Below are 72089 nucleotides of genomic sequence, written 5' to 3' on the forward strand. Positions count from 1 at the left end.
ATATTTCCCTTTCCTTGTGAATCTCTTTTTTCAAATGCTATTCTTAGTGTTCCTTCGATATAGCAAAATCTCACTCATTGTGAGTGAGCACATTCTCAATAGGAAAATCTCACTCTGTCTCCACGTGGCTTCAATTCTGGTGTTCATTAGGTTAGAGCAATCAGGGATGTATTTCCCCTGGGACTTGTGTTTCTGCTTCGGGTTGAAGGTGATTACTTGGCATTCGGATCAGATTGGTGATTTCTTCCTCCCTGATGCCTGAAGACAGGAAAGAATTTGTGTCTGGTGCCACTTGTGAAGTGATGAAGAACAGGAGTGAGCTGAGACAGTGCCAAGCAGCACACCTGGGCCAAATACGCTTGGCAGTGGTTTTTCCTGCTCTTGGAATCTGGGTGCCAAAAAGAAGGAAAGGGGTCATAAGAACAGAAAGAGAGGGAATGAGAGGAAAGAAATGGAGCTATGAGGATCCAAGACTATGTAATGGATGAAGATGCTTCATTTCACAGTCCCTGGGGAACTGTCTCCTGCTGTTATAGGGAGGTCATCTCTGGACACCTCTCTGCTGCTCCTGAACACACGCCATGCACTCTGCTGTTCTAGTGGACCCTGGGCAGCCTGAGCGTCTGTGAAAGATGTGCTAGGGGATGGGAGCTGGCTAGTATCTGGGCATCAACACCCTGCCTAAGTCTGTGGTCCTCCCATTTCCTTGTGGAGACTTATCTGGCTTCCACTGACCTCTGTCTGCTCTGTATCTCACCCTAGCAAGACCCAAGAGATGTTCTGGCGTCTGGTAGAAGTGTTGTTCTCCCCACCCATCCCCTCAGCAAACACACACGTGTTCTCCTCATCATTTAAATCATCATTTCAAAATTTTCTCTTACCAGTTATCACGTTCCTCTTGTATTCCAAACAGCTTAAGGGGGAAGAATAAGAATGAAAGTGTCAGCACAAATGCAAATATGTTCAGAGATGATAAATCCATTCGGAGGTAAGATATATATGTGTCTTTTAAATTTTATTTTATTGAAATATAGTTGATACAGTGTTGTGTTAATTTTTACTGCACAGCAAAGTGATTCAGCTATATATATAAATATATATGTATATATATGTTCTTTTTCATATTATTTTCCATTATGGCTTATCACAGGATTGAGAACAGTTCCCTGTGCTATACCATAGTACCTTGTTGTTTATCAGTTCTATGCACAATAGTTTGCATCTGATCCCAAACTCCCAATCCATCCCTCCTCTACTCCTCATCCTCCCTGGCAAGAGCATGTCAGCTCTCTATGTATGTGAGTCTGTTTCTTGTTTCATTTAAATTCATTCATGTCATACTTTCCTGGTGGCTCAGACGGTAAAGAATCTGCCTACAATGCAGGAGACCAGGGTTTGATCTCTGGGTTGGGAAGATTTTCAAGAGAAGGGAATGGCTAACCACTCCGATATTCTTGCCTAGAGAATCCCATGGACAGAGGAGACAGTCCGTGAGGTCACAAAGAGTTGGACATGACTGAGCAACTAACACTTTCACTACTTGCACTTTCAGGTCATACTTTAGATTTCACATATAAGCGATATCATATGGTATTTGTCTTTCTCTGTCTGACTCACTTCGCTTCATAGGATAATCTCTAGGTCCACCCATGTTGCTGCAAATGGCATTATTTCATCCTTTTTTATGGCTGAGTAGCATTCCGTTGTATATATGCACCACATCTTCTTTATCTATTCATCTGTCAATGGTATTTTGAATTAGAATTTTCTTCATATGTATTCCCAGGAGTGGGATTGCAGAATCAGACGGCAACTGTTTTTAGTTTGGCTGCATCAATTTACACTCCCACTAACAGTGTAGGAGGGTTCCCTTTTCTTCACACATTCTCCAGCATTTGTTATTTGTAGACTTTTAAATTATGGCCATTCTGATCCATGTGAAGTGGTATAGAGAGAAGATATTTTTTAAATATACAAGTTGAGGGACTTCCCTGGTGGTCCAGTGGTTAAGATTCCATGCTTCCAGTGAAAGGGGTGCAGGTCTGATCTGTGGTCAGGGAAATAAGATCCCACATGCCTTGAGGCTAAAAAAAAGCCAAAACATAAAACAGAAACAATATTGTATTCAATAAAGCCTTCAAAGTGATCTACATAAAAAAAACTTAAAAAAAATGTTGAAAGGTAACAAGCATGATCGAAATCCAATTGTTCAAACACATAATAGTAAAAGCAATGTGAAGCACTGTTTTGGGGGCTTTGCTTATATTAATTCATTTAAGCAAACTTAATGAGCTTGATACAACAGCTACCTTCATTTTTAACAGATAAGAAAACCGAGGCAGAGAGATATTAAACATCTAGTCACACGACTGATAAGTTCAGACCTGGATCTGAGCCCACGTAGTCTTGCTTCAGAGTCTGTGTACACAATTAGGACTTCATAGGGGTATAACTTACACAGTTCTAAGCAAAAGGGCACTCTGCATGATAGGAAAACCAGGTGGATTTTGATTCAGAGGGCTTTGTGGCTAGACAAGTCATTAAACTAATTTGGGAGTCACCATTGGAGAAGGAAATGGCAACCCACTTGAGTGTTCTTGCCTGGAGAATCCCATGGACAGAGGAGACTGGCGGGCTACAGTTCATGGGGTCACAAAGAGTCGGACACGACTGAGCGGCTAACACACACACACACACGCACACATGTCCTCATTAGAGCACGGAGATAGTGTGCCTGCTTCCCAAAGCTTTGTGTTTCAAGATGACCTTCGTGGGAAGGCACCTGCCCCTAGGCCTAGCATGGAATGGGTGTGCAATGCTGTTTCCTTGTCCCCACATTCACATGAGCCCTCATCCATCAGATTCTGTTCTCAGGTGTATGCTGCATGGCAGAGACAGTATTATTAGTGTTTGTTCTTAGGTGAATCCCTCATTTATTAAAAAATGTTAATTGAGTGTTGTGACTTGTATAATGCGTGTGTGCGTGCAAGTCGCTTCAGTCATGTCCACCTCTTTGTGGCCCCATTGACTGCAGCCCGCCAGACTCTCCAGCCCATGGAATTCTCCAGGCAACAATACTGGAGTGGGTTGCCATGCCCTCCTCAACAGGATCTTTCCAACCCAAGGATCTAACACACGTCCCTTTAGTCTCCTGCATCGGCAGGCAGGTTCTTTTACCACTAGCACCACCTGGGAAGCCCAGCTTGTACTATCAGTTCAGTTCAGTTCAGTTCAGTCGCTCGGTCGTGTCTGACTCTTTGCGACCCCATGAATCACAGCACGCCAGGCCTCCCTGTCCATCACCAACTCCCGGAGTTCACTCAAACTCATGTCCATCGAGTCGGTGATGCCATCCAGCCATCTCATTCTCCGTCGTCCCCTTCTCCTCCCGCCCCCAACCTTTCCCAGCATCAGAGTCTTTTCCAGGGAGTCAACTCGTCGCATGAGGTGGCCAAAGTATTGCAGTTTCAGCTTTAGCATCAGTCCTTCCAATCAACACCCAGGATAGATCTCCTTTAGAATGGACTGGTTGGATCTCCTTGCAGTCCAAGGGACTCTCAAGAGTCTTCTCCAACACCACAGTTCAAAAGCATCAATTCTTCAGCGATCAGCCTTCTTCACAGTCCAACTCTCACATCCATACATGACTACGGGAAAAACCATAGCCTTGACTAGACGGACCTTTGTTGGCAAAGTAATGTCTCTGCTTTTTAATATACTATCAAGGTTGGTCATAAATTTCCTTCCAAGGAGTAAGCGTCTTTTAATTTCATGGCTGCAATCAGCATCCGCAGTGATTTTGGAGCCCCAAAAAATAAAGTCTGACACTGTTTCCACTGTTTCCCCATCTATTTCCCATCAAGTGATGGGACCAGATGCCATGATCTTTGTTTTCTGAATGTTGAGCTTCAAGACAACCTTTTCACTCTCCACTTTCACTTTCATCAAGAGGCTTCTTAGTTCCTCTTCACTTTCTGCCATAAGGGTAGTGTCATCTGCATATCTGAGGTTATTGATATTTCTCCTGGCAATCTTGATTCCAGCTTGTGCTTCTTCAAGCCCAGCGTTCCTCATGATGTACTTTGCATATAAGTTGAATAAGCAGGGTGACAGTAAACAGCCTTGACGTACTCCTTTTCCTATTTGGAACAAGTCTGTTGTTCCATGTCCAGTTCTGACTGTTGCTTCCTGACCTGCATATAGGTTTCTCAAGAGGCAGGTCAGGTGGTCTGGTATTCCCATCTCTTTCAGAATGTTCCACAGTTTATTGTGATCCACACAGTCAAAGGCTTTGGCATAGTCAATGAAGCAGAAATAGATGTTTTTCTGGAACTCTCTTGCTTTCTCCATGATCCAGTGGATGTTGGCAATTTGATCTCTGGTTCCTCTGCCTTTTCTAAAACCTGCTTGAACATCTGGAAGTTCACGGTTCACATATTGCTTGTACTATAATGGCCCCCAAAAGATGTCCTTGATGTAACCCCCCAGAACTTGTTAATTTATTAGTATTATGTGGCAAAAGAGACGTAGTAGATGGAAGGAAGTTTGCTAATCAGCTGTGAGGAGATTGTTGCAGGTTCTCCTTCGGGGGGAGCTTATATAATCAAATGGACCCTTAAAGGCGGAAGAAGGCGGCAAGAGGGAGAAACATGGCAGAAGACTTGAGAGAGATTCAGAGCATGAAAGAGGGACCACACCCACGTCTGCTAGCTTTGAAGATGAAGGAGGTTGTGATCCAGGGAATGCAGATGGCTTCTCGAAGCTGGGGAGGGCCTCATCTCACAGCCAGTAAACAAACAGGGATTCAGTCTTAGAATCACAAGGCACTGACTTTGGCCAACAACCTGAGTGACCTTGGAAGTGGCTTCTTCCCCACAGCGTTCTGAAAGGAAGGCTGCTGGCACCTTCTTTTCCGCTCTGCAGATCTTAAGCCCAAGGCTCCAGTTGAGCCTTGATGTTTCTGGACCCACAAAACTGTGAGACAGTAAGTGTTGTTATAAACTAACTTTGGGGGAGTATGTTACCATAGGGAAAAAAACTAAAACAAGAGTTTGCATTGGCCCAGGAACTCTGAGGGGTCCTGGAACAGAGCTATGAGCTGCCTGGATTGCCAAGTGGGCTACAGGCTCACCCAGTCCAGACATCAGCAGGGGCCGTTTATTTTCGGTCCTCTGTGTGTCTCAGTTGTCCCTGAAGGAAGCTGCTCACTGGTTCCTGCCTCAGCCTCTACAGCTGTCAGATAGTCCTAATTGCACAGGACTTTTCCCTGGAACTGAGGTGTAAACACTGTGCGCTGTTTTCCATATGGTTCTTGGGGGACCTGTGAAAACTCAGCTGTCTCCTGACACTGAAATCCCCGTCTCCTACCAAGATGCAGCTGTGCCCCGTGCCCGAAGATGGGGTTTGGAAAGATGCTGCCTCCAGCTCATGGGGAACACTTATTTGATGGGATAATTAAATCAGTGGTCCAAATTAGTTTTTTTTTTTTTTAAAAACGATCCCCATGTGCGTCTTGTTTTCCTGTGGCCCTCTTTGTAGTTCTTTAGACAATAGTAATTATCAGATGAAGGGAAGGATTAAAATGGAAAAGACAACAAAAAAGTTCTCACTGTACTGATCTCAGACAAATTTGAGATCACCAAACAATCGGTTGCAGCAAACCAAGGTCACATGCAATCAAACGCAGTTATCTAAAAATACAAAGTACTGTCCTCAGCAAACAATCTCAAGAACTGAACAAATATTTAGATTTGCCAGCATCTGTTGAAAATCTGTATGAAATGTCTCCAGTAAACTGAACAGTGCTTAAGAAACACTTGGGCTAAATAACCTAAGAAATTATTCATACTTACTAAAGAATTACATAAATCAAAGCCACACTCGCTGGGATATAATTGTATGTGGAGTTACCTCCAGGGATAAGCTTTTTTCTGACTATCTCACCTGATTTATTACACTATTTATTTTCTTCAGAGTATTTAGCACTGTTTGGTATTTTATCTTTTTAAAAGTGTTTTGTTTATTGTCTCTTTTCCCTTTTAGAATGTGAACTCCATGAGGGTAGAACCTTGTCTGTCACTTGAGATACCATTCATCCTACTTCTGGTACTTGCCCTGATTTTTTTCTCTACCCATACATTTTCAAGGAGCAAAAGCTACCCTGGACTTGTCTTGAAGCCTGTTCAAACATAGCCCAAACCAATCAGCATATTCCATTCCACAGGCTAGAAAGATTGCTTTGTTATGGGTACAACAAGTCATGCCTATCAGGATGAATGTGATCCAATTCTGGGATTTTCCTTTGAGTTTTTCTGCTGAGTCTTAAGCCTGAGAGAATGTCGGGGCTGGAGATGTTGCCACCCTATATCTGCATTGACTTTATCAGGAGGGATGAAAAGCTGAGTCCAGAAATGGGAAAAAGGGACCCTTGATAGCATAAGTGTATGTTAGTTGCTCAGTCGTGTCCTACTGTTTGCATTCCATGGACTGTAGCCCACCAGGCTCCTCTGTCCATGGGATTCACCAGGCAAGAATACTGGAGTGGGTTGCCATTCCCTTCTCCAGGGGATCTTCCCGACCTAGGGATCGAACCCTGGTCTCCTGCATTGCAGGCAGATTCTTTACCATCTGAGCCTCCAGGGAAGCCCTTTGATAGCATAATATGGACCCTAAATCCTGTCATGTCCAATTCACCACAACCACGGAATTTTCACTTACATGGACCAATAAATATCTTTCTCAAAACAAAGAGCCTCAGACTGAATTTTAATTGACAATCCAGATCGATCAGAGAAGCATAAAGAACTATGGAATAATTACCTCATTGGTCTGGGCACAAAGTTTCTGTAACTGCAGTTGGAAAATCATGCATGAAAATCATGCATGGAGGTGTTTACCAGTCAGTCATCATTCTGCGTCTTAGGGTCAAGACAGGTGAAACAGTGCAGTGTATTGACTGCTTGCTAAAATACTAAGTAAAATCTCTGACTAGGGGCTTTGGAAACTATAACATTTCTATTATACCCACACTGGCAACTCCAAATCAGTTAGGTAAGAACTTTCTGCTCTACGTGTTGACTATAATCAACCTCAATGCAAATGATTTGTGAGTTAGTTTAGCTTAAATTCATATAATGTTTCAAACTTTTGTTGCTATTTCCTATATATCAGGTTACTAGGAGATGGCCATTATGCTATGATGGAATTTACAAAAACAAAAGCAAAAAGCCTTGAACATAGTTATTTCATGAATGTCCCCTTCAGTTCAGTTCAGTCACTCAGTCATGTCCGACTCTTTGTGACCCCATGAATCACAGCACTCCCTGTCCATCACCAACTCCTGGAGTTTACCCAAACTCATATCCATAGAGTCGGTGATGCCATCCAGCCATCTCATTCTCTGTCGTCCCCCTCTCCTCCTGCCCCCAATCTCTCCCAGCATCAGGGTCTTTTCTAATGAGTCAACTCTTCACATCAGGTGGCCAAAGTATTAGAGTTTCAATTTCAGCATCAGTCCTTCCAATGAACATCCAAGACTGATCTCCTTTAGAATGGACTGGTTGGATCTCCTTGTAGTCCAAGGGACTCTAAAGAGTCTTCTCCAACCCCACAATTCAAAAGTATCAATTCTTCAGCGCTCAGCTTTCTTCACAGTCCAACTCTCACATCCATTCATGACCACTGGAAAAACCATAGCCTTGACTAGACGGACCTTTGTTGGCAAAACAATGTCTCTGCTTTTTAATATGCTATCTAGGTTGGTCAGACCTCAGGAAAGATCAGTTGATTGTTGTATTGTCATGAGAGAAACAAGACAGCTGCATTGCTGGGTACATCGGTAGGGGGAAGGGACTCAGTAATCCAACAGGTACTATATTTCAAACTGTGGCTTAGTGAGTTGTTTTTACTATAGATCTTAATGTGAAGAAAGAGAAGTAGTCCATCTAGGAAGTTATATAGCAGCAAAAGTGCAGACTTGGAAGAAGAACCTTAAAACACCAGAAAGAAAGTCAAGAATCAATCATTAGCCCTCTCTTGAACATCTACTAAGTACATATTGAAATTTCAGGTATGGTAAAATTTAGTAAAGATTTTTTGGTTGGGTCATAGATGGGAACAAGATAAATTATTTGGAAGGCCAAATCTTGATGATCGTGAAAAGCACAAAGGAGAAAAGCAGAGACATTGTAAGGATGGACATTTAGGATATACTTCCAAAGGTATGTCATAAACCCCCTGCCTCAGTCACACATGGGCATCTTGGCAAACACCACTGAATGCACCTTGAGGACCCTTGGCAAATGTCCAAAACGACCTCACACGCAATCCATATGTGATCAGAAGGCCCAGCAGACAGGGAAACTGAGATTTCAGAGGACTGGTTAAACATCTCAGCAAGAGTGGGAGACTTTAGTCCAGGAAGATCCGTATTTTCCTGTCTATTTAGACAAACATATCACTGAGAGGATCAACAGACATGAATGTACTAAATTGAGAGTTAAAACATCGAAACTGACTTAACATTTAGCCAGTAAATGACTGACCTTATATTGTCAAGCCTTTTTATCCCCTTTTAGTTGCAAGTATTGTGCCTTCCGCAAATGTAATAAAGTATTTCATATTTAGATCAAATAACTGAAATTCTGATTGTTAGGCCCTACTGGACCGTGTGTAATGGTGTACTGAAAGTGAAAGTTGCTCAGTCGTGTCCGACTCTTTGTGACCCCATGGACTATACAGTCCATGGACTTCTTCAGGCCATGGAGTGTGTATCCATTCCCTTCTCCAGGGGCTCTTCCCAACCCAGGGATCGAACCCAGGTCTCCCGCATTGCAGGCGGATTCTTTACCAGCTGAGCCACAAAGGAAACCCAAGAATACTGGAGTGGGTAGCCTATCCCTTCTCCAGCATGGTGTACTAGATAAAACTATTTTAAAGCATGTTATTTAAATATGTTAGATGGAAAGCCACTCCAGTAGTCTTGCCTGGGAAATCCCATGGACAGAGGAGCCTGGTAGGCTGCAGTCCATGGGGTCCCCAGGAGTCGGACACAACTTTCACTTTCACTTTTCACTTTCACACATTGGAGAAGGAAATGCAACCCACTCCAGTGTTCTTGCCTGGAGAATCCCAGGGATGGGGGAGCCTGGTGGGCTGCCGTCTATGGGGTCGCACACAGTCGGACACGACTGAAGTGACTTAGCAGATATATCAAGTGCCCTGAGTCCTGATGTTAGGTGAAGCCCACTTTTGGGGTACAGCAGAACACGGGGGATTTTGGCAACCCAAGGAGTATGTGTTTTCACAATAATCCTGCTACAAGAAGCTTTGTTTTCTTAGACATTTAGAGAAAAACAGATGAAATGGGTAGCTTCTAATTATCCTCCTCATTGTTCTTGTTGAGCCATATTAAAGTCAATTTTTTTTTTGAAACTTCAGAATGTGGGTTATGGAATCCCTTCTCTTGCCTTTCATTTTAAATTTCTTTTGGCAGATCTTTGCACATTGTTCCTAATTTCTGAAACGTTGTGTGTGCGTTAAGCCGCTCAGTCGTGTCTGACTTTGAGACTCCATGGACTGTAACCTGCCAGGTTCCTCTGTCCATGAAATTCTCTAGGCAAGAATACTGGAGTGAGTTGCCATTCCCTTCTCCAGGGGATCTTCCTGACTCAGGGATTGAACCCAGGTCTCCCTCATTGCAGGCAGATTCTTTACCTTCTGAGCCACCATGGAAATCCTGAAATGTTACTCTCTCCTAGTAAGCAGATCTTTAACTTTTTTCATGATTCTAGCATGGAAAGACTTTTTTCCCTTTTAAATCTGAGATGGACTTGTGACCTGATTTCACCAGTGAAAAGGGAAGGAAGTGGTACTGTTTTGCTGCTGCTGCTAAGTTGCTTCAGTCGTGTCCGACTCTGTGTGACCCCATAGACAGAAGCCCACCAGGCTCCCCCGTCCCTGGGATTCTCCAGGCAAGAACACTGAAGTGGGTTGCCATTACCTCCTCAAATGCATGAAAGTGAAAAGTGAAAGTGAAGTAGCTCAGTCGTGTCCGACTCTTAGCGACCCCATGGACTTCAGCCTACCAGGCTCCTCCGTCCATGGGGTTTTCTAGACAAGAGTACTGGAGTGGGGTACTGTTCTAGGCTTAGACTTTAAGAAGTCTAGTAGCTTCTAATCCTCTCCTGGAGTACAGCTGCTATGATGTAAGGAGCCCAAACAAGACTATGAAGTGACTGATCACCACGTGCCAAGAGACCTGGGAGAATGAAAGACAAGCTTAGATGTCCCTGCCCCAGGTGGGCCCTTGCTGAATGCTACTACCTGAGTGACCTCAGCCACTGCCACAGTCGTGGAGCAGCAGAACTCCCCAGTTCGGCCATACAATTACGACAAATTAAAAAAAAGTATGTGTTGTTTTAAGCTAGTGAATTTTAAGCTAGTGGTGTGGAAAGACTGAGGGCAGGAGGAGAAGAGAACGATGGAGGATGAGACTGTTGGATGGCATCACTGACTCGATGGATATGGGTTTGAGTGAACTCCGGGAGTTGGTGATGGACAGGGAGGCCTGGCGTGCTGCAGTCCATGGGGTCGCAAAGAGTCGAACATGACTGAGCTACTGAACTAAACTGACGTTGTTCAGTCACTAAGCTGTGTCTAACTCTTTGAGACCCCATGGACTGCAGCACGCCAGGCTCCCCTGTCCTTCACTATCTCTCGGAGTTTCCTCGGATACATGTCCATCGAATGAGTGATGTTATCTAATCATCTCACCCTCTGTCACCCCCTTCCCCTCCTGCCTTCGGTTGTTCCCAGCATCAAGGTCTTTTCTGGTGAGTGGTCTTTTTTCTCTTTGCATCAGGTGGCCAAAATATTGGAGCTTCAGCTTCAGCATCAGTCCTTCCAATGAATATTCAAGGTTGATTTCCTATAGGATTGATTGATTTGATCTCCTTGCTGTCCAAGGGACTCTCAAGAGTCTTCTCCAGCACCACAATTTGAAAGCATAAATTGTTTGGTGCTCAGCCTTTTGTGGTCCAATTCTCACATCTGTACATGACTACTGGAAAAAATTACACAAGAATAATAAATATTAATAAATGAAATATTTAAAAGGACAAATCAATGTACAATTTCAATTCACAATAATATTGGCTATAAATGAAATAAGCGAGATAACATAAATGGATCGCAACACTTATCTAGAGAAGTCAGAAAAGGCTTCCAAGGAGAAATGGTGCTTGACTTGAATTTTGAAGACTGAAACAGAGTTTCTGGGCAGAGGAGGGGGAAAGAGTCTTTTAGGTGGAATGAGCTGCCTGGAAGATGACTTGGAGGCATAAAATAACAGGACCTCCTCAAGGGGGCTTATAACATTGACAAGGGTTTAGTCTGATGGTCTAGAGAGCAACTCTAAAATTAGGAGGAATAATAGCAGAGATCTCACACTTTTCCTTCTTTTGTATCATTTTGTCAGGGGAAAAGACCTTGTAATTGATGCATTTCACCTACTTATATTCTACACAGCCAAACATTTTCTCAAGTATTAATGAGACAAAAGGAACTGCTTTTGTTGAAAGGCGTCGTCTGATCTTCATTTACTATCCTAGCAAAATGATTAATCCATTCCAGAAACAAAAACAATGACATAGTCATGTTATAAACATTAATTCCTCAAGAGATTCATCTGTGGACCACCTTGGAGGCTCCCGAGGACCACCAGGCAGGCCTGGTCTGGGCAAGATTACGAAGCGGTTGGAGGTTATCATGGTGTCATGGCCTCCCATCTCTGTGCCTTCAATCTGGCGTCTCAGTAGCATGGAGCTCTCATCTCCGTGGAAATCTACTTCCTAGAAAGGGCCAGATACACATGTTCTTACTTAGAAGTATGAGCCCAGAAAGAGGAGTGTGACCACCCTTCAAGAGGGATTAACCAACATGTCTATTTTACTTCTCAGAAGACAAGGATTTAAACTAAAGAAATCATTCTGTGATGGTAGAATTTTTTTTAAAAATAAGCAATTTGGGATGAAAGAATTTGGAGTTGTGGGGAGGGAAGAGAATATGCTGCCTTCTGAATATCCCTATGATTACATGTTGCTAAGAGTCTGACCATGCCGCTCATAGCCAATCCATTCAAGGAGATGCTGGAAGAAATCTGTTATATTCAAACACAAGACCAAGTGCTGTAGAGAATATAACGGTTAAAAACAGTCCCTGCCCTCAAGGAGCTTGACTTCCCTTGTGGCTCAGATGGTAAAGAATCTGCCTGCAATGCAGGAGATCCAAATCCGATCCCTGGGTTGGAAAGATCTCCTGGAGAAGGGCATGGCAACCCACTCCAGTATTCTTGCCAAGAGAATTCCATGGACAGAGGAACCTGGCGTGTTACAGTCCATGGTTCACAAAGAGTCAAACACCACTGAGTGACTAACACACACAAGGAGCTCACAGTCCAGTAAAGGCGATAAGAATTGGCAATGGATCACAATAAAGCAAGGCCTTCCCCGGTGGCTCAGTGGGTAAAGAATCCTCCTGCAGTGCAGGAGATACAGGAGGCCTAGGTTTGATCCCTGGCTCTGCAAGATACCCTGGATAAGGAGTTGGCCACCTGCTCTAGTATTCTTGACTGAAAAATCGCTTGGACAGAGGAGCCAGGCAGGCTACAGTTCACAGTGTCACAAAGAGTGACACTGAGCATCTAAGCTCAGGACATGATTGAGCATCTAAGCAAGCAAGCAACAATAAAGTAAGGCAGAATTAATCACAGATAAATACACACAGAAAGTACTATAAGGGATTATCCCCTCCCTCCCCAAAAAGAAATAACTATTTCTAAAGTGTAAATGGAGAAGGCAATGGCAATCCACTCTAGTACTCTTGCCTGGAAAATCCCATGGATGGAGGAGCCTGGTAGGCTGCAGTCCATGGGGTTGCAAAGAGTTGGACACGACTGAGCAACTTCATTTTCATTTTTCACTTTCATGCATTGGAGAAGGAAATGGCAACCCACTCCAGTGTTCTTACCTGGAGAATCCCAGGGATGTAGGAGCCTGGTGGGCTGCCATCTATGGGATCGCACGGAGTCGGACACGACTGAAGTGACTTAGCAGCAGCAGCAGCAGCAGCAGCAAAGCATAAAAGTCATGAAAATGAAATAGTGGTTAAGCATGGAGGAGGCAGAGGGCCAAGAGGAAACGTGTAGCTGATATGTTTGGGAAAAAGGAGGCTCATGAAATTTAATAACTTCCCAAGGTAAATTTGTTAGTGGCTGGCATGGCTGGAGCTTAAGGTGAGTGAAGGCATGTAGTGGGTGGAGTTGCAAGGGTCACACTTCAGTTTTGTGCTAGGAAGCTTAGTTTGCTATTCTGGAAATAAGGGGAGTCACCGAAGGCTTCTGTTTATAGAGTGGAGTGTATAGGCAGATGAAATATGATATGATACGTATTTAAGATGGTTTCTCTGATATCAAAAAGGATGGGTTAGAAAGGACAGAGATTGCAGGCAAGGAGATATATTACAATGACTTAGCCATCCGTTTATCTACTTGATCAACAAAAATTAAATCAGTGTCTACTATTTGCCAGTAGTTAGATAAATCTATGACACCACCCTTATGGCAGAAAGTGAAGAGGAACTCAAAGTCCTCTTGATGAAAGTGAAAGAGGAGAGTGAAAAGGTTGGCTTGAAGCTCAACATTCAGAAAACGAAGATCATGGCATCTGGTCCCATCACTTCATGGGAAATAGATGGGGAAACAGTGGAAACCGTGTCAGACTTTATTTTTTGGGCTCCAAAATCACTGCGGATGCTGATTGCAGCCATGAAATTAAAAGACGCTTACTCCTTGGAAGGAAAGTTATGACCAGACTAGATAGCATATTAAAAAGCAGAGACATTACTTTGCCAACCAAGGTCCGTCTAGTCAAGGCTATGGTTTTTCCCGTGGTCATGTATGGATGTGAGAGTTGGACTGTGAAGAAGGCTGATCGCCAAAGAATTGATGCTTTTGAACTGTGGTGTTGGAGAAGACTCTTGAGAGTCCCTTGAACTGCAAGCAGATCCAACCAGTCCATTCTAAAGGAAATCAATCCTGGGTGTTGATTGGAAGGACTGATGCTGAAGCTGAAACTGCAATACTTTGGCCACCTCATGCGACGAGTTGACTCCCTGGAAAAGAGTCTGATGCTGGGAGGGATTGGGGGTGGGAGGAGACGGGGACGACAGAGAATGAGATGGCTGGATGGCATCACCGACTCGATGGACATGAGTTTGAATGAACTCTGGGAGTTGGTGATGGACAGGGAGGCCTGGCGTGCTGTGGTTCATGGGGTCGCTAAGAGTCGGACACGACTGAGCGATTGAACTGACTGACTGACTGATTGCAATAACCCAGTAAAGAGTATGAGATACGTAGAGTGAGGAAGGAAGGTGGCAGCAGAGGATGCAGGTAGAGCGCATCTGATAACTTCCCTTTGGTAATTTTCTCTAATGCGGAGCATGGTCCTTCCACAGTTGCCCAAGTTGACTCTCTATTCAGCAACTGGCTGATTGCCAGAAGACAGAGTGTGGGTAACAGTGAGGCTCTGGGAGGGGCCTTTGGTCTCTGGCAGCCAACCCTGGGCAGAAGTGGAGGTTCTGAATCCAGAGCTCCTCTGAAGTGCAGAGGGAAGAGAAGCTTCTACAGACATCTCCATCTCACTTATGCCCTGTCTCTAATAAGACCCTATAATTGCCTGTGTGTCTTGTTCCCAGACTCTCTCTCTCTGCAGAATTACAGGGATCTGGGATTTGAGCTGGAAACCAGAGAATTAGGCTCAATGCTTTTCTGCAAATTACAGAGAATAAATATCTAAATATAAAATTAACCACAAAACTTCTAAACCACAGATGTAACTGATATCAGCCTCTGGCAGCCTTTGGAAATGTCCTCTCTCCAACGGTGCTAACCTGGGAATGTGGACCAAAAATCAGGATGGTGTTGATCAAAGGGTATATCCCAGTCACATTTGCAAATATCCATTATGACATCATGATCAGTACCGGTCATAGAAAATACGGGTATTTTCTTTTTCACTTGTTACATGTGTATTTTACATTCATACTCTGTCTCTCCCCTACCTCATATGAGGTTTGCTGCTGCTGCTGCTGCTAAGTCACTTCAGTCGTGTCTGACTCTGTGTGACCCCATAGACAGAAGCCCACCAGGCTCCCCCATCCCTGGGATTCTCCAGGCAAGAACACTGGAGTGGGTTGCCATTTCCTTCTCCAATGTGTGAAAGTGAAAAGTGAAAGTGAAGTCGATCAGTCGTGTCCGACCCTTAGCGACCCCATGGACTGCAGCCTACCAGGCTCCTCCATCCATAGGATTTTCTAGGCAAGAGTACTGGAGTGGCTTGCCATTGCCTTCTCCGCATATGAGGTTTATTGGAGGTTAATTTTACAAGATAGTGATTCAATTCAGTTCAGTTTAGTCGCTCAGTCGTGTCAGACTCTTTGCGACCCCATGAATCACAGCACGCCAGGCCTCCCTGTCCATCACCAACTCCCGGAGCTCACTCAAACTCATGTCCATCGAGTCGGTGATGCCATTCAGGCATCTCATTCTCCGTCGTCCCCATCTCCTCCCACCCCCAATCCCTCCTAGCATCAGACTCTTTTCCAGTGAGTCAACTCATCGCATGAGGTGGCCAAAGTATTGAAGCTTCAGCCTCAGCATCAGTCCTTCCAATGAACACCCAGGATGGATCTCCTTTAGAATGGCAACAGTATATCCAGAAGAGACCTTGACTGAAATGAAAGGGTAACTGACGTGTTGTAGAAATGAATGCAAAGACTCTCAGGACTTTCTGTCTCCTCACTTGGGGAAGAGGATGAGACTGTCTTGGTTTGTAGGAAGACAGTTGCATCTTGGCAGACTGAAACATAGAGTTGTTTTATTGTTGTGTGTGAAAAGTGAAAGTGTTAGTTGCTCAGTCATGTCCAACCCTTTGTGACCTCATGGACTGTAGCCTGCCAGGCTCCTCTGCCCATAGAATTCTCCAGGTAAGAATACTGGAGTGGGTTGCCATTCCCTTCTCCAGGGGATCTTCCTGATCCAGGGATCAAACCCAGGTCTCCTGCATTGCTGGTAGATTCTTTACCAGCTGAGCCATCAGAGAAGCCCTTTTATTGTTGTGTGGAAGTTCAAATAACTGTAGAGGACATGTATGGTGGCTGAGATCCAAAGGTATGGATAGTGTCAGATTTTAGCTACTGACTCTTAGGCCTCAACCCACACTTTTATATTCTTTTGGGTGATTCTGGGGCTGGGGCCGTTCCAACCATATTTCTACTTTGCCAGCTGGCTCTCTGTTATAAGCCTGGAGAAGAAAAAAGAGAATGCTTCTTCTTGTACGCTTCTAGTTCCTGTGAGGGCGACCCTAGCAATGCTTAATTTCAGGAGTGAAAAGGTTTTCCTGTGCCAGCAGGTGAGTCCAATTTGCACTTTTCCAACGATTGCTAGAACCATCCTCATTTACCTACCAGGGATGAGAGTACCTGATGGACAGTGACTTTTTTGCAGAGACCCAGGTCCATTCTGCGGGGCTTCTTACCAAGAGTCTAGACGTTTAATAATTTTATTTCACAGTTCCAACCTTTGTTCTCCCAGGCCTAAGGGTGGTAGCTACATTCTGAAGTTGCTACCTTTGTAATACTTGAGTGTTCTTTTTCTGGCTTTTCAATTATGTTGGTGAATGAAGAGTATCTAGCAGAAAAGTTTCATTTGGAAATATGAGTGAAGATTTTCTACGTAAGAAAAGAACTGAGTTTCAAATATGGATCTTTTGGTTCTCTCAGTTTCCGTAGTTGCAAAGGGGCCACCTACCTGTAAAGTTACCAGTAAGCATCTCTTAGCAAGATAGATTCGGCTGATGTTTTATTTTGGCTGATGTCATTGTTTGCCTACTTTATTTTTGTATGAAACTCTCTCTGCTTGAGCAACCTTGGGCAAACTGTCTCCTAATGGGATCTTGCCCGACACAGTGGTTAATAAGCCTGCTTGTTATAGATGGATCAACTTTAAACAGGGCATCGGCAATCAAAAATTCGAATCCCACCGCCTGTGATTTTCTAACTCAGTGCACAGATGAGTAACATGGTATTTTTTGTGACTTAGAGTCCTCTGGAATAAATGAGGAAGATGGTATCTGTTCAGGCCTGTCTGAAAGGTTTGGGTGGGAACTGGAAACACTTTGTGTAAGTCAATGCTTGGTCAGTTTTAAGGAACTACATGTGTTTCAGGGGTTATGATGACAAAAGCTCAAGACGGTCGAACGAAAGCATCAGCCTCCCTCTGTCCCACTAAGAGATGCTTACTGGTAACTTTTCAGGTCACTGGCTCCTTTGCAACTGATGCAAACTGAGAGGACCAAGAGGTCCATAGATGAGTCTTAGTGCTTTTTTTAGATAGAAAATCTCTACTCATATTTCCAAATGAACCTCATCTCTTCCCAACTGCTACCTCCAAATGTTACCAATGTTCTATTTTAGTCTTGCCCAGTTATGAGAAAAATGTCAACATTATTATTGTTGCTATTTCGCTCTTCTATTCTAGATTAAATGTGGTTCTCTTACTTATAAAGCTTGCTTGGTTTTCTTGCTATCGAGTCTGGATTCTAATTACATTTCTGCCTCTTGCTAACTATAAGCCAGTTATTTTACCCTTCCTGGTCTCAATTCCCTAATCTACTAATTGGAAAAAAAACATACTATCTGTCTCACGGGGCTTTTAAATCTCACATAAAAGTGCTTTATAAATTCCAAAGTGCTAGAAGGGATGCTACTATTATTTTTGGTAGTGTTCATAATAGGAATTTAGAATTGTTTAAAAAGGATCCTGTAAGCAGTGTCTGGAAATAACACCTTATAAATTAGCATTAAAGTTTTTTGTTTCAAACCTTTTACATTGATGTATATCAAATACATGCTAGTAAAATACACGGTATTGAATTTCAACAGTTAGTTTCTGGAACAAGATCAGACATTTCAGTATATTTCCAGTCAGTTTTGATCTCATGAATTTGTCTTAATACTGCAACCACTTGCTTGTGTCTGAAATAGTGATTACACAGAAGAAACATTCGTGTCAAGAAGGAAAGACTGATAAATGAACACTCAAAGATTCCAGAACCAGGAACAACTGATTTCAAGGTTTTAAATATCAGAGGTGTATGTGCTAGAAGCAACATGCATGATAGGACTGCAAACAGCAGCAAGGGAAACACCACAGAACAAATTATTTCTCTGGGGGTCTCCAAAATAACTATGCATCAACCAAGGCTTCCATGCCTACATTTTTCTTTTGGCTACTATTTTCAGCTGCTTCCAGACACAAGGAGGAAAAGAGGATGGCATCAATTGTCTGCAGAATTCATGTTACCAGGCAGTAAAGGCTCATTACATACTTATTAATTCATGAGAAATCAGTTATGCCTGATTTATGTGTGTTGGCTATCTACAGTGAATGGATTCACTGAGTAATTGTTGAACAGTTGAAAGATGGAAGGATATTGTTCATTTAAGAAAGAACAGAGACATAATTTCCTGTGTGTCTGTGTTACTTTCATTTCCACTATGAAACTGACTTCCCTGGTGGCTCAGATGGTAAAGAATCTGTTTGCAATGTAGAAATCCTTAGTTTGATCCCTGGGTTGGGAAGATCCCCTGGAGAAGAAAATGGCAACCCATTCCAGTATTCTTGCTTGGGAAATCCCATGGACAGTGGGGCTTGGTGGGCTACATTCCATGGGGTCGTGAAGAGTCAGACATGACTGAGCAACTAACACTTTCTTTAATAAGACAATTGAACCAACTCCTGCCAAAATATCACACATAAAATGCTTAACAGTCATGTAGTCTCGAAATCACATTCCAGGCTGTTTCGTGATGGAAAGGGCATATGTTCAAACATAGAAAGTAGGGCAAATCAATCTTCCTTATGGTGAATCACTGGATGTCTCTCCAACTGTGAAGATCATAAGAAGAAGTAATTTTAGCTTTTTATTAGATTTTCCCCTAGATAGATTAGAAATAGTTTACAGATCTCCCTACAGCTTTCCCAGATCATTCCCTTGAAAAGGATGCCTTAATTTAAGGCTGCTATTTCATGGGAGTGGGGGAGGTTCTGTCATTTAGAACTTCAGTTAGACCTGTGTGCCAGAGACCCACAAAACTGTCATCTGTGTTTGTAGGTGTAAAGCTGTTCAAACATGATGGCTTTTTAGATGTTTTACTTCCAGGACATACCAGGTTTTCTAGCGAATTAGCTCCTTTTCCAGTTGTCTTCGTGTAGCATTGGTTTATGATTTGTCACACAATATCAAACTTAGGAGGGCTTCCCAGATGGCTCAGTGGTAAAAGAATCTGCCTACGCTGGTGGCTCAGCTAGTAAAGAAACTGCTTGCAATGCGGGAGACCTGGGTTCAGTTCCTGGGTTGGGAAAATCCCTTGGAGAAGGGAACAGTATTCTTGCCAGGAGAATTTCATGGACTGTATAGTCTATAGGATTGCAAAGAGTCGGACATGACTGAGAGATTTTCACTTTCACAATGCAGGAGGTGTGGGTTCAAACCCTGGGTTGGGAAGATCTTCTGGAGAAAGAAATGGCCACCCACTCCAATATTCTTGCCTGGAAAATCCCATGGACAGAGTACCCTGTCAGTCTATAGTCATGGGGAGGCAAAGAGTTGGACATGACTTAATGACTAAATAACAACAGCTTCTCAGGGTTAAGTCTAATGAGTTATAACATATAAAGTGCTTCAAACAGTTCCTGGCACATGGTAAGTGCTCAAAGAATGTAAACAAATATTAACTTTGTTTTTATTAGTGTTTGATCAGTATTTGTTTCTGCTCTAGAAGATTTTTACCTGATATAAGTATTTAATACAAGATTTTCATATTATATTATGTAGTATACATAATATATGACATATACTATATGAAGCTATTATTATTATGTTATTTTGTGGTATAATATATATTATATTGTGGTTCAAGAAAATGATGATGTTTCAGAAATTCTTTAAATTTCATCATAGATTTGGTAACACTGATTTCAGTTCAGTTCAGTTGCTCAGACGTGTCTGACTCTTTGTGACCCCATGAACTGCAGCACGTCAGGCCTCCCTGTCGATTACTGGCTCCAGGAGTCCACCCAAACCCATGTCCATAGAGTCGGTGATGCCATCCAACCAGCTCATCCTCTGTTGTCCCCTTCTCCTCCTGCCCCCAATCCCTTCCAGCATCAGGGTCTTTTCCAATGAGTCAACTCTTCGCATGAGATGGCCAAAGTATTGGAGTTTCAGCTTTAGTATCAGTCCTTCCAATGCACACCCAGGACTGATCTCCTTTAGGATGGACTGGTTGGATCTCCTTGCAGTCCAAGGGACTCTCAAGAGTCTTCTCCAACACCACAGTTCAAAAGCATCAACTCTTCGGCGCTCAGCTTTCTTTATAGTCCAACTCACATCCATACATCCATACATGAAAAACCATAGCCTTGACAAGACAGACCTTTGTTGGCAAAGTATTGTCTCTGCTTTTTAATATGCTGTCTAGGTTGGTCATAGCTTTCCTTCCAAGGAGTAAGCATCTTTTAATTTCATGGCTGCAATTAGCATCTGCAGTGATTTTGGAGTCCCCCAAAATAAAAGTCAGCCACTGTTTCCACTGTTTCCCCAACTATTTGCCATGAAGTGATGGGACCAGATGCCATGACCTTATTTTTCTGAATGTTGAGCTTGAAGCCAACCTTTTCACTCTCCTCTTTCACTTTCATCAAGAGGCTCACTGATTATTTGGAAGGTAGAAATGGTCCCCTACATATTACAGAATGCAAACTGGACTGGACTGACATTTCTAAAGTGGATGTTGGCTTAAACTTAAAATGACCAGCGTTTTTGTCACCCTCTTTCTCAGATAATTACAACAATTACATTGTGAAGCAGGACTGATAGGTGGAGTTTCTACACATTAAAAAAGAGAGGCTTGAGTGAATTGCATGTCTTCTCAAAGCTTTATTATTATTTTTAGTCACTGACTGGGCATTTTGAGTTATCTCTAAATGAAAACTTAAGAAAGTTCCTATTAGTGACACAAAGAAAGACCCTTTATTATTTAAGGAAAAAAATAACCCCTGTAAAGTACACATTGGCAAAAGGAAGAAAATTCTAACCCTAAATACCTACCTTGTTTTATCTCTGTCAATACAACCAAGAGTTTAATTTAGGTTTACACACACATACAAAGGAAGATTCAAGTGTGAGACTCAAATAGTAAAAAAAAAAAAAAAAATTCTGGGTTTCCCTGGTGGTTCTGTGACAAAGAATCTGTCTGCCAATGCAGGGGACATGGGTTTAATCTCTGATCCAAGAAGATCCCCGATGACTTCAAGGAACTAAGCCTCTGAGCCACAGCTACTGAGCCTTTGCTCTAGAGCCGGGAGCCTCAACTCCTGAAGCCTGTGCGCCCTGGACCTTGTGTTCTGCATCAGGGGAAGCCACTGCAACGAGAAGCCTGTGCACCGCAGCTAGAGAGCCGCCCTCGCTCATCAAAACTAGAGAAAAGCCTGTGCAGCGACGAAGACCCAACACAAACAAAAATATTAGAAACACATTATTTTCTTTTTTTTGCCACTATCTGTGAGTATATATCCCATGTGTGATAAGCCTGAGATACCCAGGAACTGTATGCGAGATACACATTACAGTGAAAGTGAAAGTTGCTCAGTCATGTCTGACTCTTTGCGACCCTATGAATGATAGAGTCCATGGAATTCTCCAGGCCAGAATACCTGAGTGGGTAGCCTTTCCCTTCTCCAGGGGATCTTCCCAACCCAGGGATCAAACCCACGTCTACCCGCATTGCAGGCAGATTCTTTACCAGCTGAGCTACCAGGGAAGCCCATACATTATAGTATCATGTTAAAAGGGCCTTCCCCTTACACCCCCCCACCCCCACCGCGGCAATAAGCTAATCCCTTTGGTTCTAGGTACTCATTCTGTGCTTAGTTCACATTTCAGTCACCAAAATGAATGGATACACATGCTCTGTGATGTCAAATTGACTTGCCTTCCTCTTGAATAGTGGTGGCCAAAATGTATTCCTACTTTCAACATATCAAATTTGCCCATTATCCTCAGAGAAGCAGGCTGGCTTTTCTTCCCTGGGAAGAAGTTCTCCTGTAACAAGGGACACTCCAGGACAATGTGAAAATTAGAGGTTCGAAACATCTGACAAAGAATATTCAGTGTTCAGTGAGAGAGTATGAGCGCAAGAGTGTGTTTGTGACAGATGAGAAAGAGAGAAAGGAAAATCCCTTTGTAAACAACCATTGAAATGCGACTTCAAATACCCTGTGTTTCTGGGAAGAAAGCCTCTATGTAAAATAAAGTATCGTCCCTCCAGTAAGTTGTAAATTAAGTTAATAAAAACAAATCGAAGCCGAGGGCCAACCCTTTCTGGAGGCCTCTGTGAGAGTTGGACTCAGGCAACCTTTTCCATGAGAAAAAACGATTGATTGTGGGAATGTAATGATTTCTTTCGATTTATTTCTGCCTCAGACACATGATGAATCAGGGAATCATGTCACTCTTTCTCTCTTGTCTTCTCTCTCTTTAATCTTCCTTAAAAAGTTTTCCCTTTCTCTTCTCAAAGTAAAACAAATAAAGTTCCCCAATCTTCCCACCTTTGGGGGCCCAGTTGCAAGTGAGTAGATTTGTCATGGACCATTCAGTGTTCTTGAATTAGAGCAGAGCTGAGGCTGCTCAGGAGTCTGTAATAGAGATAAAAGTGGGTTGTCCAGCTCAAAAAAGAATCTGTTTTTCTATGACTGCACCTCAGGAAAGGTCAAATAGGATTAATTTTTTTTTTTTTTCAGTTGACCAGAACAAAGATAAATGACTTGATTTTCAGGGCAAATTTGGTTATGTCAAACCAAGTAGCACCAGAAATATGATCGATTAACCTCTGGAGAGTCAATGGCATATTTCATTTCTCTCCCTTGGGTGTCACCATGGGTATGGGGCTGTCTTTCAGGATGATGGATTTATAGGGATTCCCGAATGTCTGTGAATGCCCTTCACCCACCTTGCTGAGATTAGTCGTCTGAACAAATGGTTTGAAGGTTTTGTATGAAGATGCTATAAAAAGAGTCATTGGTGTCTCTTGTTTATAGCAGTTATTAAGCATATGGGTTGTGTGCTGTGCTTGCTGTTCTTAGTCGCTCAGTCGTGTCTGACTATTTGTGACCCCATGAACTATAGCCCATCAGGCTCTCTGTCCTTGGGGATTCTCCAGGCAAGAATACTGGAGAGGGTTGCCATGCCCTCCTGCAGGGGATCTTCCCACCCCCTGGATCGAACTCATGTCTCCTGCATTGCAGTCAGATTCTTTACCATCTGAGCCATCAGGGAAGCGTATGGGTTGATGGGAGACTTAAATTCAAGAATTGATGTCATTGAAAATAAGAGCCATGTTTGAGAGTCTTAAATTATCTGGAGAGTTCAAATAGAGATGTCTAATTTGAAGAAGATCTTTATTTTCCTACAGATTTTCTGGGAGTATATTTTTCTATAGTTTTCCTTCCATGTGTTTTATTTTATGTATTTCTACCTGCTGTGCAGAATGGAATTGGTAAGAAGGAATATGTGAGAATAAAAGCAAAATGGAGATTGTTTGTAGAGAATAAAAATAATCATGGAAAGCAGTTGTCATTCCCAGTGTTCTGACCTAATATTGGTGAGGGGACAGCAAGGAGTGTGAAAGCTGCTGCCATCTTCTCTAGGTCTTTCCACTTCACTACAGAGTGAAGTAAGGAAACAAAAAGCAAAAATTGCATATTAACACATATGTGTGGAATCTAGAAAGATGGGACGGATGGACCTGTTTGCAGGACAGGAATAAACGTGCAGACATAGAGAATGGACACGTAGGCACAGGGGGTAGGGGGAAGGTAAGATAAATTGGGAGAGTAGCACTGTCATCTATACACTACCATGTGTACAACAGCTAGCCAATGGGAAGCTCCCACACAGTACAGGGAGCTCTGGGATGACCTACAGGGTTGGAATGGGGAGGGGTAGGAGGGAGGCTCAAGAGGGAGGGGACATATGTATACATATAGCTGATTCACTTTGTTGTACAGCAGAAAGCAACGCAACATTGTAAAGCAGTTGCTGCTGCTGCTGCTAAGTCACTTCAGTCGTGTCCGACTCTGTGTGACCCCATAGACGGAAGCCCACCAGGCTCCCCCATCCCTGGGATTCTCCAGGCAAGAACACTGGAGTGGGTTGCCATTTCCTTCTCCAATGTGTGAAAGTGAAAAGTGAAAGTGAAGTCGCTCAGTTGTGTCCGACCCTTAGCGACCCCACGGACTGCAGCCTACCAGGCTCCTCCATCCATGGGATTTTCTAGGCAAGAGTACTGGAGTGGCTTGCCATTGCCTTCTCTGTTGTAAAGCAGTATATTCCAATTAAAGCAAAACAAAACAAAAAACCAGAACAGCACACTGGCTGAAAATTGCATTATTTATTTCTAAGGGAAATAACAAGTAAAATACAAGAGAAACAAATGTATATATTTAAGAATCTTCTAGTGAGAGACTGGCTGAATTAGTTAAGATGATCACTTTGAAGAGTCTACCCAGAACATGATAAAGGGGGTGGGATCAAATGATCACAGAGACTGTAATACAATGTGATAAACCTGAAACTGGAGAATTGTAAATTAAACACTGCCAGGAGGACAGAAGAATGGATTGATCTACTAAGGAAGGGGAAAAGGAGTAGGGTGTTAAGTGGAGAGGAGCTTTCTAAGGAGGTGAAAGCGTGAGCCTTGAAGCATGAGTAAGATACAAGTTTTTTAGTGGAGACACAGACAGAACAGACTAGGGACACAGGGCGGGGGAGAGGAAGGAGAGGGTGGGATGTATGGAGAGAGTAATATGGAAACATACATTACCATATGCAAAATAGACAGCCAATGGGAATTTGGTGTCTGACTCATGGGCCTCAAACCAGAGCTCTGTAACAACCTAGAGGGGTGGGATGGGGAGGGAGGTGGGAGGGATCTTCAAGAGGAAAGGGACATAGATACACCTACAGCTGATTCATGTTGATGTTTGGCAGAAACCAACACAATACTGCAAAGCAATTATCCTTCAATTAAAAATAAATAAATTTAATTTTTTAAAATGCTGACTTTTTAAAAGAAAAAGGATAAAAAAATGAGGAAGCAGGTTAAGAGGAGGTTGTGGGCGATAAGTTACTTCATTCAACAAATATATACATAGTGCCGACCATATGTTGGGCATTGTTCTAGCGTATTTTGGCTGGTAGTGTTCTCTGGACGTGTTCCTTGAGAAACCTTGTGGGAAGATAGTGAACAAGATAATACTAAACAGGGAAAGGAATGGGAAGTCTGGAGGGAGAAAACTCTTTTAGGTAGGTGATCAAGAATGTTTTCACTGAGAACCAAAATTTTGAGTAGCAGTCTGAAGGGAACAAGGAGCTCCGTAGGTGGCTCAGTGGGTAAAGAATTCTGCTTGCAATGCAGGAGACGTGTGTTCAATCCCTGGGTTGGGAAGATCCCATTTAGGGGGGCGTGGCAACCCACTCCAGTATTCTTGCCTGGAAAATTTTATGGACAGTGGAGTCTGCTGGTCTATAGTCCATGGGGTTGCAAAGAGTCAGACACGACTGCAGTGAGTGAGCTTGCATGCTGAAGGGAACAAAGGAGCAAGCCTGGCTCCTGCGGAAAGAACATTCTAGACAGGACAAGCGAAGGCCCCAAGGTGAGAGCAGGTCTCGGAGAGCTCTGGACTGCTGTGGCTGGAGCAGAGAGGAGGGTGGGGGTACTGTGAGGGCTGAGATTTGCCCAACATATGGTTGGCACTATATATATATTTGTGGAATGAAGGAACTTATTGCCCATAGCCTCATTTCCTCTTCTTAACCCACTTCCTCATTTTTTAACCCTTTTTCTTTAAAAAGGGAGGAGTTTTGAATTTGAGGCAAGACATTGGTCTTTTCTCTGAATGAGAAGGGAAGATGCTGGAAGGTTTTGAACAGAGGTGTGACATGGTCTGGTATGATTTCATAGGATCTCCCTAGCTGCCGCCCTGAGAACTTCTATTTTTGTACCACTTTACAGTTGTAAAGTGCTTTCACACACCATACCACACAGCTCCTCATTCCCCAAGGAAGTAACTAAAGCTTGTGTCCAAATAACCAACTTGAATTCTTTTTTTTTAAAGATTTTTTTTATATGGATCATTTTTTAAAGTCTATATTGAATTTATTACAATATTATTTCTGTTTTAAGTTATTATTATTAGTTGGCCTAGAGGCCTGTGGGATCTTAGGTCCCTGACCAGGGATCAAACCTGCACCCCCTGCATTGGAAAGAGAAGTCTTAACCACTGAACTGCCAGGAAACTCCCCTGGCCTGAAATTTTATAGCTAAGAAGGAGTTACACCAGAATCCATCACCCTTGGCAGGATCTAAGTTGGAGCTGTTTCCATCAAATGCCGTTGTCCCCACGGTTGTAGGAAACACACAGGGACACACAGATAAAGGGAAACTTCAAAAGTCCCAGTTTGTTTATTTCATTTCCTCTTTCTTTCCTTTTCTTTCCTCCTTCCACCAAAACATGTTCTTTAGGAAGTTGCTGTCCCCACCTCCTACTTCAAATGTTGTTTTGATGAAATGAAGCATCTGAATGATTAGATGGGTGAAATTAAGCTCTGAATCATTGATGTTGATGATCAAATGATTGACACCTAACGTTGGGCTGGAAGAAGCACAAGCTGGAATCAAGATTGCCGGGAGAAATATCAATAACCTCAGATATGCAGATGACACCACCCTTATGGCAGAAAGTGAAGAGGAACTCAAAAGCCTCTTGATGAAAGTGAAAGAGGAGAGTGAAAAGGTTGGCTTGAAGCTCAACATTCAGAAAACAAAGATCATGGCATCTGGTCCCATCACTTCATGGGAAATAGGTGGGGAAACAGTGGAAACAGTGTCAGACTTTATTTTTTTGGGCTCCAAAATCACTGCAGATGCTGATTGCAGCCCTGAAATTAAAAGATGCTTACTCCTTGGAAGGAAAGTTATGACCAGCCTAGATAGTATAGTAAAAAGCAGAGCCATTACTTTGCCAACCAAGGTCCATCTAGTCAAGGCTATGATTTTTCCCGTGGTCATGTATGGATGTGAGAGTTGGACTGTGAAGAAAGCTGATAGCCAAAGAATTGATGCTTTTGAACTGTGGTGTTGGAGAAGACTCTTGAGAGTCCCTTGGACTGCAAGGAGATCCAACCAGTCCATTCTAAAGGAGATCAATCCTGCGTGTTCATTGGAAGGACTGAGGCTAAAGCTGAAACTGCAATACTTTGGCCACCTCATGCGATGAGTTGACTCACTGGAAAAGACCCTGATGCTGGGAGGGATTGGGGGTGGGAGGAGACGGGGACGACAGAGAATGAGATGGCTGGATGGCATCACCAACTCTATGGACATGAGTTTGAGTGAACTCTGGGAGTTGGTGATGGACAGGGAGGCCTGGCGTGCTGTGATTCATGGGGTCGCGAAGAGTTGGACACGACTGAGCGACTGAACTGAACTGAAAGGTTGGCGATAGGTCAGGGGCTGGAGCTGGTCTTGTCTTTCAGTCTCAGAAAGTAATTCTAGCAATCAAGTAGATGTACCTGAGCATGTGTGTGCTAAATCGCTTTAGTCGTGTCCGACTCTTTACAACACTATGGACTGTAGCCAGGCCCCTCTGTCCATGGGATTCTCCAGGCAAGAACATTGGAATGGGTTACCATGTCCTCCCAGGGAATCTTGCCAATCCAGGAACTGAACCCAGGTCTCCTGCATTGCAGGTGGATTCTTTACCACTGAGCCACCAGGGAAGCTAGATGTACCTGGCTGCTCAAGATTTTGGGGTAGAAAGCCAATTATCAAGTTAAGGATAGATGGTGTGTTGTGTGTGTGTGTGTGTATGTGTGAAATTTCTTCCCATGTACTTTCTAGCTGACTACACTATTGCATTGAAAGGGGTAAGTGTATATGGGTAATGGATCATGTTTCCAATTCTTTCTTGTCCTCACCAGGAACATTTACCGGAATCTAGAAAAAAATTTGTTATTTTTAATGTTCAATGCTTTTTATGAATTTTTACCTTTTTTGGAGTTTTGTGTTAAAATTGCTCATTTTTAGCTCTTTAGTTGAAATGTATGAAATGTAATTAGTGCACTTAAATCTTGATGAATGTTTACAGAAACAAAGTTGTGGAACCACTACCCAGACCAAGATGTATAATTTTTTCCAGCATCCTAAAGGGCTCTTCTGTGCCCTTTCCCATAGACTGGCCCTATTTTAACTCAGAAGCTTATCTGTGGTTTTGGCCGTATCTTTGACTTTCCATTTTGGCTTGTCTTTGGCAAAATTTCATTCTGGTTCAAAATAGAATAGGTTGTGATTGTATGGTTATTATCAATGTCTCTTAGAAACATCTCTTTTTGATGAAACTATGTAAGAAAACACTAATTATAATTTATTTGCCATCCATGTGTGCTAACCAACAGAAGAGGATTTGGGGTCAAATACCACTAATTTTTTTTATTCAACACAAAAATACGACAACAAGCACTTGGAAACATAGTGCCAAACCCAAACTGCCTACTGCCCTCCCACTTATCATATGTTCTTCTAAGCCCACAAAATTGAAGAACTTAATGGAGCCCTCTGTTAGGGGAAAAAATAATCCTCATCACTTTTTAAATTTCTTGATATGGAATGTTTACCTAGCCACAAGTGATTTGGAGGAAGCTATTTTCAGCCATTTTTCATTTTACTCAAGCCAAAGAGAAAAATGACTGTGACTCCTGGTTGGGAAGATCAATATCCAGCTACCAAAAAAGCATCAGTATCAACTATAGATGTAGATTATCAACCAGTGATCACATTTATCATCTCCTCTTACTGAAGCCCATTATAAACGGGCTTCCCATGTGGTTCAGTGCTAAAGAATCTGCCTGCCAAGGCAGGAGATGTTAATTTGATCCCTGGGTCAGGAAGATCCCCTGGAGAAGAAAACGACAGAATCCCATGGACAAAGGAACCTGGCTGGCTATGGTCCAGAGGGTTGCAAAGAGCTGGACCCAACTGAGCTACTGAGCATATATGCACGCATATAGTATATACATGTATAGCTCATTGACCAGTAGTCATGTTTCCTACCTCTTTTTTACTGACCATTTTCACATTTGTATTTTTGATCATGTATATTTAATTCATATATATACTTATACATGTGGTAAACACCAATTTCTTAAAGGGCATTGATAAATATCTTTTGTGCATTTTTTCATACTTAGCACCTGGTTTTGGAATTTTAAGACTTTTTAAATGTTCTTAAAAAAGTATTCGAATGTTCTGTTGAGTCCCAAATCTATTGTCACATAGTCGTGAACAAATAGACAAAGTCATGAGAGCCATGAGCCAACCAGTTTTGTTGTCATATGTAAACTTGTCCCCAACAATGTGGATTTTAGTTTTCTGCTGAATCTTGTTTTCTCCTTGATCTTCTGGTGTTTTTCTGTTGTAATAGATTCACTTTCCCTACTAAGAGATGTGGTGTTCATGAACTAAGGAACAACGAGGATAATTTGGATTCAAGCTCATTTATCTTCTTTTCTAATTATCAATATATTTTTAGAAAGTGGCATGAAGTCAATAAATGTTTCTTTGTTATTCCTGTTATCTCTCTCAACTGGAATGTTCAATGTGAATTTTTTGAAGGGGGGGCGAACTTAGTGGGGAAGAACTTTACTGGAAAAAATTCATCTTTCTTATTTTCAATAAGTGGGTTATATGCCTCCCAGAGCTCATCCTGCCAAGTTCTGTCTAGAGTCTCTTTGATGTGCTCTCACTGCCTTGTATGGCTGTGGGAAGGATTAATTAATTAACACTTATAAAGATCTTTGAAGATGAAAGTGCTTTGTTTGTGCCACCATCTTCTCTTGGCTTTCCCAGTCTCCAGATTTTATTGTGTACAGGGCTCTCCCCACCCCTCTCCACCAAGGCCAAGGCTATGTTTGGACTTGTAGGGATAGTTTACTGAGCTTTCAAAGAAAGGAAGCCTAGGTTTTGCGTTAGAGAATAAAACCAACCCAATGGAAGCATTCTTTTTACTCCTGGTCTTGCCAAAACATAGACATCCCATATTAGGTCAAACTGTTCAACTTCAGATATTCTTTGAGGCAGTGGGCACTGTATACAGTAATGGTTTTATATCTTCCAAACCTTTTTATAACCTCAAATGCCCTTTCCACCATGTGACAATGTCGAAGTTGATCATCTTCAGTAACATTTACTCCTTGTCCCCACATTCATCCCAGGAAACTGGAGGACTAGCCTTTCACACTCCCCGCAGTTGGCACTTCTCGCAGTGTGGTTCAAGCCTCACTTTTATTTCAGAACGGAATCTACATCTTCAGAATATCTCTGCTGACTTCTTCCTGAAACCACACAGAGAACATTATGGTGTCAACATTATTCCCAGTTTGAATGTGCCTTCTCATTCTAACATGCTACCTAGAAAGTAGACTGGTTTTGATGGGCTTGTGAGTGTGGTTGGTAGAATAGATGCAGCCATTGGGAATTTCCTGGCCATCTTAGGGGTCTGTGCTTCCATTCTGGTGGCCTGGGTTCAACACCTTGTTGAGGAACTAAGATCTCACAAGCTAGGCAGCATGGCCAAAAGAAAAAAAGAAAAAGCTTAAGAAAGCAATGGAAAAAAACAAAACCACAACAGATGCAGCTATAGATTCCACTCAAGACTGTCATGTGAGCATGACCTTTCTACTGACGGTACCATGGAGTCTTCCCACGAATACTTGTGAGTATGAAGACCAGCCTCAAAGCCCCAGAGGACATGCTCTTTTTGGGAGACAGGGAGGCTCATGTATTTATCCTCCAACTCCTATCTGTACTGACTAAGGGTTGTTTTTAGTGTTAACCTCTGACACAAGGAGATGAAACCAGTTAATTTTAAAGGAAATCAATCTTGAATATTCATTGGAAAGACTGATGCTGAAGCTGAACCTCCAATACTTTGGCCACCTGATGCAAAGACCTGACTCACTGGAAAAAACCCTGATGCTGGGAAAGATTGAGGGCAACAGGAGAAGCGGGCAGCAGAGGATGAGATGGTTAAATAGCATTACCGAGTCAATGGACATGAATTTGAGCAAACTTCGGGAGATAATGAAGGACAGAGGAGCCTGGTGTGCTATAGTCCATGGGGTCCCAAAGAGTCAGACACAACTTACAGACTGAACAACACCATCCTGATACCTCTAACCTGCCCTGTGCCTACAGAGAACATTACCAAAGCAAACAACAAACAAGTCAAGCACCCCAACAAACAAAAACCCTTACAGTCACAAGTGTTTGTAATAGCTGGCCATCCATGGGCACGATGAGTTCAGGGAGCAGTAGGCAGGTTCTGCTGCAATTGGGGATGGACTGGGAGGGTGGAGAGAGAGGAGAGGAAAGGAGTAAAGGGATTGGCATGTACTGAGTGCCTAATATATACCGAACACCAAGTGTTTTAGTGTGTGTGTGTGTATTTCAGTCTCCTTTCATCCTTACAACTTTCACATGAAGAAACTGAAATTCGATCCAACTCTTCATTATATCATCTAAATGCAAAGTCATTTCACACTTAGCAAGTAAACCTGGGGCTTTAATGGGGGCATGGTTGAAATTGTGGCCTGTGGTGTGTTTGGACAGATCATCTCATCTAAATGATGCTCTTTGTTTCTGAATTTGTGCTTTCATTCCTTCCCTCATTTGGAAGGGGTAATTAATAGTTTGGTTTTTAAAAAGTCCCCTGCAGGCTTATAGGCTATGTGCAGAAATAAAAATAACTAAAAGAATAATGAATTGTGTTAACAAAGGATATTATTATCTCTGCTAATTATTTACGTTATGAGAAACTCAAATGTAAGATTTGCTATGATTACCCTGTAATGCTGAAAAACGAAATCATCACACTCATCCTGTCCCATATGATTCTCTCCCTCCCTTCTCCTTGTCCTCTTTCCGGAGCGTCATCCTTTGGGTCTCCCACCTGTGCTCAGTGTTTTCAGATGCTGCCTTTCTGGGCTCTGACTGATAACACTGATGAACTCTGGTCTTCCTAGTTGGAACTCTATCCTTCTCTTTCAATGCATCATTTCACCCCCTTTCCTTAAATTTCCCTTTCTCTATCTGCTCACTTCATCATGTAGCTCAGGCAGTTGTTTCTGGCTTTTTTCTGCTTTCCTTGGTGCCCTTCCCTTCTGTGTCCTAATCCCCAGGCAGTTGGCACCAACCCCAGTTAATCTGATCAAGATCATTCTGGTGAATGCTCTCAAAGGGAGGGACCAGAGTTTCAGGAGGCCCTGCAGGCAAGCTCCTCCCTCCTTCCCTCCCTCCCAGGAAGTCTCTCTTTGAATGGTTCTATTCTGTTAATGATTTTCCAGTTTTGGTTTCGTGTTTTAAAAATATAAGATATAAAAATAACAGTAAAGATTCCTCTGAAAGAACAGAAATGAACACCCTAATCCCTCCCGCCATCTTGACACACTAGTTGTTTTCTTTCTGCTTATTCCCTGTTAGTCTTTATTCTAGTATGGTGTTTCGATTTCTGCATTTTAAAACTTAGCTTTATTCCAGAATCATTTAAGATCTACTTCTACACAATCATCATAATTGTCCTGTTTAATAACCAATTACTATTCCATTGGATTGGTGGCCCTCTATTTAAGAATTGTCTTCACTGAGATAAGTTTTTCTTTCTCACAAAAACCCAAGAGTACAATTGCTGGGCTGTGTGATAAATCTATTTTTAGTTTTCAAAGAAACTGCCAAGTTATTTTCCAGCAGAGCTGTAGCATTTTACATTCCCACTAGCAATGTGTGAGAAACCCACTTTCTCCACATCCTTCTCAACACTTGGTATTTATTATTCTCATTATTTTAAATTTTATTCATTCTAATAGGCTTGTCTTTGATAATCTCAGATTAAGCCTATTGTTCCACTATTAATAGAGCCTCTTCCATCTTTTTAGGAAGATGTTTCTTTAATGCAACATCTGGTCACCCCACTAAATCATATAAGAGTAGCTAACTACTTTGTCTCTACTCACTAAAGTTATAGTTCTCGGTGGTTTTAATTTACATTTTCTTAATGGCCAGCAATGTTGAATATCTTTTCACAGGCTTTTTTTTCTCTTCTTGCTTTGTTGAGATATGACTGATATACAACATTGCCTAAATTTGGGCTTCCCAGTTGGCACAGTGGTAAAGTATCTGCCTGCCAATGCAGGAGACACAAGAGATGCAGTTTGGATCCCTGGGTCAAGAAGATCCCTTGGCATAGGAAATGGCAACCTGATCCAGAATTCTTGCCTGGAAAATTCCATGGACACAGGAGCCTGGTGAGCTGCAGTCCATGGGGTCGCAGAGAGTTGGACATGACTGGGCAATTGAGTGCACTCACACACACAAACACACACACACACACACATGTTGTAAAAGTGTATGGTATACAGCATGATGATTTGACTTACATAAAATAATAAACATTTACCACAAGTTCATTCATAAGTTTAGTGAACATCCATCATCTCATGTAGATAGAAAATTAAAGAAATAGAAAAAATGTTTCCTCCTTGTGATGAGAGCTCTTGTGATAGATAGAGACCTATCTATCTGGCTATTACACTTCATTTATCCATACATCTCTTGATGGGCACTTAGGGTATTTCCATACCTTGGCTATTGTAAATAATGTGCAATGAACATAAGGGTGAAAACATCTTTTCAAGTTAGTGTTTTTGTTTTCTTCACATATACAGTATTGATACCATGTATACAACAGATAACTAATGAGAACATACTTTATAGCACAGGGAACTCTACTTAATGCATTATGGTGTCCTGAATGGGAAGGAAATCTAAAAAGGTGGGGATATATGTATATATGTAAATACATGGCTGATTCACTTTGCTGTACCGTAGAAACTAACATTGTAAAGCAATTATGCTCCAATAAAACTTAATTAAAAGAATAAAATGATTTGGAAATAAATGCTAGGTAAGTGCAGAGCACCCTGAGAGGACAAAGGAAATGTATTCTACCCTGAGTGTAGTGGGCAGGGAAAGGGTGGATGAGTGCTTTTGAGTAAGTTATAAAAAAAAGAAAATGCCAAACATATAAATTGTGAGTAGCATAGGCAGGTGATGGATACTGGTGGTATTATCTGAGTTAACTTATCAGGATATCTCTGGAATGGTATTGAAATGATCTTGTTTATACCTTGGTTTGAAAAGTCACAGTTTGTTCTTTTGTGTGTCTACGTCTCCTCTGAAACACCGATAGAGAAACTTCCCTCTCACATACTACTCTTTCAGTAGGTAAAGATAGAAGTGGGACTTCCCTGGTGGAACAGTGGATAAGAATCTGCCTGCAATGCACGGGACACGGATTCCATCCCTGGGCCAGGAAGATCCCACATGCCTTGTGGACTAAAGCTGTGTGCTGCAACCACTGAAGCCCACATGCCTAGAGTCTGTGCTCTGACACAAGAGAAGCCACTGCAATGAGAAGCCAATGAGAAGCCCACGAGAAGCAATGAAGACCCAGTGCAACCAAAAATGACATCAATAAAATAAAAAAAGATAGAAATGGTCTGAACACATGTGTCAACAGAACCTGAAGCACTGGTTGATGTCCAAGTCTCATCTTTATTTCTGAAGCAACTTTGCTCTCATTTGCCATCATATCCCGAATAGAATAGATGTTTATTGCTCACTTGTAAATATCCAATTTATAGCAAGTAACTAGAGGAGACATAAAGAGACACTTTGTTCTGACACTACAGATGAAATTCCTGAAGATTATATGAGAAGTCAAGTGAACGGTCTGCGTAATATACCATTAAACTCTGAGCAGTTATTATCAGAACAAGATATAGTTGCCTCTATTTAGATGGTGGCAGAGTGTTTTGAGTTATATTACTAGCTGCTCTAGAGGGGTTTGAAGAAAAACAACAGAGGACTCAGTTAAAATTAAATAGATACTCAAACATCCCTTCTAACCCAGCTTAAATTAGAACTAGAGAAGGTGGAAAATGGAAAGAAGGCTATACATGTCATATTTATTTTAACTATGTTGATACTGTGAAAAAGAAATATTAAAAATTTGGGAAGGAGTGGTATTCTGAAGAGTCTGGGTTTATCTGCTTTCAAACCCAGCTTTGAATCTTGACGTGAATCTTGGTGCTGCTGTGCACACCTATGGCCTTGACTACTTCTTTACTCTGTGATCCACTTTCCTCTGTCTCAAAACAGGGGTGTTAGTATTAAAACCTCCGTAGTCTGATTGCAAGGATCAAATGAGAAAATCCATGGAAATTGGAAGCAGCAGCTGGCACGTAGTAAGCCCACAATATGTGTTGATTTTTATTTGTACTGTCTAAAAGCATGCACTTGTAAGCCAACTTTTCAGTAGAACAGGTTTTTGAAATTTACACACAACATCATGTAACATCTTGGTTTCCATCATGGCTTCTCAAACTGTTGAGAAGGAACCGTTTTCAAAGATTTTAATTTCTAAAGTATCTAACTGGACTGATTATTTTGTAAAACCCTTAAATTTTGCTTACAAAATATGAAATTGCTGGAAGAATTTCTGAATGCTTCATCTTACTTTTCTTCTTATCTCCTCATTGACCGGAAACATCAGTTCAGGTACCGGTGCCACTCCATCAGTGACTGACTGAGTAGCATTGGCCTAGATTTCACCCTTTGCCCTTTGCGGTCTGTTGTTCAGCATCTCTTTACCTTTGCCCTGGAAATGGCATCTCCTTTGCCTTTGGGAACTGCCCCTCCTCCATCCCATATGCTCTAGTGAGGTTCCAAAGCAGAGTGCCCTGCCCCTCCTGAAATACAGGGTGGATCCATCATGGTCCCGGCAGGAAACAGATGGCACCTTCAAATAGGGTAATGTGAGGACAGTTTAATAACGACAGTGTTTACACGGTTAGGGAGCAGGATTTGAGAAACAAACAAGAGATAACACAGTACTTCAGAACAGGGAAACATGGGATACGATGGCTTCCTCTAAGCGTAAATGGTGAGAGGAGGAAGTGGTTACCAGGCTCCGGTGAGAGCAGCTGATGGAAAGGCTTCCTGAGAGTAGCTGAGGTGTTGAGAAGGGAGATGATTCAGGGGGCCAAGCACTATAAATCCACCATTTTCCCTTTCACTAATTTCATGTAATTGTTTCCCATTGGCTACATCCAACTGAAAGCCAGAGAGAAGGGCACACTGAACGCTTTCCATCCACCAGCCTCTTGGGCAGAGAGCAGACACAGGCGGCAAGTGGATCACAGGATCACCAACCCCTGTGCTTTGCCTGGGCCTGGGGAGTTTTCTGGGAGAAGGACCTGGCTGAAGCCAGGCCCATCCCAGGCAAGCTGGGCAGATTGATTACCCTAGATCTGGAGGAGCGAAGAGAGGGTGACTTGGGGTCCCAGTCTGATCTATCACAGTATCTCCATTTTCTCAGCCACAACAGTGTGTTTGTTTTATCTGTTAATCACCCAAAGCAGAGTGTGTCTGTGCATGTGTACCTGTTGGCTTCATTCACATGGGGGTGATAGGTAATCTGATTCAATTAGGTCTAATAATAAATGCTAAGTCTTTAAGGGCTCAGTGAAACCATTGGGTGTTCTGGGCAGGGGATTGCTTTACAGGGATGATGGGCATAATCACACTCAAACTGACCAGAAGTCCTCAATTTTGGCTCCACTCTGGAATCATCTGTGCCTGCCTGCTAAGTTGCTTCAATCATCTCTGATTCTTTGCAACCCTACGGATTGTAGCCCACCAGGATCCTCTGTCCATAGGATTCTCCAGGCAAGAATACTGGAGTGGGTTGCCATGCCCTTCTCCAGGGGATCTTCCTGACCCAGGACTCGAACCCACTTCTCTTATGACTTCAGCATTGGCAGGTGGGCTCTTTACCACTAGCACCACCTGGAAAACCATCTGAGGAGCTTATAAATTACTGCTGCCTGGGCTCATTTCCCTAAGACTCTGATCTATTGGTGGTGATGTGGTCTACATGGATTCAATGTGCAGTTGAGGTTGAAAACTAAGATGACTTCAAATGAGGACCCTCAGGGACTTGCCAACATTTCAGAAGTGCTTCAGTTTACTGCCAGGGATGCTGGATGCAAGCTGAGAACCAGTGATGAACTTCATAGCCCATCAAGTGGGACCAGGGCTTTGTGTGAACATCCTGCCTTGGTAGGAGGAAGACACCGCATGACTTAGGCTCTTTTAGGGGCCCCATCTGGAGAAAGCAAGGGGAGTCAAGGCTCTTCCAACAGTCTCAGACCATAAAGTCATAGTTTAGGAATATGGGGCTTTAATGGGAGGTTCTGTCATGCCTCTCATGTCTGAGAGAACGATTGCCTCCTAAGTCTGGCAGTGTCCCTGTCCCATGGAGCACTAGAATAAGTGTTCATAAGGATAACTGTGCTAATGTTCCATGAGCTGGTCTTCCAGGAAGCATTTGAGAGAATCATCGACACTGTTAAGTAAATACAACCTGCGGCTCAGGGTTAGGGCAGGGAAGGGCAAGAGAAGCAAATTTGAGGAGGCTTCTCTCCAGCTTGGAGAACAGCTGCTTTCTTAAAATTCACATCCTTGGTGCCTTTCTAGCCTCACCTCATCCCTGTCCTATGCCGTAACTCACAAATCATCTAGAATTGCCCATTGCTCAAGCAGCTCAGCGTGATTTTCTAATTTTAGATTGATTGAGTAAAGAGCCTCTAGCATTGGACTCTGCTGTTCATTTTCCTCTGCCCACTCCACACTGACACAGCCACAATGGCCCGTGGCCTCTCCCTCCTGTAAGTCATCTTGACTGCTCTGGAGGACTTACTGACACATCTTGGCCATGACATCTTGGCCATGACATCTTGGTTGGGCCCCTCTTGCTGGATTGCTGTGGGTGCCATATAGCCTTTATTTTAAGGCAGACCAGCTGAAATGTACCTTTCAAATTGGAAGATACTCTGGACTTCATTTTTAAGCAGCTGTGGGAGATGACTGACTGCCTATTCTTTTGAGGCTCCTTACTGATTTTTAAGCAGTCACTTTCACTTTTCACTTTCACACATTGGAGAAGGAAATGGCAACCCACTCCAGTGTTCTTGCCTGGAGAATCCCAGGGATGGTGGAGCCTGGTAGGCTGCCGTCCATGGGGTAGCACAGAGTCGGACACGACTGAAGTGACTTAGCAGCAGCAGCAGCAGCAGCGAACACATTCTCCCTATTTGCTAAAACTCAAATCAGTTTCATATGCTGTGGTTCCAAACAAAAGCTTCATTTTATTATCTGGATTGACCTTCTTGTACTCAGTAACTGATGCTATATAAAAAAAAAATTGTCCTTACTTCCAATAGTGAGTTTGAGAGTTTAATTATTAGTTTATATAGTTGCATATACGTTGTGTATATTGAATATATAGTTTCTTTTAAGATATTAAAAGAAATATATTTCTTTTCAACAATAAAATTATTGTTGGAAGTATTTTTTTTCAATAATAAAAACACTTTCAATCCCTTTGTCATGGGAGATTCTAAAGTGTCTTTCAAGTAAAGAGTGCTTTACAGGAGGGTACTGGCTTTTATTGGTGTTATAGGGTGCCTAGCGCTTTGCAACACTCAACACAAATGAGACTATATAACAGCCGCTTTGTACTAATCCTGCAATAAAGGCACTGCTTATCACTGATCACACCATGCAGTTAGTGCTTAATAATTCTAGTTTCAGTATCTAAAGGCCAACAGTCAGAATGTATCCCGACCTGACCCTTTTTGTGTATATTAAGGGACATAAACTGGTGAATCCACACAAAAGAGTCCTGTTGGTGGACAGCTCTTGACTATTGTCTATTACCCTGAGACAAACAAAATAGGCTGAGAGCTGAGTGCCGAAGAATTGATGCTTTTGAACCATGGTGCTGGACAAGACTCTTGAGAATCCCTTAGACAGAAGGAGATCAGACCAGTCAATCCTAAAGGAAATCGACCCTCAAGATTCATTGGAAGAACTGATGCTGAAGCCGAAGCTCCAATACTTTGGCCACCTGATATGAAGAGCTGACTCATTGGAAAAGCCCCTGATGCTGAGAAAGACTGAGGGCAAGAGAAGGGGGTGGCTGAGGATGACATAGATAGCATCACTGACTCAATGATGAGTTTGAGCAAACTCCAGAAGACAATGAAGGACTGGGAAGCCTGGTATGCTGCAGTCTATGGTGTGACAAAGAGTCAAACATGACTTAATGGCTGAATGACAACAAATCGAGGGCACACGGGACTTTGGAATATGAGATGGGATGATCCTTGGCACTGGAGGGACTCCCATCTGCTTAGGTCTAGATGAATCTGGATGTTTCTGCTGCTGGGAATCTTCTTTGCATTTCTGGGAAACAAGGACCTAGGGGTGTCCCTGAGGTCACAGGGTGGATCAACAGCTACTTGGTGGTTCTGACTCCTAAGCCTGGGTTTGGGTATGGGAAAGTGGGGTATGGATATCTATTAACACTGAGCTTTAATTTTCTTTTAATGTTAAAAAATCTTTGGAAGTCTCCTTTCTTTCATCACCATTATTGATTTAACTCTTTAACTCTTCATTGATGAGAACAGGACTTTCAGCATACTGGGAAGGTATTCACTTGCTTACGGAATAAATTTTTACATAGGTTTTCTTTTGTGAAAATACTAGCATTCTTTTGGCTCATTTGATAGCGTTGTTGGTGAACTTTTACTATGGCAATTTTCAAGCATTCATTAAAGCAGAGAAAGGGCAGTATAAAAGAACTCCCAGGTATGCACATGACTAACTGCCCCCCACTTCCCATACCAATTGCGCCCCATCTATCTTCAGCCTCTTGCTTTATTTTTGATTTTTGTTTGCTGAAATATTTCTAAGCAAATTCTAGGTACCGTAGACTTTTCACTCCTAAATACTTCATAGAATAGAGAAGCATCTTAAAAAACCCTAGAATCACTATACCATTATCCCACCTAATAAAATTAGTAGAATAATTTAAATGCCATCTAATCCCAATCCATGAGCTAAAAATGCCTGATTTTATTTGGTTTCTTGAATCAGGATACAGCAAAATGTTGTTTGATATCAATCTCTTCAACTTGATGAACATTCATGAGTACCACTGATGGGCCAGGAGCAGGGACCATGAAGACAAGTATAACTTAGTTGTTGACCAGGATGTGGCCCCAACATAGAAGACAGGCATAGAAAAAGTAACACTGATATATTTGCAGCCCAGGGAAGGCTAGAACAGTGTTGTGGATCATATGCAGTGCCACAGAGGGAAGACAACTTGGAAAGTTGAAAGGATGATAGCAGGACATTTCAGATTCCAACAGTTGACACTGATGAAGCGATTGCTATGTTCCAAGGACTATTGCACACGTGTATCAACACTTGTAGTCCTCTCATCATTCCATATTATCATGATAATTATTTTACACATTGAGGGATGGAATGGTTTAATATGATTTTTGAAAAATGAGTAGGAGTTTGACAGGTAGCAAATCGGGGCAGGATATTCGGGCAGAGGAAATCGAGGGAGAAAGGAACCCTGGTGTGAAAGTTCATACAGAGGTATCCACAGTGGCTGATGTGTGTCTGATGTGTGTCAGGGCCAGTGATGTAGAGGGAATGGAAGCTAAGAGCATGGTTGTTAACACCATCAGCTGACTGGAGGTTGGTAACGCTTGATACTTCGGGCAAAGGAGTCTGGACTCTTTCCTAGATTCTAGGAAATAGGATACCCCTGAACGTTTTAAAGAAGATAATGATAAAATCGGATTTGTATCTTGGAAAGAAAAAAATTTGCTGGCATCATGAAGGAAACAGTGGAATAAGGATTGCCTGAGGAATTTCTGGGAAAGAGACTAACAGTGGGAAAAGTCAGGAGAGAAAGGCGATCTATTCCATGCTGATTTTTTTTCTAAAGATACTTAGGGTGTCTTTTCTTACTACAAAAAGCAATTCATCCAACAAGGACCTACCGTATAACACAGGGAGCAATACAGCTATACTCAGTGTCTTGTAATTACCTATAGTGGAAAAGAATCTGAAAGAGAACATGTATATATATGTGTGTGTGTGTGTGTGTGTGTGTAACTGAATCACTTTGCTGTGTACTTAAAACAACAAACTACTGTAAATTAACTATACATCAGCTTAAAAAAAATTTTTTTTAAAAAGACCTAAAAAAGAAGGTAACAGACTCTCTTTGTAGAAAACTTGGAAAAGACATAAAGAAGATGAAGAAAAACTCCTATACTCCTAAAACATATCTTTTCAAATTTTGATATAACTCCTTCTAGTTGTACAAACAGACACTTTCCCTAAAATTTTGATCATAATCACATATTGTTTGGAATCCTGTCTCTTTTATATTATACCTTAATATTTTCACAGTCACTGGGGATTAAAAACATGACTGTGAATGAATATGTTATTTAATTGAACAGTGACATCATCATTTATTAATTTTCCTCTTATTGTTGGACATTTAGGTTATTTACAGTTTCTTTATTCTTTGTTTTCATTTTGGAAAACAAACTTTATTTGCATTTATAACAAACTTCCATGCCCAACTCAGAATGGAGTCTTTGATCCTCCATTGCTTTGAGTAATTATTCAAGTTTTCCACTGAAACCAACTTCTCATGCCCAAATTCAACCAGCCTGTAGCCACAAGAAGAGGAGACACTGAATTCAAGAAGGTGGTGTGCAGTCCAGACTGACAGCTCCAAACTCCACCCACCTCAATGTATTTTGGATCACAGCTCATCAGGTTGATGGGGCTTGAGCTAGCTTTGTGAACCTGGTTAATATTCCTGTTGTCACTGTTGCCTACAGGAACACATATTGGGTTGACTGGGGAATTTGTTCAGGTTTTTCTGGAAGATGTTATGGAAAAACCTGAACGAACTCTTTGGCCAGCCCAATATTTTCTTGATGCCATTCACTTAGCACAACTATTAACAGCTACTTCTGTATTAGAAGAGAGTGAGAATAAAAACTCTCCCATTTTGAAAGTCTAAAAAAGAAGGGTACACTGCTCGGCTGCTGAAAGTAAATGTTATTTTGCAGAAAACATTCTAAATACTCAAATGTTTACTTGTATACTGTGAAGAACCTTGTTATAATAAAGTTCACGAAATTAAAAGGCTTGTTCTGTAGAAGAAAATCAATGACAGCATATTAAAAAACAGAGACATCACTTTGCTGATAAAGGTTGGTATGGTCAAAGCTAGGGTTTTTCCAGTAGTCGTGTATGGATGTGATAGTAGGATCATAAAGAAGGCTGAGTGCCGAAGAAGAATTGATGCCTTCCAACTGTGGTATTGGAGAAGACACTTGAGAGTCCCTTGGACAGCAATGAGATCAAACCAGTCAATCCTAAAGGAAATCAACCCTGAAGATTCGTTGGAAGAACTGATGCTGAAGCTAAACCTTCAATACTTTGGCCACCTGATGAGAAGAGCTGACCCATTGGAAAAGTCCCTGATGCTGGGAAAGACGAAGACAAAGAAGAAGGGAGAGACAGAGGATGAGGTGGTTGGATGGCATTATTGACTCAATAGACATGAGTTTGAGCAAACTCCAGGGGATAGTGAAGGACAAGGAAGCCTGGTGTGCTGCAGTCCATGGTGTGGCAAAGAGTCAAACACGACTTAGCAACTAAACAACAATAATAACTGCTCCCTAAATCATTCTCACTGTAACTCTAAATTGATCATTTGAAGTCTTTCAAATAATGATATGCTTAGATTACTTGGGAATCTGGGTATAAACTGCAATTTGTCCAGTGTATGTGTGTAACCTTATCAGACCATATCTAATTGAAAGATAGGAATTAGAGGTAATGGATTTAATCGATTATTTACCCTCCTCCAAAGTAATACGATAAACCAGCAGAACAGTGTGAAAATGCTGGGAATTTAGTTGGTGATGCTTTGGATTAAAAAGAGAGGAAAAGTAAACAGAAAATGACAAAAACAAAAGAAAGGAGTCGTGTTTCTATGAAATATTTTTTTAGTAGTCCAATTGGCTGAACCAAAAATTTGATGTTTATATTCAATGTATTTTGATCACTGTTAAAGTCAGTGATTTGTTAGTTTAATTGTTGACTTTGAGAAACAACAGGGTGTGCGCACCACAAGAGTCCCTGGCTCTGAGCATCTAGGCAGGTCCTGGGAGAGAGACCTGGGAGAAAGCCTGGCAGCTTTCCTCAAGAGAGCTCCTTGATCCTTAAAAGCTCTTTCAGTAAAGACAGTCCATGTCTCTTTAGAGAAGCCAGGGGAGAGCTGTATTTCCTCACCTCCCTCAACAGAGTAGAGGTAACTTTTCTTGTGAAATCCAACAGGATGTGGTTGGGCTCAGGAACTGAATCTGAGGCTCCATGTCCCCATTCCCATTTTAAGAAGCATCATTCTGAAATGTGTACCTGGGAGTTCCTCTCAGCCATCTCTGCAGTGATACATTTATGATCACAGAGCAGGCCTTTGTTTATGGTCTGTTTACTGAACAGTAGAAATGCATCATGTTAAGGAATTGTGTATATGGCAGGTGAGAAATGGAATGTTGGAAAAATAAAACAGTTCATTGAAAGGCCATTATTCGACTGGGTATAAACGTGGATTCATCTAGTGAATGGTAGCCATTGTTACTGTGATGTATCCTTTCCACTTTTTTTCTGTTAAATTTCTCAGAAAAGAAATTTAAAAGGTACAAGGGTAGAGCTGCAGTGTTGATGGGCTATGGGTTGGGATAGAGGACAGAGAAAAGAAGGAACTAGCTTAGGTAATGACTTTACGTTTTATTTCTTGTCTTCCTAGGATAGGATTTTTTTATATTTGTGTGTGTAGGAGTCAGATCGTGTCTCAGAGTTCTCAGGAAGATCTGATCAGACTGTTTTACCCTTAACTCCAGTATTGGGAATGGTACTGGAATTACCATTTGTTGACTTTAAAAAATCATTCTGCTTTATTTCTTTATACACATTATGAGGAATTTGACACATACAGAGTAATAGTTAAAAAAAAATAAAAGATTCTCATAATTCTGTTACCCAAAGAAAACCCTTGTTCATGTTTGTGTCTCTTCCTCCAGTCTTTGTATAGTAGTTTTCCATACACATGTAGAACATAGTGTTAAGACCATAGTGTCATTGGAATCAAGTGGATCTCAACTCAAGTACCTATTCCCCTACCAGCTGTGTGAACCTGGATAAGTAAGTTAGCTTTGCTAAGCTTTTTTCTCTTACATGAAATAAAGATAAAAATTCCAATATTCTATGGTTAGTGTAAGAATTAAGTGAGCTTATGTGTGAAAGTTACATTATAATCCTTTAGCTACTGTTAATATAGTAGCTAATGTTAATGCTATTAGAGGTGTGATAATACCATGTCTTACTTTTTCCACTTAACATTATAACATATTTTTTAGATTATTACAAACCCAACAAACTCATATTTAACATATTTTACTAAATTTTTATCATATTTTACACAGTTTTCTTTAAATTTCTGCTATTTTAAGAATTCTTTGTTCTATAAAATATTGTCAAGAAGTAGATAATAGCAGTAGAGATAATAGGAAAATTATTTAAAAAAGAAAAGAAAAATAAAGAGTTCAGTCAACTACCCTGCATGGTCTAGAACACACCAAAGCTTTTCGAGTTCACCAAATTGTTTTCACACCTTGCATTTTTATTCATGGAAAATTATCGTAAATTGACAGAAGGTCTAGTTGGTTGGGAAGGCCTCATCATGACTGATGAGAATTCTTGCTAGCGATCAATGAAAAAGCAGATGCTTATTTTTCAGAACATTTTAGTTGGAAGCTGTCAAAACAAAGGCATCAATCACTAGAAAATAATGAAGTGGAAAACCACATTACAAAAGGATCAGAAAATAGATTATTAGTAGTTGGAGTGATTAGAAGTTCTGTGGATACAAAATCTAGCTGAACTATTAACGGGAGAATTTGGACACATTGGGAGGAACAGGGGAGCTTTCTTACTCTGGACAAAAGAGGCAGAGGATGTGGATAACATGAGAAGAACAAGTGAGCCAAAGTGTGTGTGTGTGTGTGTGTGTGTGTGTGTGTGTGTGTGCTGCAACCACGAGTTTGACCTATTAAAGTGGAAATCACTTCTTATGAAGCAGAGGGAGGGGAATATATGGAGTTTGTCTAAGACATGAATGCTCACAAGGGAAATTGGTTAAAATATCATTGTAGATTTTTAAGTGGGCAAGTGGAAGCCAAGAGAAGATATTGGCAACAATGATCATATATAATTATATTCTTCTACAGTGAAGGTTTCTATGTAGAATCAAAGTCACATGTAGCTTGCAGTGGATACTTTTTTAGCATAAGTACCATGGCCACTTGACCATCTATAAATGTTGGGATTGAAGCTCCTCCTCAATCACTGTCCTAAGGGATCCATATGCTTCTGCCATAGATCCATCCTCCAAGTCCCTGCTTCATGCTGCTCACTTCTGAGTTCCAGGTCATGTGGCCCTTTTCATTTGTAGAATCTAAAAAACAAAGATTTGGATTTGGAGAATCTAAGACATAGTAGTCATGTATGGATGTGAGACTTGGGCCATTAAGAAGGCTGAGAGCCAAAGAATTAATGCTTTTGAACTGTGGTGGAGAAGACTCTTGAGAGTCCCTTGGACAGCAAGGAGATCAAACCAGTCAATCCTAAAGGGAATCAACCCTGGATATTCATTGTAAGGACTGATGCTGAAGCTGAAGCTCCAATACATTGGCCACCTGATGCGAAGAACTGACTCACTGGAAAACACCCTGATGCTGGGAAAGAATGAAAGTAGGAGGAGAAGGGGATGACCGAGGACAAGTTGGTTGGATGGCATCACCGACTTAATGGACCTGAGTTTGGGGAAGCTCTGAGAGATGGTGACGGACAGGGAAGCCTGTTGTGCTGCAGCCCATGGGGTCGCAAAGAGTCAGACACGACTGAGTGACTGAACAACAACAACAAAAAGACACAAGGAAGAATCTAGGTCCCCAGTTATGAAGGAGTCTGTGGTTGCATGTTTTCTGGCTAATTTTGTAAAAAATTACAATGTAGAAAGATGGCATAGAAGTATTTTATACCTATTAACAATTAATGTTCACTACTATATGTTTTTCAGGAAGAGGGTTAGATATAACATCTTTTCAGTTTCTGACAGGACTGAATCCAGTATGGCCCAGACTTTAAGAATCTGCCCACAATGCGGGAGACCTGGGTTCAGTCCCTGGATCGGGAAGATGCCCTGGAGAAGGGAATGGCAACCCACTCTAGTATTCTTGCCTGGAGAATCCCATGGATAAAGGAACCCAGTGGGCTACAGTCCACAGGGTTGCAAAGAGTCAGACAATAGAGTGACTAAGCATGTGTGTGTGAATCCAGTAATGTCACATTTTGAGTTCACACGGAGAAGGAATGTTCTTTACCACCCTTTTAGTCTTTAGGAAACATCTAAACTCTTGATTATTTGACAACCAGGTTAATGGAGCTTTGTATACATTGGAGAACCCAGCTGAAAAGCTTGTTCTACTTAAATTTAATTTGATAGATATTTAATGGGTACCTACTTATGTGCCAGGACCTACATGAGGGATTGATACTTCGTTAACCTTCCCTAACTTCATACTTTTTTCACTCCCTCTCACCAGCCAATTTTCTATGTGTGCAGTAACAATCCCAAATCTTGTGATGTAAACCACCATCATGATTTCTTTCTCACCATCTTGGGACCCAGGCTGAAGAATGGTCCCCATTGGGACACTATTGGTTTGAAGCCAAAAGAAAAGAGCTACAATAAAACCACACAATCACTGTGGAAATTTTCCTCAAAATTGGTCCACATCACTACTCCTGCTCATGGGTCAGCACAGGTGGAATTGCTAAGCCCGATGTTAATAGTGTTCAGTTCAGTTCAGTTCAGTTCAGTCGCTCAGTCGTGTCGACTCTCCGCGATGTGTAATCCTCTCTCAGGGAGTGGTAGTCAAAAATTGAGAAGAATAATACATAATTTGCTATCTCAGCTTGGCCATCTTTCTGTGGCGGATAGGTAGCTCTTTCTTCAGAGCTTGCTCCCAGAGTTAAACATGAATATTCCTTGTGTGGTCTGGCCAGTATCATAAACAGATATACTATATAGCCCCTTTTATTGCCCCTGCTGGGTGGCTTGTGAGATATTAGTTCCTTGACCAGGGATCGAACCCATGTCCCCTGCATGGGAAGCGTGGAGTCTTAACCACTCGACAGCCAAGGAAGTCCTGAAATGTTAAGCTTTTATAATGAAGCCTACCATTAGATTAGGTATTATCTGCTTGCTTTTAGCAGACATACTGCATTGTTACTACCCGTCCAGCTTGCAGTTGTCTGAAATCTGGGGTCTTTCCTATTCCCACGTATTCCTGCTCTATCTTGTGTGGCCTCACTTCTGTTCTTTGGTGTTAGCTCTGATTTGAGTCATATGTCAGGAGTGAACTAGTGACTTCATACACATTTCTAGAGGGAAAATATTTCTCTGCTTGTGTGATTTCCTCAAAGACATTCTTCAGATTCCTTCTACCTACCTTTATGGACTGAACTGTCTCCCCCCTCAGATTTGAATGTTGAATCCCTAAATTCCTAATCTGAATGATTTTGGAGATGGAGCCTTTAAAGAGGTAATCTAGGTTAAATGGGGCTTACCAGCTGGCTCATTGGTAAAGAATCTGCCTGCTAATACAGGAGCCGTGGGAGATGTGGGTTCGACCCCTGAGTTGGGAAGATCCCCTGAAGGAGGAAATGGCAACCCACTCCAGTACTCTTGCTGGGAAAATTCCATGGACAGAGGAGCCTGGTGGGCTACAATCCATGGGATCAGAAAGAATTGGATATGACTGAGCACATACGCTCCTTGCTCCTTAGGTTAAATGAGGCCATAAGGGTGGGGACTTAATCCAATAGGACTGCTGTCTTTATAAGAAGAGGAAGAGACACAGGGATGCACCTGCTCAGAGGAAAGGCCATGTGAGGACATAGTGAGAAAGCATCTGTGAGCCAGGAAGCGAGTCCTCAGCAGAAACCTGTCCTGCCAGCACCTTGATCTTGAACTTATAGCTTCTAGAACTGTCAGAAATAAATTTCTGTTGTTCAAGTCACTAAGTCTGTGTTATTTTGTTATGACAGCCTATGAAGACTAATACCTCACCTTACCCACCCTGTGTGGTTCAGCACACTTGCACACAAATGCACACTCACCAACACTGTGGTGAGAGAAAGAAAATGCAAGCAAACAGTTTACCTTGTGTCTCTGCTAACAATGTGACTCTATAGGGTGTTCCCTGTGAAATGTACCAATTAAAGAAATATACGTATTGCAAAAATGGTCCTTAATTCCTAAGTACTGGGTGTGACATAAACATTTGAAAATCACTTTGAGTAATAACTTCAGCCAAAAGGCAAGGGGAGGAAGCTTTAGAAGAAGGGAAGAGGTAAAATTAACTCAAAGGAAAAATGGATCTCCCATTAAGCAACTGAAGGCTAGGTGAGTCCAAGTTGAGATCCTTCTAGGCCCTCACCTGTTACCCATCACCAAAGTGATGACTTCCTCTCCTGAATGCCAGTTCAGTGCTCTGCTTCCTCTCACCTGCTTAGTGTGCCCTGACTCATCCTTAGCCAGATTAGTCCATGCCCCACTCGAAGAACTCTCATGGCATTTAAAGGAGGCCAGGGTCCATGCTACATAGCCATGAGGCCATTTTAAATATCCTGAGGTATTTGTCAAGGTTCCTGGGGGATTTCAAAGCATATATCTTCCAGGAACTCCACTCCAAACCTTGAAAATTTGTAGCTATACACACATGAATCAATGCATCCCATAATTTATGACGTGAAATCGTACTGTTTTAGTGCTATAAATGGCAACCCACTCCAGTATTCTTGCCTGGAGAATCCCAGGGACAGTGGAGCCTGGTGGGCTGGCGTCTATGGGGTCGCACAGAGTTGGACACGACTGAAGAGACTTAGCAGCAGCAGCAGCAGCAGAGTTGACTCACTGGAAAAGACTCTGATCCTGGGAGGAATTGGGGGCAGGAGGAGAAGGGGACGACAGAGAATGAGATGGCTGGATGGCATCATCGACTCAATGGAGGTGAGTTTGAGTGGACTCCGGGAGTTGGTGATGGACAGGGAGGCCTGGCGTGCTGTGATTCATGGGGTTGCAAAGAGTCGGACACGACTGAAGACTGAACTGAACTGAACTGTTGTCAAAGAACTGCCCCAGTGGCTTAGTGGTAAAGAACCCAACTACAATGCAGCAGAGACAGATTCAATCTCCAGGAAGATCCCCTGGAGAAGAAAATGGCAACCACTCCGGTAGTCTTTCCTGGAAAATCCAACGGACAGAGGATCCTGGCGGGCTACAGTCCACGGGTCACAAAGAGTCGGACACAACTGAGTGACTAAACAACAACAAATGCAACAACAACTCTTGTCAACGCTTCTGGATATTAAAGCACACAGCATTCTGGGCATAAGAGGAGTGGTATTTCTGGTTGGGACATCAGCTATTAGCTTACGCAAGCCTACTTGCCAAATTATAAATGGAAACTTTTAAGTCATTTCAGTTCTTTAAGCTATGCTGCTGCTGATAAGTCACTTCAGTCGTGTCCGACTCTGTGTGATCCCATAGACGGAAGCCCACCAGGCTCCCCCGTCCCTGGGATTCTCCAGGCAATCTATATTGTGTATCAAATCAAATCAAATCAATAAGCCCCACTGCCTGTGAGCTCCTCAGGTGTGGTTTGGGATGCAGAGGAGTTTCAACTATAGCCATTAACTTCAAGAAATTGATGATCTGGCCTCGAACTCAGGGTTTTTATTTTCTAAAAGGGATTTTAGCTTATATTTTTCTAACCTCAAGAAAATGAGAGATCAAAATAAGATATTTCAGAAAAAAAAATGACCATCACTAGTCTTGGGGGTTGGTGGTGGTGATGGATGAAGTGGCAAAGTCACAATAGGCTAGAGTGAAGGAGGTCCTGGATCAGAGTGAGTTTGATTCTGTTTCCCACTCATGCCGGGTTCTCAGCCTCTCAGCTTCAGTTGCCCTGTTGAATATAGAAAAAAATAATAAGATCCTGTGTGCCAGCCAGTGTGTACTAGAGGGTAATAAACAAGGTAGTGTATGGAAGGTGCTTTGCAAGAACTTGTGATATGGCAACCTTTCAGCAAATTCTAGGACAATTTGTTTGCTTTCCCCTTTTGAACTTAAAATGCATTTCCCCATAGGTACAATTTTTTCGGAATAAATCACATTTTTCTTCATCTTTACATAAATTACATGTTTAATTTGACTGAGGATCTCGAGTTATTGGTATGCAGAAGAGAGTTTTTTCACTCCTGTGTATGGAAGAGTTTTTTCACTCTTTGCAACCCCATGGACTATAGACCACCAGGTTCCTCTGTCCATGGGATTTTCGAGGCAAGAATACTGGAGTGGGTTGCCATTTCCTACTCCAGGGGATCTTCCTGATCCAGGGATCGAACACATGTTTCTCGCATCTCCTAGTACCACTTGGGAAACCTTTTTCACTCCTAACGTGGGACGCCACAATAGACCCAGAGTAACCAAATTAATAAATAAATGAAATAAAATAAAATAGATTTATACCTCGAGTTTTCAGTGGTCAAGTTGTCACTTTATTTGTGGGCATGTGAGAGAAATTTTCTTTTGTACTTAGGCACAGTAATTCTAGACTAGTGTCTACATGTCAGTTATTTTTCTCTCTGTATTTTAAAAACAATATCACAGAATGATGCCTATATTCATTCCAAGTCTCTTTTTTTGTGTGTGTAATTTCCTTTTTTTATAACCTAGAACATTTTCTTCTGTGTTTCATCACTTTTTATAGCCAAGAAGTAATTCAATTGATTAAACTGCAAGGCTAAAAATCATAACAATATACCACAGATATCATTAGAAATACAAACAACTGAATAACAACAACCAAATCCTTTTAACTGTAATTTTTGTTGTTTTTCTTTATCCACAGAGGAAATAAATTCCAAGTATCTCATTTTGAAAGGTGAGATTGGGTAACCTTAGGGTTAAAACCCATGATAGATATTAAATTTGCTAGAACATTAAGTGGTAAATTAATGTGCTCTTTATATAAAGATAAATTTACACAATTTTGCTTTTAGTACCACCTCCATACTATATTTGTGGGTATGTGTGTATATGTGTGTGGTGTCTTAGGTGCTAATGAAACCATAAAAAGGGACAAAAGTTCACAAATTGCTTGAAAGGAATAAGTGCAGAGGATTGTACACATTATGTCAATGACTTTCCTCGATAAATATTGCTTTTTAGGTAGTTTCATTAACATTAAAGCAATAGTTGCATCATGGAGGCATTTATTTTATATCGTTGTTTTTTAAAATACTGCATTGTAGCTGCAGTATTCCAAGACTCTTCAGAAAAAAAAGGAAGCAGTGAAATTACAGAAACAAATAACTTTTTCAGTTTAAATTTATTTAAAATCCTTTGAGAGCTGACGATTTTTTTAGATGTACTCTGTGCTCAGTTCTGCCAGACAAGGAATCCTATCATTTTGAATTCAACAATATTTTTTCCCAAGAGCATTTTTTTTTTCCAGAGTTTTTTACATCTGTTTGTCTCTGCTGTTTAAAATGGGTGAACTACAATTGAGGGTGCTCCTGATGGCCAAATAAGGTTGAGCAAAGTGGTAAATGAGACTCATGACAAATAAGAGTGTAGGAGAAATATGAGCTTTTAATGCATAAATGAAATAGTGTTCAGGGAAATTGAACAGGAACTTCTCCTTGTCCGAGGGAAGAACTGTTATTGGTTAAGTGGGAGGAGAATGTGGTAGTGATTTGGACACATATCAGATCACTTGCCTTTTGAATCATCTTCAGACACACCCACATCCTTAGCTGACTCTTCTGTATCCCATTTTTTCCCCAAGGTGGCATTAAGGATCAGCCTTTCATCTGGCGAGGTACTGAGTCAGCTTCTATACTGGTACAAGGGAAGAGACTCATCTCCAAGGATGACCCTGAATTTTCTGAGATTATGTTTCTCTCTTCCTTATCCTCACCCAGTGAAATGAGCACTCCAAAAAAAAAAAAAACCCCAAAACTGAGTTTACTGGGAAAATGGAAAAATATTTGTCCTTTGCACATTTAGATTTGGGCCTGAGGGTCATGGCGGTTGCAACAGTGCATCCGCTTAACTGGTTGCTGGGGATAACCAGCTCCCACCTAGTAGAGCGGGTGCATTTTGTATTTGGCAGGCAGATGTCGAGAGTAGAGAGCTGGGCCAGCACTAGTTAACTGTAAAATATTGGGATTTTGCTCTAAAGATTGATTCATCTATCAAGGCTTTGTGGGCAACTTGTGCTTCTAGTTTTTTGTTTTTAATCTTATTTCGAATCTCCTAAAGAGACTGCTGTGCTGTGCTAAGTTAGTTGTGTTTGACTTCAGTTGTGTTTGACTCTGCAACTCCATGGACCATAACCTGCCAGGCTCCTCTGGGATCCATGGGATTCTCCAGGCAAGCATACTGGAGTGGGTTGCCATTTCCTCCTCCAGGAGATCTTCCTAACCCCTGGATTGAACCCACATCTCCTGCACTGACATGTGGGTTCTTTACCACCTAAAGAGACTACTTGTAGCCTAATCCTCAATCTGATGATGTGTATAGATTGTATGAAGGTTTAGAGGGTGGTTTCAAGAAATGCCAGCAACTGGGGTAAATGTAATTGCAGACAGAATTTGGAGCCATGCTGGCCTTTGTAGAAGAGTCTGGATCCGGGAGAAACCGGATCAGGGACAAATGCATAGGACAGAGGGTGCCAGCATCAGGAAACCCTGGGGCTGCCATTCCCCACTGTATTGGTGGAACCAAACTAGTCTTCAGGGTACGAGATGTTCCCTCGAGGACATTCCTTACGTGTTCCTAAACAAACATCACACACCTAAATGATTCCACGCCAGATTCTGTTTCAGGTCACATGCTTAATGACTTGAGATGGAATGAATCTATTTCTATTTTTTATGTGTCTTCTTATAAAAACTACCCTCCCCATCCTAGGCTTTGCAAATATCTCTTTTTTGCTTGGCAAATCTCCAAAGACCTACAAATATTTCCTCCTAGGGATGGAAACTTCAATTTTTTCTTTGGGCACTTTAGAAGGGCACTATCCACCCAGGGTATAATAATCAAGTTTTCTTTTGCCTTGGCCACCAATGGACCCTCTTTAAATGACCTACTTCTTTACTGCCTTCTGTTACAGAGTTGTTGTAGGGTGGTAGGTAGAGAATAGACCCTACACTTTGCCATGTGCTGCCTGTGCTGAATGAGTTTGTATGGGGAAGCAAGGCTTGGGTGTGTTTTGTCAAAGAAAACTATGATGGAATTAATGACCTGAACAGAAAGCATTTAGTAGCTGGAAAGGGATTGGATGTTGAAATCACTGCGGATGGTGACCACAGACATGACATTAAAAGATGCTCTTGGAAGAAAAGTTATGACAAACCTAGACAGCATATGAAAAGGCAGAGACATCACTTTGCCAATAAAGGTCCGTCTAGTCAAAATAGTCATGTACGGATGGGAGAGTTGGACTATAAAGAAAGCTAAGTGCCAAAGAATTGATGCTTTTGAACTGTGGTGTTGGAGAAGACTCTTGAGAGTCCCTTGGACTGCAAGGAGATCCAACCAGTCCATCCTAAAGTAGATCAGTCCTGAATATTCATTGGGAGGACTGAGCCTGAAGCTGAAACTCCAATACTTTGGCCACCTCATGCAAAGACCTGACTCATTGGAAAAGACCCTGATGCTGGGAAAGATTGAAGGCAGGAGGAGAAGGGGACGACAGAGGATGAGATGGTTGGATGACATCACCAACTCGATGGACATGAGTTTGAATGAACTCCGGGAGTTGGTGATGGACAGGGAGGCCTGTTGTGCTGCAGTCCATGGGGTCACAAAGAGTCAGACATGACTGAGCAACTAAACAGCAACTGGGAAGAGTCCTGAAGGTACGACTAATCAACCTGAAACTTCCTTCCAGAAATTGCCAGTGGAAACATGTGCATTGCCCAATAAGTATTGCTGACAAAGCAAGGGAAGAATGCAAATCAGAAGGTATGCTTAAGGTTCTATTGACATCAAACCTGTTTTTCTTCCCAAAGTGATGCTTGTCTGTAGACGAACAGAGCTTGTCAGCTGAAAAACATGCATGCTTTCTACCCCATCACCGAGAAGATGGCATTTTCTATCATGAAGCAGCACATACTAGCTGATATTGACAAGTATGCTGTGAGCCTCAATAACAGCTTTGGGCAAGGGAGAACCACATCTTCAAACATTTTAATTTTATTCAAGCAAGAAGCAGGAACTCGGATCATTTCCAGAGCAAGCACAATTTAGCAAGGGCCATAAGGTGGTGGTGATTAACCAGGGGGTGAGCCTCCCACCCCTTCCCGCCTGCCACCACAAGGGACATCTGGCAATGTCTGAAGACATTTTTGGTGGTCACAACTGGGTGGGGGGATTCCACTGTATGTAATAAGCAGGACCAAGGATGTTGCTGAACATCCTTAAAATTTCAAGGTTAACTTCCCACACTCGAGAATTATTCAGCACAAAATGCAAATATAATGCTGCTGAAATCTGTTGTTCAACATTAATTCCAAATATGTTTCAAAATCAGGTGGGTGCTCAGAACACAAGCCCTCTAATCGGATTGCTTTTTAGATACCTGTTACCAAGCAGACATAAAGAAAAGTGATTTATAGTTAAAATATAAATGTAAAAAATTAACCTATTTTTAAGATATAAGAGGACAAACCTGCTTCTCTTTTTAAAGGAACCATTTTATAGAGAAAGAATGCTGCTTACTGTTGTTGTTGTTTATTTCTAAGAAATAATCTTGCTTTTCTGCGTGTCAATGAATGTGAAGTCTATAGAATTTTCACACATTTTAAACATAAATAGAAAACACTTAAACATCAGTCTAATAGACCGTAGATGACCCAGATACACTATAGATTACATTACTCAGATGCACAAATGGGTTTTTTTTTTATTCCAGATCTTGTGAAGAACAAAAATGCTTATTTTAGATGAGAATGTACACTGTATTCAAATGCCCCACAGAATTTCAGCTTTGAGAAGAAAATTGACCATTCATTACAAGAAAAATTATAGCTTGTTCCTAGCATATCTAAAACCTGAGTCATTAAAGTTTAAAAATTTCACAAGGACCTTCTACTTTAACTGCTTAAAAATTGTTATGGGCTGGGATGTCCTTGGGGATGGGAGGTGATACAGTGGTTACTGTGGCATTTTAGGCAGATGCAGCAGTTCACCTTTTGATGGGTGGCTCAGAGGGTAAAGTGTCTGCCTACAATGCTGGAGACCTGGGTTCAATCCCTGGGTTGGAAAGATTTCCTGGAGAAAGAAATGGCACCCCACTCCAGGATTCTTGCCTGGAAAATTCCACTGATGGAGGAGCCTGGTGGGCTACAGTCCATGGGGTCACAAAGAGTCGGACATAACTGAGCAACTTCACTTTCACTCCTTCTTTCATGTTCGGAGATGATCATGATGTTGTAAGACCCTTAAGTCAACAAGAGGATGACTTTGCTTTAGGATGTTTCATCAAGCTGTGGGGACTGATGATAAGAAATATTTTCAAAGGCAGAATCTTAATAGAGATTTTTAAGGGCTTATTAATTCACATCAATAGAACCAATAAGCTTACTGTTGCTGGCTAGTGTGTGTCTATTAAGTGAAACTAATTTCACTTAAGCTTAATTAATTTTCCATTTCTACTTTGTCTCCCCGGTTCCTGTTTTATTCTCTTAATTACAGCTTATGCTTAGCTTTGCTGATACTAGAAATCAGAAAGAAAGTTAAGTCCAAATCAGCTTGGGTAGCTGGGTTCCATATGACCAAACTGTTACTTGAAAATAGAGATGGAAGCTCCTGTGTGTGTTTGTGTGTGTGTGAGTGGGCATGTGTGTTTACCTCAAGTTTCAGTTTCCACAGAAATTAGCTCTTTCCACCCAGTGTATCAGTTTCTATATGAAGTGGTTGAAACTTTTCTACCTAGAAATATCCTATTGAAATATCCAGAATTATACTATTATTTGTACTTGGAAGTTGTATAAAATTACTCAAGTATAAGCTATAAATTATAGCAGCCATTATCTTTTGTGACTGAACTACTTTAATATACATATGAAACTGAAGACTCCTGAGTTTTCTCTGAAGGGAATAGTAGACTTTCATAGCCAGTCATATAAATGAGCATTCAAGATCAGTTGATCAGTTCGGTTCAGTTCGGTTGCTCAGTCGTGTCCGACTCTTTGCGACCCCACGAACTGCAGCACGCCAGGCCTCCCTGTCCATCATCAACTCCTGGAATTTACCCAAACTCATGTCAACTGAGTCGGTAATGCCATCTAACCATCTTATCCTCTGTTGATACTTAGCATTTATTCAAATTTCTAAGTACTTGGTCTTGCTTTCTGAATCAATTTTTTATAAAATTGGATTGACAATTTTTATCAATTTCTGTTTTCTTTTTTTAAACCTTTGTTGGAGATGAAAACCCTGCTTTTCTCTTGAATTTTTTGCTGAAAAGCCATTGTATCACCCTGGGGTAGAGAGGAAAGCTGTTCCCAGGCCCCCTCTGACATTTTGATTACAGTTATACCCAGCTCTTCCTGTTTTAGAAGCCACATCTCATTAATTGTCAGTCCATGTACTACTAGAATAGGTCAGGTGTTTAAGCTTCTAATCATTCCCCATGACATGGTCAGGAAAGGAATGTCGGTATCTTGTGGCTCTGGCCAATGTATTGCCATGCCTACTTTGTCACAATAATAATGAAATAAGGGCAGAGGAAAAACTCCTTGCTCAGTCTCCACTTCAGAACTTCCAGCTTAAAAAGAACATCTGGATAGTTGTCTCCAAAACAAACTCTTCTATAGAACAGGTAAAAAGTTAACACTGTGATCCAAACCTAAAACAAAACCTTGTACCTATTGCCAAAAGCTGGAGCAATCCCAAAGTCTTGCTGGCTGGTGGAATGAGTCTGAACAATACCATCAGCAGTCCTAAAAGCTGGCATGAGATCCCTTTAACCATTTTCCACCATCTGCTACCAACATAGAACTAAAGTATCACTCAGAAACACAACGCTTCCCTCATGTTACAAGGGTACCCCAATCCTTCTCGTTTGGACTCCCAGACTGAAATTTCTAGAAAGCAACTGAGGGAAAAGGAAGGTCAGGCAGAGGAGTAGGGAGGAAAGGATGATAGTAGATGAAGGAAGTAATAGGAGGAATCCTGGTTGTATTGTATTTTCTTACATGATTCATTTGTTCAAAGCCAGAGAGCCAAACAATGGGATTGAGAAAATCCCATCTCATTTAAGAGGGTTATGCATGTTACTAAAGGGGAATTAGGCTAGGAGCTGCAGGCATATCCATCTGCCATCCACATGCAGATCTGAAAAAAAGAAATTTGACCAGGACCCAACTGGACAAAGAAGAAAGTCAAAGTTAATACCTATATCCTGTCTTTTGGACTCTGGATCTGGACAGATCCCTTATTTAAACAGGAAAAAAAAAAAAATCGTACATAAAAACAAGAGAAGAAAGGTAGAATATCATCCAGAAGACACAAAGAAAGAGTAGACTTCTGAGAAAGATTTATTATAGGAATGAGAAAAAAATACAGAAAACTGGCATCACTATGGGATTTTAAAAAAGCCATAAAATAAGAACAGGAATTCATATTAGATGAAACTATAGTTGGGTAAATTAGAAATATGTTATAAAAAATAAAGATGCATACTAACATAATTAAAGCAGTAAAGAGTAGAAGTGATGTCATAAACAACCAAACACATATTATAAACAATAATAATAATTGTTACAACAACAAATAACAAAATGTTCTATCAAGACATTGGGGAAAAACAAAGGTTGAAAACAATGAGAACACAGGGTATGTATGGAGGATGGAGAGCTAGCCTCAGAATTATAGGTGTTCCAGGAGAGAAATAAGTAACAAGTGGAACAGAAGCAATTATTCAAAGATATAATTAAATAAAAGTTTCCCGAATTGAAAAAAAGAATGAAGGAGCAGATCAAAAGGGCTCACTGTGTTCAAAGTGGATTAAATGAAAAGAGAACTTTGTAGCATTTGAATTACAGGGATGGAAAAAAAGAGTCTAAGCATTCATGCAGAAAAAATAGGTGAAAAACAAAAGAACAAAGCTAAGCTGGCCTTAGACTCACTTTTTCCCTGGACACAGTGGAGCCATGTCTACAGAATTTTGAAGGAAAAAAAAAATTGTTACACGAGCATTTTGTACTTTGCCAGGCTTTAAATATATCTAATGTAAAAGAAGACATTTATTGGTAGCCTAAAAATATGCCAACCAGCTCATTTTTCTGAAAACAGTTTACCCTGCAGAGACATATTTGAATACATGAAATTCAAGAAGAGTTAATTCAACGTACAGTGTGACTGCTCCAGACCCAGTGGTACAAGAGATGGGCAGAAACCCAGTTTACTTCCCACGTCCTGAGGCAAACTGTCATTCCAGCAAATGTGTTTAAACTGGCCACGTTAATAAAGCCACAAGAATTTGAAGGAATTGCTGCTTCTTTCTACACTGTCATCTGGATGAAGCCTAAAAGCCTAAAATACTTTCGTTCTAAATTGTTGCTCGTCGTTAAGGGAACAGCTTTTTAACTAGCCACAAGTTCATCTGACAAAGTTTGTCCAATATTTTAAATGAAATCTACCACCAAGCTCAGAAGTCTCTATATTAATGATGATGAGCACTGTTAAACAACTCATGTATTATCAAAAGGAATCAGCATGGCGGAGTAACGAAGTGTGAGGTCTATGGGAAGACGTCTGCATTGTGCCCCTTTCTCCATCACTTCCCCGGGTTTGATCTCTGGGTCAGGAAGACTCTTGGGCGAAGGGAATGGCTACCCACTCCATTGTTCTTGCCTGGAGAATCCAGGACTGAGCAACTAACATTGTTTTCCATCACTTACTACTCACATCCTCTTGGTCAAATCAGTTAATCTCTAGGGGCCTTGGTTCCACCTATAAGATGCAAATATTGTAGACTTTCCTGCATGGAATATTTGTAAGGCTTAAATAAATCAACACATTTAAGATACTTAGTGTCTGGCATATCTGCTGCTAAAAAGAGACAGAATGTACACTGTGGGTAATACATTGCTGTTGTTATTGTTGAGTCACTCGTGTCCGACTATTTGTGACCCCATGTTACCCATATTATCTATTATATAGTAGGTATTATTAGATAATAATAGGAAACATAGTATCTATTATATATATATATTTATATATATCTTTTCAAACAGGAAATACAAACCAATTCTTTTGTATTTCCTTTACATTGTGGTGATTTCTTTGTTTCTATGTGTCTCTAGTTTATGAGGGAGAAGGAAATGGCAACCCACTCCAGTACTCTTGCCTGGAAAATTTCATGGATGGAGGAGCCTTGTTGGCTACAGTCCATGGGGTCGCAAAGAGTTGGACATGACTGAGCGACTTCACTTTCTTTCTTTCTATAGTTCCTTTTGGAGGAGGAAACGGCAACCCACTCTAGTGTTCTTGCCTGGAGAATCCCATGGATGGAGGGGCCTGGTGAGCCATAGTCCATGGGTTGCAAAGAGTCAGACACGACTAAGTAACTAACACACATGCTAGTTTATAAGATTTTACTTAATGAGCTTGCCTGACTAGTTGAGCAAAGTGTAAGTGTAAATGAAAATGGTCACTTAAAAATATATGGCAGACAATGGGAAATTGCTGTATGACCCAGGGAACTCAAACAACCTAGAGGGGTGGGATGGGGAAGGATTTGGGAGGAAGGTTCTGGAGGGAGGGGACATGGGTGTACCTATGACTGAGTTTTGTTGATGTGTGACAAAAAGCAACAAAATCCTGTTAAGCAATTATCCTTCAATTAAAAAATAAATAAAATTTAAAAAAGGACAAATATTACCTAATTTATGTTAATTATATTAAAAGCATTTAAGAAAATACAAAAAAAAAATGTATGGCAGAAACCAGCACAACATTATGAAACAATTATCCTCCAATTAAAAATAAAAGGTAAATTATAGCTACTTATTATAATTCCACATGTATTATAGCAATAATGGGCTGTGCTATTGAAGGTATTCATTCCAATCCTTCTCCATTTCTACCACCTAGACTTGATCTAGTCTCAGTACCTGGGGCAGTGATAACAATATTTCCTTTTTAGGAATTTGTGGAAGGAGACATTGTTTAGCTCTCCATCCTGGTTACACTGGTGATTCCAGTGCTTGGTTGAATTTTCCTTCATAAACGATTTTTATCCTAAGAAAAGTGAGTGGGAAGAGACAAGAGCCTAGAAGATTATGGACAAAACACTGATTGGACAAAAAGTTCATTATGGCTTTTCCATGTGAGTCTATGGGAAAACGAACGGACTTTTTGGCCAACCCAATAGTTATTGCCCTCTGTCCCATTTCAGTCATTCTCCTTTCCTGAGTCGATCTGTCCCCATCTCTGGCAGTGAAGAAATAACTTTATTCCAACTGCTTTTGTGGTGAAGCCATTCTCCATAGTCTCATGTGTTAACACAGAACATGACTCTGAAATCAAACAGTCAGCTCCTGCGGCTAAGATTTTGAAGTAAAGGGAGAATGGTACCGACCTGGTTTAGATTTTCTAATTTTTAATTTTTACTCTTCAGCCTGTCCCGTGCTCTTTTGTGCTTTATTCCATGGTATAGAATGTGGTCCAGCTCTTTCAAAAAAACCATTCTTAACGTCTGTGCTATAATGCCACATCTCATTCTAACAAAACCTCTATGGTTTTAGTGGCCAAATGCTAGACCATGTATGCCATGTCAATAATTGAACATTTCACTTTTGGAGAAAACCAGGCATGCAACCATGGTTTGTAAGTGTCTCATAAAACATATTTTGCGATGTGTTTTTTTTACAACCCAAGCTTTTTTGCACATTATCTCATTTCTCCTGAATATTATTTTTTGTTCGATGACACCATGTGTCCTGCTTACTTTGAAATCAATCTCTCCAGCTGTTTTACATTTTTCTAAATTTTTTTTTTCTTATTCATGTGGATTCCTTAAGTCTCCTGCTTCAGGTTTCAGGATTTTAATTTAGTGTCTTACTATATGTGTCATTGTTATTAGCGTCATTTTTATATCAATTTTATAAAAGTCAACCTCATAGACATGGGATAACTGTAGAAGCAATCCCACATGGTAACAGTTTGGAGCTCTGGTTTCCAATGATGAGCTAAAATTATCAAGACTCTTACTGTTGCCACACACTGAGCTGAGTGCTTTATTTATGTAGATTGTCTTAACAAAGCCTCCTAATAACAATAAGAATCAAGCACTATTTTAAATCACCACTTTACAACTAGAACAACTGTGAAACAGTTAAACAGTTGCAGAAATGACAAGAGCCTTAGCTTCCCATTATTTCCAAAGCCCTATTCTCTTGACTTGTACCTTAAATTGCCTCTAAATTAGCAACTCCTGTAAATTTCTGCTTGGTTTCAGTGGAAACTGAAATGCTGTATCTAAGACACTAATGGGACTTTGTCTTGAACTCCACAAGGATGTTTTCTCTTACAGTTTCCAAGAAGAGTGATAAAATGACGGAAAAAAATGTTTCCTAGAATCATCAAATATCAGGAGGTTCCAGGAAGTTGGTTTCTGACCTTTATTAGTAATCTGTTAAAAATTAGGTAGAAAGAGAATTAAAAGAATTTTTAACTATACAGAAATATTTTAAAAATTAGGAGTTTCATGGGACTGGGACACCTCTGAACTTTTCCAGGAAAGATTTGTGAGTCTTACCTTTTGTTTTCGTTTGGGCATTAGATGTGCCGTAATGGAAAAGAAAAGGGAAAACATTTCAACTGTCACTGGCTCCTGTTCAGAAATCACGCCTCTTCTGCATATCAATGGCTGTTTAAAAACATGCTTTGCTCTTTATGGCACATGTCATAAAGCATCAAACACAGTGAGATGCTTGTCTTTGGAGTTTTTTTTTTAAAAAGATAGCCATCTGAAAAATGTTTACATCACAGATGATTTTGCTTTTGAGGTTCCAGACAGGTTGACTACCTGCAGGAACAGACCTAACTCACCCAAATCCTTATTTGCTGCAAACGGTGGGAGGAGGGATGTTTGGTGGGAGAGAAATGCTGATGGAGTTGGACTCAGAACTCCAACAGGGAGCAGAAATCCTTTCCACACCCTGCACTTTGACAAACCTGTTCTTGCTTTGCTGCCCATGTAAAAGAAAGCAGTTTTTCTAAATAGCTGTGTTTAGATTAGAACTTGGTCTAACAGAAGTCCTAACATGTTGTACTGATTAAACAAAATTGAGATTAAAGCAGACAGACAGAAACACAAACAAACAAACGGGCATCTTTTCTGAAATGTCCCATTAGTGGGAAAAAAAAAAATCTTTGTATGCATTTTGGAAAAGTTTGCTGTAACTCTGAACAGAACAAAGAGCCTTTAGGAAACAGAGATTTGTCAGTTATTTTGTGGGGATAAATGAAATGCAGGGATTAAAAAAAAATACATGCACTTGCTTTGGTGATGAGATCACGTGCCTCACTCTGGGGAGGGGAGCGGTGACCCTGCCTCATTTGGGGGTCGCTGCAGTGGGGAATTAAAAAACCTTGCCTGGGGATGTGTTGTGGCACCAAATCCCTGCAGCCAGTTGGCCAGATGCTAACTCAATTGGAGGAGAGTGGATTATGCCCAAGGAAAGGATAAATCTTCTCCTTGATACTCAGACATGGATGTTATTTTATGGTTCCTTTTACAAAAGCAGATGATCGGATTTAAGGAAGGAAAGTTGAGAGCAGGGACAAGTGTAAGCTGTCATGGAGATCTCTCTCCTTTAATCTTTTAACAGCATTACCTTATTTTCTACAGAAGATGTGGTTCCTTGAAAGAAGCATGCTGTTAGATTTTTTGCAATTTTAATATTTTTGTTAAGTGTATCACATCTAAAGTGTTTAAAAAGGAATTATTTAAGAAAAGTAAATGGCATCTTCCAATTAAATGATTTAACAATTAATAAGTCTCTGCATCAGGTGTATTAATACTTGGTGGCCTTGTATGACACTAGGCTAAAATAAATATGACAGAAATGGTGATAATTACCAAATGATCAGGCAGTTGCTGGCTTATGTACAAAACTGCAACTTGCTGAGTAATGAAGCAGAAATTGACTTTTGACATCACCAATTCCAGGTGTGTAATATTAAAATAGGAACACTTTAAAATTTCTTCTGGGGTTGTGTTCAGGAGCCTCTAAGATGCTTTGTTCTGCAGTTTACTTGTTCTGATTCAAGTAGAATCAGAGTAGAATACTGCCCTTTTTAAGTGGATCAAAGACATACGGTCTGGAATTCGGGATGCAGGGAGTAAGGAAAGTATGTTTAGGATAACTTTTAAGTTTAAAAGAGAAGTATTAGGATCCTAATTAAGGTCCTCTTTTGCAATATCTCTTGATTGTGGGCTCAATTGTAGTTGCTTAATAAATGTCCTTGTGGTTCTTTACTAACATAATAAAGGCTCTAGTATTTGATGCTGTGATAAAACACGACCCCGTGGTTCTAGGCAGAGGGGGCTGGGGCAGGAATGGATATGTTTTTTGGCCTTTCATCACAGAAGCTAAAGCACAGCTGTTAATTGCCAGTTGTCATAGGCCTTTGGACAAGCTGACCTTTGACACTACTTAGGAGATGTCTTCCGCTGCCTCCTTCTGCTGTTGTTCAGTTGCTAAGTCATGTCTCACTCTTTGTGACCCCATGAACTGTAGCACTCCAGGCTCCTCTGTCCTTCACTATTTCCCAGAGTTTGCTCAAACTCATGTCCATTGAACTCGTGATGCTATCTAACCATCTCATCCACTGCTGCCCTCTTCTCCTTTTGCCTTCAATCTTTCCCAGCATCAGGGTCTTTTCCAGTAAGTCAGCTCTTCGCATCAGGTGGCCAAAGTATCGCAGGTTCAGCTTTAGCTTCAGTCCTTCCAATGAATATTCAGGGTTGATTTCCTTTAGGATTGACTGGTTAGATTTCCTTGCAGTCCAAGGGACTCTGAAGAGTCTTCTCCAACATCATATTTCGAAAGCATCGATTCTTTGGCGCTCAGCCTTCTTGATGGTTCAACTCTCACATCGGTACATGACTCCTGGAAAAACCATAGTTTTGACTTTTGCTGGACCTTTCTGACTTTTGGCCAGACTTTTTGACTTTTGACAGACCTTTGCTGGCAAAGTGATGTCTCTGCTTTTTAATACATTGTCTATGTTTGTCAGAGCCTCCCTCTAACTGAGCTTAATTCCTTGCCCCTTCTAGACATCAACACAACATCTAACTCTCTTTCTAGCCAACCCACCTAAAAAAATTTTTTTTTTTTTTTACTTATTTATGTAGCTGTGTGGGTCTCAGTTGCATTACTCGGGCTCTCTAGTGTGGCGTGCAGGCTCAGTAGTTGTGACTTGTATGCTTAGTTATTACACATTCTTAGTTCCCTGACCAGGGATAAACCCTGCACCCCCTGCCTTGCATGGTGGACTCTTAACCACTGGACCATCAGGGAAGTCCTATTCTAGCCCTTCTTTAAGCCTCTAGTTATGTCCTCATCCTGTGACTCAGTTTACTCACAATAGATCCAGTTGAACTTCAGCGCTAAGAATCCGATCTTGTTTTCTCCCTCCTCTCATCCTCATCTTCTTTCTACACAACAGCTCATTAAGATCAATGCTCTTCCCTGTGCCTTGATCTCACCCAGCCCACCTCCTTTCAATTTTCTCCCTCAGATTCAGCTTGTCATCCAAAGACAAATTGTGACACATATGTGGGGTCCCTAAGACACGACATGCACACTCTTCCTTTGAATGGCCCTTATCCAGGTTTCTGAACCTTCCAGCCTTGTCTGCGAGAGAGGGACCTGGACTGGCTTAACCAAGAACCAGAGTCTTAACACAGAAGCACTCACCCAAGATGAAGATAGTGGTCAGTACTGGGAGATTTGTGCAGCACAGCTTAAGCCTAAAGTCCAGGAAAAGAGTTCATAGAAGCATCGAATCCAGGAGGGACAAGAGGCAGAAAAAGAGAGCCAGGTAGCTGAAGCAAAGCTGTATTCAAAGAGGAGAGAAGGACTGCTAATGCAGACAGGTCTTAGGTTTGCTTTATGAATGTAGAAATGAGGCATATGTGACTATAGCTCCTTTGACCATTCGATTTCATGAATGAATTGACTATGGCTTTCAAAACTCTTCATAATGCCCACTCCCTCCTTACTGGCCTATGTGAAGGAAATCCCCTCTCAGCTTTTTAAAAGCCAGCAGGGAAGTTGGTTGTTATTCCATGTTATTCATGTGCTACAGATGTAACAAGATACCGTGGACTGGGTGGCTTAAACAACAGATCGTTATTTTCCCACAGTTCTGGAGCCTGGAAGTCCAAGAGCAAGGTGTTAGCAGGGCAGACTTCCTCTCCGGCCTCTCTTCTTGGCTTGTGGATGTCTGCCCTCTTGCTGTGTCCTTACATGGTCTTTCCTCTGAACTTGTCTGGGTCTAGATTTCTTCTTCTTGTAAGGATACTGGTCAGATCAGGTCACGGCCAATCCTTATGACCTCATTTAACTTTATCATTTCTTTAAAGGTTCTGTTTCCGAATATAGTCGTATTCTGAGGTACTGGGGTGGGGGCTTTTGAAGGGGCACATTTTAGCCCACCCTGTCCCCAGTCTCCAAAACCATGAAGTCCAGCCAAACTCGCAGCCATGTGGTGGATGAGATGCCATGTGCAGGTCCTATCCACCCCATGTCACATTCTGATGCTTCTCTGATAGCTTTCAGGCCCCTCCACCATTGTGGAGATGGTCTGCTCTTAAGCCAGGTCTTTCCAGGTAGTGCCAAGTGGTAAAAACCTGCCTGACAATGCAGGAGATATGAGAGACATGAGTTTGATCCCTGGGTCAGGACGATCCCCTGGAGGAGGAAATGGCAACACACTCCAGTATTCTTGCCTGGAGAATACCATGGACTGAGGAGCCTTGCGGACTACACTCAATAGGGTCACATAGAGACAGACACGACTGAGCGACTTAGCAGCACCAAACCAGGTCTGGCCTATTGACAGATTTGCTTGATTCACTCTAGCAGATCTTAACATTTCACATAAATATTTCAATTTCCAACCTCTCTTCCAAAGCTGGAGGTCCTGTGGGTACTGGGCTTGCGTTTCCTCATGATAGCACTCAGGTTGAGACCCTGCGGTGGCGCCCCCTTCCGACAGGCCTCCTACACCCGCCAGTCCATCCATTCCTTCTCTCCTGTCACTGACCAGCCTGGCTCCTGTAGTCATTTGGATTTTTGACTTCTAAATTATTGGTCTACCAACTCCTTCCCGCCACAAACACTGCTCCCTATGCTTCCCTTGTCTTTCAGTTTTTCTCCTTTTTCTTTCAAGCTCTCTATACATTCTCCAATGGTTTGAGACCCAATTCTCAAATGTGTCTCCAAACCCATTTTCGATTGTCATGACTGGAGGGGGTTTGCAGAGGTAGCCAGTGGTAGAGGACAACCCCTCACAATAAACAACTATCTGACCTCAACTGTCAATGGTGCTGAGGTTTTGCAGTTCTGATATACATTCGGCCTCAGTGCATAGAAGGATTAAATAGCTTTGACCTGGTCTAATCCCACATCTCTGTTTGTAGCCAGAACCTTTCCATTTGATGCCATTTTGAGTTTAAATCAAGCACATTCTTTTACGTTACCATGTAAGTTCAGTGCAGTTCAGGTCAGTTCACTTGCCTGACTTTAAGATCAATAGAATCTTCTCTGTACTTTCTTAGGCTCAGGAGTTGGGCTCCTCACAGACCTCCCTCTGCATGTCTTCCCTACTCTGCTTCACTCGTCCACACTGTCTTGTCCATCTATTATTTTGGTCTTTTTTCTTTCAGATTCCAAAATACTTACTGAAACTTTATTTTTGATAGGTTTCCACCCTATTTACTTGTCTGCCTAGAAATCTAGCCTTTATAGTCCTGTTTGCCATTTTACCTTTTTCCCCTTCCTTTCTGGTCAGTGGTTGGTGCCCTACTATGTGTCCAATCACTATTTCACTATTTGTTGGATAGTGGTCGGTTTATTCAATGCCTTTAAGTGTATCATTGTGCTTACTTTGCCCCTTGCTGCTACTGCTACTGCTAAGTCACTTCAGTCGTGTCCGACTCTGTGCGACCCCATAGACGGCAGCCGACCAGGCTCTGCCATCCCTGGGATTCTCCAGGCAAGAACACTGGAGTGGGTTGCCATTTCCTTCTCCAATGTGTGAAAGTGAAAAGTGAAAGTGAAGTCGCTCAGTCGTGTCCGACTAGTAGTGACCCCATGGACTGCAGCCCACCAGGCTCCTCTGTCCATGCGATTTTCTAGGCAAGAGTACTGGAGTGGCTTGCCATTGCCTTCTCCCTCTTAACCCCTAAAAGCACTTTTATTCCTAAGAAGGCAACTGACCCTTGGTCCTCCCCCCGCCTCTCCACCAAAGGCCTTGATCACTTCCTCAAGGGGGCTAAAGAGTCTTCCAGAGCTGGGTTCTGAGGTCAGAAACCTGGGTGAGGGTCTGCTGAGAAGAGTCTCCATAAAAGTCCCATCCTCCTTTGACTTCCCTACCTCACTTCATTTGACTTCCCACCTCAACTAGAGACATTCTTCCTGTATTTCCAGATCCAAATCAAATCATTCATGAGCAAAATGACTGCAGGTTAACTCTTTGTCCCCTGAAATAGTCAAGCCCTTAGCATTTGAGTTCTGAGGAACTTCCATACTGTTTTCCATAGTTGCTGCACCAACTTACATTCCTACCAACAGTGTAGGAGGGTTCCCTTTTCTCCACACCCTCTCAAGCAGTTGTTATTTGTAGCCTTTTAAATAATGGCCATTCTAATCAGCGTAAAGTGGTGCCTCATTGCAGCTTTGATTTGCATTTCTCTAATAATTAGCGATGTTGAGCATCTTTCATGTGCCTACTGGCCATCTGAATGTCTTCTTTGAAGAAGAGTCTATTAAGATTAAGATCTTCTGCCCATTTTCCTATTTTTTTTTAAAATTGTTGTTGAGTTGTATGGGCTGTGTGTATTTTGGATATTAAGCATTTATCTGTCTCATCATTTGCAAATATTTTCTCCCATTCTGTAAGTTGTCTTTCCATTTTTTATGATTTCTTTTGGTGTGCCAAAGCTTATAAGTTTGATTAGGTCATATTCACTTATTTTTGTTTTTATTTATATTGTCTGGGAGACTACAACAATGTCCATGTCTTAATCCCCAGAACCTTTGAATGTGTTATGCTACAAGCAAGACAAGAGGGAATTAAGGTGCAGATAAAGTTAAGGTTGCTATTTGGCTGTCCTTACAATGGGAGAGGTTATCCCGGATTATCTGGGTTGGTCTAATGTTAATTAAATTTTAATATTTAAAACTAAATATTAAAAAAAAACTAAGATCATGGCATCTGGCCCCATTACTTTATGGCAAATAGAAGGGGAAAAGGTGTAAGTAGTGACAGAATTCCTCTTCTTGGGCTCTAAAATCTCTGTGGATGCTGACTTCAGCCATGAAATCAGAAGACAGTTGCTTATTAGCAGGAAAATGGTGACAAACCTAGACAGTGTGTTGAAAGCAGAGACATTACTCTGCTGACAAAGATCCGTATAGTCAAGGCTCTGGTCTTACCCAGTGGTCATGTATGGTTTTGAGAGCTGGACTGTAAAGAAGGCAGAATGACAAAGAGTTGATGCCTTCCAACTGTGGTGCTGGAGAAGACTCCTGAAAGTACCTTGGACAGCAAGGATAACAAAACAGTCAATCTCAAGGAAACCAATACTCGTTGGAAGGACTGATGCTGAAGCTCCAGTAGTTTGGTCATCTGATGTGAACAGCTACTCATTGGAAAAGTCCCTGATGTTGGGAAGGCTTGAGGGCAGAAGAAGAAGAGGGCATCAGAAGATGAGATGGCTGGATGGCATCACCAATGTAATTGACATGAACTTGGGCAAACTTTGGGAGATGATGCAGGACAGCGAGGCCTGGCATGCTGCAGTCCTGGCATGCTGTAGACCCCTGGCACGGGGTCGCAAAGAGTTGGACATGACTGGGAGACCGAACAACAACGACAACAGCAACGTCCTCAAAAAGTAGAAGAGAGAGACAGAAGAGGAATCAATTTCAGAGAAGGAGATAAATTGACATACGAAGGAGAAGGAAGTGAGGACAGAGGCAGAGGTCAGAGTGAGTTTATATGAGAAGGACACAGTTTTCCACTGCGGGCAGGGAAGATGGGTGGGGGCGGCCAGAACACAAGGGAAGTGGGCAATCTCAGTCTTCTGAGGCTGGAAAAGGGCAACAAAATGGATTCTCCTTGAGAGCTTTAAAAAGGAGCACAGCGCTGCCAATGCCTTGATTTTAAGTGAGAAACATTTCAGACTTCTGAATTTCAAAACTCTCAGAATAATTTTGTGCAGTTTTGAGTTTGTGGTAATTTATGGTAGCATCAGTTTCCCTGGTGGCTCAGACCATAAAGAATCTGCCTGCATGCAATGTGTGACACACGACTTCGATCCTTGGATTGGGAAGGTCCCCTGGAGAAAGAACTGGCAATCCCCGCTAGTATTCTTGCCTGAAGAATCCTATGGACAGAAGAGCCTGGCAGGCTACCATCCATGTCGTCGCAAAGTCGGACACGACTGAGCTACTAACACACACACACACATACACACACACACTATAGCAGCAGTAGGAAACTAATACATTTTTCTTTCCGTCCCTGAGATTTTGTGCTTGAACTGCTTTTCTCAAGAAGAAAGTAGACGAGAGGGCAGTTTTAATTTACTATGTCAGTCACTATGTTATTTACTGAAAAGGAAATATAGTTGCTTATGAGGTAGCTTGTTCCATTGTTCTGTTTGATACAAACTTCAGCCTTTTATTAAATTAAAATTAACTCGCGATTTCTGACTGAATAACTGACAGAAAGAATAAATTCCATAGTGTCTTCACTGTATCTAAAAGTTGTGTGTTTATTTCATTAATATTTTTAAGGATTACAAGTAAAAGAAAACCACAAGGTTTGTTGAGATCCAGTTATAATAATTGAAATAGGCAGAGAATCAGAGAACACAGAGACTTCCTTTAGATATGTAAGTGATTTAAAATGAAATCTTTAGGTATCAGTAGACTGCTTACTGTATGCAAAGCCCTGGACCACACCCAAAAGGAAAGGCAAAGGCATATTTAAGGCACTTTCCTTGATTGTATTGAGACTAACAAGATAATGCTAAAACTAGAAGGTAAATGCAAAAATGCTGTCAAGCCATTCAAGATTTTATCATAAAGAATTCCTGATTCCTTAAATGCCGTTAGTACTCTGTCACTCAGTCTCAAAACTATGAATTCACTTTTTATTCATTTTGCTCCTTCCCAACTTCATCCAGGCAGCTAGCTAGAAGTCCTCTCAAATGTGCAGCTTCAGTGTTTCTCACATTGAAACGAACATTTTGATCCTTCCATTTTAAACCTATCATTTAGATCCCACTGTTTTTGCCTAAACTGTAAGAGATCAACTGCATTGGGATCAATAGCATTACTTTTGGGGAGATGAGTACCCATGGACATTTTTGAAATAGATTTCTGAGTCTTGGAAAGATTTTGATAATTTGGCAAGGCTGCTGAGATTTTTTCTCACAAATTTCGAGTCGGACACTACTGAGCCACTGAACTGAGCTGAACTGAACGTAGTAATGCAAACCATCAGTCTGTTCTTATAAATTGTTGCAATCATTCTCATTAGCATAATCAGTGGAAAATGAAATTGTTATGTTGTTTTATCCCTAAGTTGTGCCCATCTCTTGTGATTCCAAGGACTATAACTCCTCAGGCTCCTCTCTCCATGGGATTTTCCAGGCAAGAATATAGGAGTGGGTTGCCATTTCATTCTCCAGGGGGAACCTTCTGGACCCAGGGATAGAACCAGAGTTTCCTGCATTGGTGGCAGATTCTTTACCACTGAGCCACTATGGAAGCCCTACAAAATAAAATAAGCCATTGATAAAGGGCAAATGGTAAATTTTGATATATCTAACAGTCTTCTTGATATAATTTTTTGATCCTTAAAAATATGACCTGTATAAGTTGAACTTGCTAGAACTACCAGCCACAAAAGAAAACTCATTAGATTTAGAGAATGAGCAATTCTAGATTCCAGGAGTGAAAACATTTTTGGCCTAAGGAAAATTACATAAAATAGAAAAGATTTCAAAACTGCTTTGTGATGTATTTCTGCAAGATGTGGAAAGGAATGGAAAAGTTAACAGGATGGAAAGTTAATCTTAAGAATTGCTTGAACAAGATAGCCTTAGTATTATACTCCGAAAATATTAGTCACAACATTAATAACCAGTGGTTGATTACAGAGAAAGCAATTCTTTTATTAGAAACTTCTTAAATAACCAAATAGATGTACCTTGAAGTGTGCAAATATTTCTGATATGATATCTGCTAGAAAAGGATGTCATCACTGACTCAATGGACATGAATTTGAGCAAACTTTGAGAGACAGTGAAGGGCAGGGAAGCCTGACATGCTGCAGTACGTGAAGTCGCAAAAAGTTGGACATGACTTAGCAACTGAACAACAAG

Source organism: Moschus berezovskii, chromosome 2, assembly GCF_049115385.1.
Source record: "Moschus berezovskii isolate FMDL1 chromosome 2, NW_MosBer_1.0, whole genome shotgun sequence".
NCBI lineage: Eukaryota > Metazoa > Chordata > Mammalia > Artiodactyla > Moschidae > Moschus > Moschus berezovskii.